This window comes from Amaranthus tricolor, chromosome 14, assembly GCF_026212465.1.
Source record: "Amaranthus tricolor cultivar Red isolate AtriRed21 chromosome 14, ASM2621246v1, whole genome shotgun sequence".
NCBI lineage: Eukaryota > Viridiplantae > Streptophyta > Magnoliopsida > Caryophyllales > Amaranthaceae > Amaranthus > Amaranthus tricolor.
The window spans coordinates 21,794,199-21,866,287 of NC_080060.1; the positions used below are offsets into that span (position 1 = coordinate 21,794,199).

Below are 72,089 nucleotides of genomic sequence, written 5' to 3' on the forward strand. Positions count from 1 at the left end.
CTATTCAAGGTTCCATAAATATAAAGTTTAAAAGCTCAAACTTTTTCTTTATGCAAACCCAAATTGATCACAGAAATTGCTTTTCTTAAATTGGGTTTTAACTTAAACTAATTTGACACAAAATTAAATTGGTTTTTTAAAAAAAGAGAAGAAAAATCCATATCTAAAGTTTTTTTGAACAAAATAAGAACATAATGTGATTGAATTTTTAATGAAAAATAATTATTAGTTTAGATGGTGTTATACTTGAGCTATTCAAAAGACTGAAAAATTCCAATGCTACAAATACATCATTAATCTTCCAAGAGTTTTCTAATTTCGTTAGACAACAGAATGTATATATAATCTATGTATGTTTTAATTATTTTTCTTAGAAAAAGCCTTTGCAGAAATAAACAAAAGAGATGAGAATGTAGGAAATAAGAATATTTCCTAAATTATTTTAAGAAACATATTATTGTGTAATTATATGTTGCCATATTAATTTTTTCATCCTTTTGTATATATTCACAGTGTAATCAGCCTTTACGAATAATACAAATTAGGGATTCAAAACCCACAAAACCCAAAATCACAGTTTCTATTTTATTATTCCGCATTATTAATCTCTTAAAAAAGACCAAATAGTATAATTTTTTTGAAAAAAAAAGTGTATGAATTATTTGAATTGCAATGAAAAAATTAATTCTACATACCTGAAAGCAGCATATAAGAGCATCAATAATGATGATCTAATTGGAGGTCATATGACTCAACTAGAGAAAAATTAATATTAATAATGACCTAATATTGGGTGGGTTGGGGAAAAGGTTGGCCAAATGGGTCATCAAGTGACTGGTTCATGTGAACGGTCACCTATTTTTTTTTTTAAAATTCGCCACGTGTCGCTTGCTGATTGGGCGAAGAAAACTGGCTGCCTGCTGCCACTTACCGCGTTGTGATTGGCTGGAAAAAAATACCTGTTTTTTGTAATTAACGACTATTTTCGTATTTAATTAATTTTTTTTAAAAAAAATAAATTATACCAACAATCATTTTTTTTCGAGATCTATAAAATGAGACCCATATTAATATTTTTGGACATAATTTTATATTTACATATTTTCTTCTTAATTTCCTACTTTTTTGTTATAAAATACCAAAATAATCATTTCAAAAATCCCAAAAAATATTATTAATGTCTACATTTATATTTATTAAAAAATAATCTTTATTTGAATTTAACGAATTTTCCTTAATTATTATTAATGTCTGCATTTATATTTATTAAAAAAATATTAGTTTTATTAAAAAGAATTTTTTTTAATTAATAAAAAAGTAGATGTATTTTAATCAAATAAAAAATTATATTAACTTTGTACATGAAAATATTATTATAAAAAAATAAAGATAAATGTTAGATAAATTAAGGGAGAGAAATTATGGTGGGGTAGAAAAAAGTAAGAAAGAGAGGATAATGATCTTTTAAAAGAGGTCATTGTTAATAAAATTAGGTTGAAAGATAAACTTTTAGAAGAGAGAAAAGTTGTAAAATTATAAGATAACCTTTTTTTGGGTCATGAGCAAGGATGCTATACTTAAGAGCCGTTGGTACTGTTAATGTGTTGATTTTATCTTATTGTTTCTATCTGCTGTCATATATATTGGTATCTGTGGGTTTACTTTCATGATGGAAAATTAATAAGTAAGCATAGATAAAGAAACTTAGTTTGTAGTATAAATGAGGAAGTAAATGAAGAAGCAAGCACTTGAAGATACACCATTGACCATACAATATACATTTGCAGCAGCTGCCACCAATTACAAACTCATACATTTTAACATAACATTGCATACCTACTAATACTATGTCTTTTAATTTGGTGTTTAGATAAGAATAACAATAAAGATACAAAACTCAAGCAACCTATAAAATAAGAATTGTACCTGTTTATCCAAAAGATTGCTATTCATTTCAATTCAATAAGGGTCTCTTGCATCCATCTACTTCGATATATTAACAACAATTTTCAACATTCTACATAAATTATTGTACCTGTTTCCAAAATCCAAAGACCAAAAATTAGCTCGACAATTAAATCAACACAGAATCACATCACAATTATTAGTCTTTCACCGTGGAAACATGTAGAGCATGTAGTTTGAAAGCTTTCACCTTGTGATGTGTATGTCGTATGTGAAGTCGTTGCTGCCTTCTGTATCACCTTGTGTTTGCAGCTCTACCTCGTCCTTTCTTTGCTGGTTTTGAAATTTCGGGCTCAAATTTTTCATCATCATCAGCATCATCTTCTGATTACCAAATAAACATCAGGCAGCTAGCTCCAAATCAAACCTTTTTGGGCATTGCTCGTGGATCAAACTTACAGTCAGTAAGTGTCACAAGTAATGACACATTCTACTAAATCAAAGTAAGTAGTTCTAATTTGCAATGTACATAGATTACAGGAACGAAACAAATCAAGAAGCTCAAAGTCTTATATTAAATTAAACAAAGAAGAAACCAAACAGTTACAACCTGTAATTATATATGTGAAGCACGATCATCATGCAAAAAATACAGGTAGCCCTTACATTCATATATTACTGAGATGATGCTAAATAAGATATCAAAATAACAATTGGTCTAAACCTATAGTCTAAACCTTGAAACATTTTCTCCTTTGTCATAACAACATACAAATAGATAATGAAAAGAATTTCAAACTAAAAATATAATCTATAGTCTAAACCTTGAAACATTTTCTCCTTTGTCATTAAACTCTACAAGAAAATCAGAGTCAGAATAAATGTATTAAACGTATTGGTTAAATAACGCTAGAAGTTTGTTTCTTGGTTGATAAACATCAATGCAGAAAATTAAAAAAAAAATACATATAAGAGTGATTCACATTTCATTCTCACAAAAATCTCATCAAAGTTAATTTTGGGAAATTAAAGAGAATAAAACAGGAAACTTTGGGCAAGGAAATGGAAATCGAAACCACAAAGCACCAAAGTGAAAATATGCAAAAGAGAAATAACGTGGTGATTTTCCTAGCTAAAAAGTCATTGCATTGGAAATTGTTCAGTTATAACAATAAACAGCCATGTGTACAACTGAAAAAATCATGTCTTTGCAATGACAAAGTGTTAAATTGTGACTCTTGAGAATGCACTTCTGAAGCTAGAGAGGTATGTTTAATTTAAATGTATTTCATTTCATGCATTATGATGTTTTTGTGTACAATAATGGACCATAATCTGCAAGCTTAAGTGAAGAAAGCCATTAATTCAATTCAATATAAAAAAAGAAACAAGCAAAAAGAAACCTGAATCCAAGATTTAATCCACGATAGAGGAGCTCATGGAGGGTGGCAAGATGGGTATTACCAAAATCTAGCTTCATAAACATGCATCAGTCACATTGATGTTATGTGAAGGTCAATTTTATATAAAACGAAGAAAAGCCTATAGCAACTCAGGTTTTAGTACATGTAACCAAGGAAATAAATAAGAAATCAATAAGCACGGTGGCAAAGTAGCTTTGATTTCAGAAATCACAAAGATTAATGACTTGCCTGTTCCATCCGATTAATAGCTTCAGGGTCTCTTGGAGGCCAGGTAAGTTCTTGATTTTCATCCATTGCATGTTTAAGAATTGATTTAAGAATTCAGTAGTAGATTCAATTTTTTCCTTCATAACAAAAACAATAAATATATACAAGATGAAGCAGGTGATACACGAAAATTTGTAGAAATTGAGAAGAAAGAGCATCACAGAGAAGATATACATTGTTTTTATGAACAAGACGGTCCACTGTGCTCATTAGTGTTGCTGCCAGTTCTTCGTAATCTTTCTGCATACATGCAAACAAGCCGAATCATTATGAATGAAAAATTAAATCCAGAATTTGCCTCTACAAAACAATAAAAGAAAGTCAATTAGAAAGAAACCATGCTTTATCATCCTCTGATTAGCAGGTCTCGGTCCTTGCAGCAAGACGAATCCAGAAACCCTCATTAAAAGCAAGAACATTTTCAACAACGAGCTGGGGTAATTGTTATATAATGAACTTGTGTCAGTTACCGAGAACCTCAAGAACAGAAACATATAAGCTTGAGTGGGATCAAGATATAATAGGGAGGAATTTAATTTGTTCTTATAAAACGCAATCTTTGGAATGATTAGTTGAATTTACATATTAAAAAGGGGTGAAAGATTATGAATAAAGTAAGAAACTACTTTTTAGTTTTCTGTGTTTTTGCTTAAATAGAAATTTGGAATATATGAGATGAATGATCCAAATCAAAAAGGAAAGAGCTAACACACAACCATCATCCACACAATTTAAATTTTGTCCAATTCTCCAAACTCATACTCAATATTTTACAATGACATAGCTAACACACAGCCATCAAATTTTCCAAACCCATACCAAATGGAAACAAATGTCATAGTATCATGACGAGCAACACTAAAATGAAAATCAAATGAAAACTAAAATGACATAGCTAACACACAACCATCAATTGTAACGCTACTAAGTAGGTCCTCTAATTTACGATATCTATTGTACTCCATATTTTTAGGTTCTTGTGCACTTATTTTGACTCATATTTAATTGCCCATAAAAAAATTACAAAAATTAGATATTAAAAAAATATTCTTGATTAAATGGGTATCTAATGAACAAGATGTAAGACGAAATTTCTTGAGGAATAGAGTGGAGGCAATAACCAAACAATGCAATGCACAACAACAGATAAGCACAAAACATGAACGAAGTTTGAGTGAAAGTTGTAAATATTCAATCAAATTCAAACTATAATCATAAATCATAAATTTTAAAATTGAAAAAAAAAACCCACAAACCTAAACTCTATAGGCAATTAGTACCAAGTATCATAATCAATACACACTGTAGATTGTCCTAAAATAAATAATAAAAATTTCATTCACTTTGAATATTGGTGTTAGAACAATTTAGAGAGATAAATTAAAGAAATAGGTACTTGTGTTTCGGACTTGAGTCATTGCAACAAAACCCAAAAACAAAAAATGGCATCTTTCAACAAAACCCAATTATAAAAAAATAACAAAATCAAATATTGGCACTTAAATTCGAGACTTAAGTTACATTTAAGTGATTTTGAGCGAATCTCCAAGTCAAACATACACAATTTTATTAGCCCACGAAATATAATTATTTATAATTGCTGAAATTAAAATATTTTAACCTAAAATCATTGAAGAGACAAGATATTCAACTCCATTAAAGAACAATTTATGAAAAAAAAAATCTATTAACACAAATTCATATAAAAGTACAAATTCAACCTCAAAATGAGTAAACAGCAACAAACCCAAGCTCAAGAGATCTATATGAAAAAAAAAATTACCATAAACATAATATTAATTCCTACCTCATAAACAAGCATTAATCAAGATTAAAATCATAAAAAAAAAAAAACAAAAATATATAAAAAGAATAACAATGAAAATGATAATCAAATACCTTATTAAAATAGCTTATAGTACTATTAAATTACGACCTTCCAATTTTTTTATTGTCTTGTTTGTGAACAATTGTGCATAGAAAAACTTTTATACAAAAATCGAAAGTTCTAAGTAAATAAGTCGGTTACAAGAACTTATATTTAAAGGGGATGAAGAAATGTTTTTCCTCTTGCCAAAAATTGGGGAAAAGAGGAGAATTGATACATGTATACCAATAAAAAAAATCAACCCAAGAAAATAAAAACAAAATCAACAATTACAGAGAAAAAAAAAGTAAAATACCATTAGTGAATAAGCACATTTCTTCTGAAATAGTTGCAGGATGCTAACTTCTTCCATTTCATGAAGCAGTCTTTCACATCAAGCCATATAAACATTTCAATTTAAAGCATATCCTTCAAGACCATATAAAATTTGCTAAATGATTAATTAATATAAATATTAGTAATATACCATTAGTGAATAAGCATATTTCTTTTGAAATAGTTGCAGGATACTAACTTCTTCCATTTGATGAACGGCTTCCGCACATCAAGCCACATAAACATTGAAATTTAAAGGATATCAATCAAGACAGAGCGATAGACCTTCGAAAATTACCATTATATCAGCAGCTTCCAGCCCAGTATCAACAAAAGCTCCCATGAAACGTTGTAAAGCTGCTTCAAACTCCTTGTTTTTAGTCACTGAGGAGCCCATACCTTAGAACCGACCTGCAAACATCATCAACATCATCATTTCAAAGAAACCTGCACACAAAAAACACCCAACAAAGACACAAAATTAGAAAAGAAATGTGAATAATTAACTTCCACTTTTGATAATTATTCACATTCCATTACTTTATAAAGATAATTGAATTCATTTCATATTTTGAACAAACTGAATACACATAAGTATTAAGTTCTAAAACATACCTCTAGTATATTGATTTCCAACCCATTCCTTTCATACTTATAAACTGTGTTAATTAAAGTTTTCATTAATCTATTTGTTCAATTTTGCATCAAAATCATCAATTAAAATCATGGTCCACACAGCACTGGAGTCTCATATCTCCAAATTCAATGCTTTCACATGTTTGCTCCAAATTTAGAAAAAATAATAAATGCATTTACAATTAAAATGGCGACCATAAAGCTGGTAATTTCAATCAAATACACAACTGACGAGTAAATAATTGACATACATAAGCATAAAACATAAAATTTCAGATGTTAAACCAAAGCATGTTAAACCAAGCCACAAACCATCCATCTAATGACTAAGTTGTATAGAGGGTTAAAACTCACGAGGTAGCAGGGGCAGCAGGTGTTGGTTCTAGTGTGGCTTGCGTCCTTAAAAGAAAAAATGGCACTCATAAGAGTAAAAGAGTGATAAAGCTTATGTAGCATAGCATCCTATCAGCTTCTGGCATTTAACAAAGATTGTTACCAAAACCTCAAAAAAAAGGCAACTACAAGAACTTACTGAGCTTGAGGTGCAGCTGCAGCAGGCACAACATGGGCAGATGTAGGAGCTGTAGCACTCTGTGGCTGAACCTATAACAACTAAGCCAGTCATTTATATCCAGTGGACCTATGAAGAACGATGATAAATGATCACAAAAGGACACAACATAAAAGCGACAAACGGGCTGCACCAAAACATCATTAGAAACGCTGAGGCACGAGGCATCTATATCTACATAAGCATATAAAAAAACAGCAGTATCGCAAAAGATTTATAAATGTTAGTCGTGAGTTATCTAAGGCGTCTCTCTCAGTCCATATATGTAAAGTCGTGATCGTTGCCACACGAACTCCAACAACCAATTACGTAGCAACCAATTGCCACAACAAAAGAGATCAAATTAAGATCAACAGTAAAACCATTACACATTGACAATGAAGCTAAAAAGAACTCAACACGAAAACAATAATAGAATATTAGACTTCAAAAAGGGTGAGATTTTGATCAATGCTTCAATATTAAAACACAGATCTTTCTTTAAGAAAGTTATATTTCGAGTAAATAATATAAAAACATTACAATGCCAACTTGGCAAACAAGAAATCAAATTCAATCAGCCCTACCTGAGTAGCAGGTGCGGCAGTGACAGAAGAAGATCCAGCTGTAGCAGGCTTCTGAAATACATCCCAAACAAATTACATAACACTATATTTTCAAAACTGCAGCTACAGAAGTTCCAATCAAGAATAAGAGAAGAGGAATGACAAACAACAGAGAGCAAAACAACAAAGCTTCATTATGGTAACAAACTTAAATTTACGTGCAAATCTGCCATAAAACGAACCTCAACAAAACCAACATGCATAATACCCCAAAAAAGGTACCAAATAATAACTTTAAAAAGACTAAAAAACATTTACATATACATTCAAACCCAAGCCCTAAAAAAAACAGATACAAGCATTCAAAAACGAAAACCCTAAATTTCAACTCAATTGAAGATCAAACAAAAATTAAAGCGAAAGTGAAACGGTAATTCATCAATAATTCATCAGCGATATAGATTACACAACAGAACGCAAAATCCAACACAACACCCAAATTCAGATCACAAACCCAACAAACAAAATGTAAAACAAACCCTAAAACCTCATCTAAAACTAAAATAAACAAAAATAAATCAACGAAAATCCCTATTTTTTCATGACAAAAACCAAATCTAAAACTAAAACCTGATCTTCATTTGAAAAGTTAATGAAAATCCCTATTTTCAATCAAAAAAATCCCTAGTTTCACGAAAAAACCAAATCTTAAACTAAAACCTTATCTTCATTTGAAATATGAATTGTTAACAATGCAATTCTTTTACCTTATCAAAACACTGTCATATAATGCCCGCTTTCTTCAAAAGATCATACGAAACCACATTTGTAACACATGGTGATGTTGCCTTCTGTTCTAGTGAACTTTCATCTAACACCTTTATGTTGTTGGTTTTCCTGGCCTGAGAAAGTGTAACGTACAGTTGCCCATGAGAAAAACATGGTTGTCGAATGTACACTCCAACTTCAAGTAGAGTTTGACCTTGTGATTTATTAATAGTCATTGCAAAGCACAACTTGATCGGAAATTGCAATCTCTAAAATTGGAATGGATAACCAGATGATTCTGAGGGCCTGAGATTAATGCGCGGCAACATCACATACTCACCCTTTGAAAATCCTGTAGAAATCTCGTATTGTATAGCGTTTGGCATGAATATTTTGCAAATAAGTCTAGTTCCATTACACAAGCCGCTTGATGGATCAAGATTGCGCAACAAAATAACTGGGCAATTCAGCTTCAAAATCAATTCATGTGGACTCATGCCTCTGGGAAAAAGTGTATTCAAAAACTCAATTAAATAAATGTTACAATGATCATCAATAACTGAATCAAAGTTTTTATAAATACAGACATCTCCAAAGAACTTATCAATAAGCTTTGAATTGATCAAATCAACATCTTCATTCCGAGGTGTCAATATAACGCGTTCAGCAAAAAATGATGGATGGATAGACTGAGTCGAAATATTGGGATATACTGCCTACAATAGATCCTCAAGGGTTGCAAGATATTCTGTACAACTCAAATCCAAGCTCTTTGGAATACTAACTAACTCAGTTTCTTGCATTTGAAGTTCACCGTTGCCCAATGCTAGCAAAAACCTAGAAAATTCTGGATCTTCTCATGCTCGCATATTTACGGTTAGTTCAAATCGGGTGAAAAGAGGCCACAAGTGTGAACTAACTAAGATGTAACCAATTATTTCTTGTCGTGATTTCTTGGGAACAATTGGAACAGTTTGACGAAAGTCACCACCAAAAACAACAACCTTACCACCAAAGGGAACATCAGGTAAACATAGATCACGTAAAAGCAAATCAAGTGACTCGATGTTCTCTCTACGAGCCATGGAAGCTTCATCCCATATGATTAGTGAAATTTCCTTAATAAGAGAAGCGACACTTGATTGCTTACCGACATTACATGTAAAGGATTGTCCACAATCAACTAGTAGTTTAAACCTAGAATGCGCAGTACGACCAGTAGGAATGTTGGAAGCTGCAATACCAGAAGTTGCTGTCGGTAACACAATTTGATTGAGCAGGCATACCTTTGCATACAGTGCACAGTATAAAAAGGTCTTGCCAATTCCCCCTAGGCCATCAATGAAAAATAGACCTGGTTTTTTCCTTTTCACATGAGAAATAATACACTTGTATGCAGTTCGTAGTTCATTGTTGAGTTGTTTCCTTGCAGCATTACATGCCTCTGGAATAGGAGCATCAAGAGCATCAATAACATCTCTTGTTCTTTGTACCAAAATATCTTCGCTTCTACAAATGTGTTGTAAACCATAATCTTTAAGACTCTTTCCCATGTTCTCCAAAAAAAGAGGCAAGTGATTGACAAGTTAGAGCTAAAATTCTGTGAGGCTAACATGGATGCTTAACTGCATAATCCTCTGATAAGTGAACATAATACCTATCCCACATTTGAGCAGGATTACTCGGTTCGAGGAAAACAAGAATTGTGGCAAACAACCTTCGTAAAGCATGAGGCAAGTGAACAATAACTGCGTCATCTAAGCATCGATCAATCCAATCATCAGGCTCAACTACACCACGTTTCAAAGCGGCTTCATGGAATGTTGAACATGTGTGGCTGTCAACTGTGAGAAGATCAACAAAAGAACATGGACCAGCTACGCGTGCTAACAACAATCTTAAAAAATAACGTTCACGTTCGGACGGTGCAAAAAATGCAAGACGACCAATTGATGTACCTCGCTTTCGTTTGTTCCAACTTTTGCTTTGTGAATGCCAAACATGATGCTCAACAAACTCTGGAAAGCAATATTTAGGTTCAAAAGGATGTGTCGCATTATAAGAAAAGAATTTTGTCAAAACAGTCTTAGCTCTACTTTGATTGTGTGCAACATGTGCAAGGCTTTCCGCAGCGTTAAAGCAAATGCTCTGTATATTAGGCAAATGAACCTGTAAAGGCATAACCGCTGGTTTCATATCGTACTGGTCAAAACCGAATATTCTCCACGCAGCTTTCGGCAGCAAAACCCATCTACCGGATTGGTATGCCTAAATCTCATCAACCAGTTGTTGCTCACTATTAGACCCAACACTAAATGAAATATTATCATGGCCTTTGTATACATATTTATACAGATATTTAACAGCCTTAATTGTTGAGCAAATTTCAACATTTATATGACAATCAAAATAAGCAAGAAGATACGAATTTATAAGGAATAACCCAACGATTGTCTAGCTCAACTTTACGAACACGGATAGTCTCACCGGTATGATGTCTTCTGTATATAGGATAACAATCATCTGCATGTGTGGTGAAAGCTGAGAACTCCTTAGGGTAGTGATGTTTGCATTGGGGCTTTCCATTTTGCATTATCATACAAGAGCATTAGGGATCCAATACTCCACATGGGCTATGCATCATATGGTGTAATACAATACGTCGTAAGTACTTATTAGAGACATATGGTATCTCAGCACTCACAAATTGATCAAATTGCACCGGGTACCTAATTTTCGAAGAAGGTTGCAAAATAATTAGAAAATGAGCATGTGAAAGACCTCACTTTTGGAATTCAACAACATGTATCATTGCAGCTGGTTCACCAAAGAGCTTTTCATCTTTAAGTTTCTTTTTCAAAACCACTAATTTAGCTCTAAATATTCGAGATACCAACTCTGGTCTATCCTGAGCAATTTCACCTTCAGCTAACTCTTGTTTGATTTCAATCCAGTTTGGATTACAAGTGATAGTAAGGAATACATCTGGTTTGCCGTATCTTTGGACAAGTGCCATAGCATTCAAATATCTCTTCTTCATATCTCTAGGCCCACCAATAAATGAAGGTGGCAGAATGATACGACGCCCAACATTTGCTGCACTACATTGACCAACATTCATTCTGTCCATAATCCCTTGAAAGAGTTCTGCTTGTAGTTGTGTTTGGTTGTTACAACAATAGTCTATTCGGGTATTCTCTATTTTCACATACATATCCACAACGAACTGCTGAAATAGCCTAGTAGTTCTAAGAAAGTAATTGTGAGGGCGAATTTGAAGCCTATAAGCATAGTATTCTCGACATGAAACCCTTTCTTCGCGTTTCTTGAAACCATCTTGCGCAACTGCACTAATAGCATTCATACATAAGCAAATATAGTATTCCTCAAAGCATACATTTCTAAAACCAATTCATTTACCTATAGCCTCATCCAAAAGCAATTTTTCCGCAGTATTAGCCAATAGTGGACTAATAGGGTTTTTACCAGTGCGCCTAGATTTTCGAACACCATTACAACATTTTTTATCCCCTGATGCCAACCAAAATCGCCTGACGGAAACAATAATGGATATTGTAAGGGATCGTAACATAACGGTGAAACTTGTTTGATTTTCCCCAAACAGCTATATATGGACTTGTTGAATCATCAGATGGAAAATCATCAATCCAAATGGCAGCAACTTCAGAAGACGAGGGAGCATTGTATACCCTTTGATCTAAACTCGAACTCTTATTCAAGAAAATCCTTATATTCTCGTCAACATCTATATCACACAAAGATCGGAAGAATTGTGCATATGGGTTACGATCCATGATTTCCATTAACAAACTAATCACATTAGGTCTAATTTCACGGAATAAGTTGGAACGAAGATCTTTCTCATATTGAGCATCGTAGAAGTATAGTTGTAAGAATTTAGGCACCTTATCATAATAAGCTATCAAATCAGGTACAAAGTGATACAACTAGCCATGAAGCTTAAAGACATAGATACCCTTGTATGTACGTGCATCAATAGACCCTCCAAGTGAACTAAATGCAAACATATTATTGTAAAGGCGAGCATACTGCCTAAAATGTATTGCAGTTTCACTCTGAGAACAAAACAAATCTATGAGTTGAGTAGGATAATCATTAGCAGCTATTATAATTTCACCTCCAGAACAACAGAAAAGCGCTGATTCGAAAGCAAACAACTTGGCACCACAAGAAGTACAACGCGTGGGGTCTTGCAGCTTAAAAGGAGTAGTTGGCATGTACATTCCTAAGAAACATGTGCAAGTTGTTTTCAAAATTTGTATATTACATCTACAACAAATTTAATATATATGTAGCGCTAGTTATAAAAGTATTTAATATACCGTGTACCACAACAAACATGTGCATAATCTAATGTAGCACTTTATGAACTGTGGATGTCTAATTTAGTCTTTAAAACAAACTGAAGCAAAAGTGTGCTTCCACAATTCGTGAATACCTCTAAATGTTTGTTTGGATATCATAGCTGCACTCATATGCAGACCTTTGATTGCCTTTTCTTCTAGAGTACATAAAAGGAACATTGTTAACAGTACTTCATAAGAGCGTACTGCATATAAGACTTTTGAAACAAACATAATCGATTAACTATACTAAAAAGTTACTAAGACCTTTGCATTGTCTTTTGCAGAAGTGGAAGTGGAAGAGGAAGACTGTGAAGACGGTGCAGGAACCAGCACAGGTTCAACAGGTCTAGTGCTAGGAGGCAACAACGCATGAGTCTGTGCAGCTTTTTCCACCGCTAATGAAGTGATGTTGCTCCCCAAAACACGCTTGCTTTTGTATTATTTCACAGACGAAGTGCGTGAGCTGCAATTATTTTGTTTTTTTTGGGGGAGGGGCATGCGTCGACTACTATATTCCCTCGTAACTGTAGGAACATTCGGTGGATCTACCATTGTTTTGGTGGTATCTCTGTATCGAGATATGACACAATTGTGAGCTATCTAATCATGCACTTGAAAAATTGAATATTTATGCATTCGAACTATTAAATCATTCGCCTATGCTATTATATCAACCATACCTTCAAACTAAGCTAAAGGTTTTTTGTCCTGTAACTAACTTTAGTTTAAGATTTAATGATAATGAATAAAATCATCTATGCAGCTTAATTACTTAACTTAGATATCGAATCATACACGTAAACACTACTACTCTTTTTTTTTAGATGCTTAAGTTAATTGACTAATTAATTTTAACAATGAATCATCACATTCAAATAAATGAATTCAAAACAATAAAATATTAAATGAAAAAAGATAGCTAAAACTGAACATAATAACAAAAATGCAGCCAATCAAGCAGCATCGAAGGGCAGCCAGTATAAGGTGACGATTGTTGCAAGGTACATTTAACGTTACAAACTACATCCATATTACGTATCAAGGTACAAAGTGCATAAATAGTAGTAATACCAAGGCATAAACTGCACATTTCAATACATTCAACCAAACCAACCAGTAGCACAACACACATTAGCAGCGCGACGATCATAGCAACGGTTATGTAATAACTATTGAATCATATACTTAAACTATTACATTAGACTAACACGTGACAAAAAGAAAGGTAAAGAATCAAATCTTTAGGAGCTACATTTAACCTTACAAAGTAAAAAAGTTGTTCATAAAAGTAGGAACCATTCTTAGATTAATAAGGAAGATCCATTACAAAAGCATGGAATTTAGCCATAAAAAAGAGGAGTACATTATATTGAATGTGAACTACTAAAATTGTTTACAAAAGATGATCACCTCCATACATTCCTTAATAACATAGGCAAACACCAAAACAGATCTAATTCATTATGTATGTTTAAACACCTCAGGTAGATCCAAAGACAGTTGCACAAATTGACCATTTTGTGGTGACGTTGCATTTCTTTGGAGGTGTAGGTAATACACTTGGAAAGAGGATGTGTGAGGTTGTTGAAGTAGGAGTGACACATTGGTCAGTTGTTTGCTCCCCTTGTTGAACCTCCCCTTCAATAAAGCTTCCTTTGTAATAAAGAGAAAGACCTAGATTTCTTCATAGTATTGTAATTCACATCTCTAACCTCAAAATGGTAGATAGGTTCTCAAAACTCAATTACCTTTTTAGCCAATGATTGTATAACAGTGTTAGCAGTGAAACAATCTTCACCTACGATCAACTCTAATTCGTTAGACTCTCGAAGACGGGGCACACCAATCCATGAAACAAACTTAGCAAAACCCAATTTTGCTCTCCATAACTTCATTAATCCTAAATGCACTACAAATCCCCTTAGCCTTCAAAAATAGTTTCACAGCGCTCTTGTTTACTTTTGCTAATGTTATCTATGATTAAGGAGAAATCTAGTACAAGAGATTGTATAACATTCTCAGCTGCTGATTCTTCAGATTCAAGCAAGGTTGGCCATATCTCACCAACTGTAAAATACCTTTTACTATTCCTCCCTGCTTAAAAGTACTATGCAAGCAACTATAGAAAATTTTCCTAAAGTACCATAAAAAGGATCCTCCATATCCAAGACTCTAACCAAATCCTTTAGAAGATGCTTGAAAGAAATTACAATCACTTTATTGTGATTATCCATAACCTGTCAGAAAAAAGAGGCGGGTACTTAAATGTCTAAGTCGTAATGACTTGATTTTCTAAGGCCATTGATTGATAACAACGAATTAAACTCATCTCAACCCCACCATATCATAGTAACAAAACTTTAAATGCGAATAATTTCTTGTACGTGATGTTTGGTAGCCACGTTAATTATGAATCCGAAGTTAATGCGACGCAACCAAATCTTCACAATAAAAAAGAACACTCTAAAAAATAATGCAATGAATCAAATGATTAAACTGATTACTCTGTTAATGCCATCAATCGAATGAGTAAAGTAAATAAGACAACACTGTAAAAAATGATGCAATGAATTTCAAGTATAAAATTCACTACGCTATTCATGAGTATTTCGAAATTAATGCCAAGAAAGTAATGTACGACTAATCGAAGCTTGGAATCACAAAAAAATAAAAAATAATGCAACCCAATCCAATGAATCAAATGATTAAACTGATTACACTGTTAATGCTACGAATCAAATGAGTAAACTAAATAAGACATATTTCAAAATTAATGCCAAGAAAGTAATGTACGACTAATCCAAGCTTACAATCAAAACAATATAATGACTAATGCAACCCAATCGAATTCCGAAATCAGAGAACAGTAGAAATTACTGTCCTAACACTTTATACTTACAATAAGAAGCAAAACAGTAAAAACGAAACCATTCAGAAAACAGTAAATTTAGTTTATCCAAACACTTTGAAATTAGAGCACACCGACAATCCAGTAAAATTAAATTGCAAACAAATAAATTAGAGCATATGAACAAACAGTTGTTGTGCATATTTCAAGCAGCATAATCAGCAAGTACAACAGATTGGATATGACAAGAAGAGTAGTACAATAGAAGAACATTAAATGGCCACAAATTAAGGAGTTGAAAGAAGGCAAGACAAGCATGGTTGATTCAGGAGAAGAAAACTCATTTGAGTAGTTGAAGATGTGATGGAATGGAGTAGGTAGCTGGAGTGTGGACTGTTGCTTTGTTGAAGAGGTATGCTTGGATTGATCTGCGGGAAAGATGGAGCAACGTGTCGAAGAGAGCAAGCGAACATCTCATTAGATCAAGTTGTGAACAGTACAATTTGTTGCTCGTTTTTTTATACTTAATAGATTAATAGATAATAGATAGATAGATTTGTTGTTACTAATCATAGGGGAAGCCGCCTTGAGAATATATTATTTAAGATCAAGATTACCAAAACGAAGTACAATAAAAGATTAAAGATCACAACCCAAACAATGAAGCATGTAAGCATTCCAATCCAACTCACAAAACTGAATGCAACTTTTACTGAACTTAAATCAACTGAACTTATGGCTACATAATTTAACATTTCATCCAAATGCAAAAGGAAGTAAACATTAGTGAACACAAGCCTATATGCAAAACAACTATGAATCAGAAATCCAAAACTAACATTTTTATTGTGACAAACCAGTAAACAATAAATTCAGAGCATCATGAAATAAAACATGATGTATGAAGTTTATCCTAACAATTTAATATTTGCGATAAAAGCTACAACATTAGAGCTGCAATCTAATCCAAACATCATAAATCCGGAGAAATTAATGTTCAAACATCCTAAATGTACACAGTAAAACTGAAACTAAATCCAGACATTATTTGCGAGCAACAAGACAGTAAAATGTAATGGCAATTGAAAGCAGTCCAAACATTCAAAATCCAGAATGAGACTAGCAGAACATAAAAAAATGTAATGGCAATTGAAATCAATCCATCATAAATGAATTACCTATCTATGCAATTCAAAGTTCTTGACCGTTGTATTCAACTTGCTTTGCAGAAGCTTTAAATGGCATGGTTGGTGAATTTTAATTTGAGAGCAGTAGAAACATTACGGCTCTGAACAGAACAATAGAACATTAAACATTAAACATTAAAATGGCAATTGAAATCGATCCAAACATGATAAATGAATTACCTATCTGCGCCATTCAAAGTTCTTGACCCTTGTCTTCAATCCAAACATTACGGCTCTGAAGAATCCAAACATTAGGGCTCTGAATTTGAATCAGAACAATAGAACATTAAACATTAAAATACAGATTTTATTGATAAACTTGTACAAATTTATCCAATTGACATTTGCAGACAAGAATTTCCGTACATTGAAGTACTAAACTAAATGTAAATCAAAACTAATAACACCCACAAACAAGCAAGCCTAATTCTATAAATCGTCATAAAATCAAAACTAAAAAAAAATATCAATGAAAACCCTGAATTTGCGTCAATTAAACAGGAATTAAGCAAAAATAGGGATCTCTAGAGAGACTATTACACCAAGAAATGTATTGAACTGAAGGCCTGCAATCAAAACAATTCAAATCATTAACCCTAGCTAATTCGTAATTCCAATTCCTTGGCAACCCTAAATCAAAATGATACTCACTTCAATTCTTTTTAATTGTTTATTCTTTTTAATTGTTTCATCTGGATTAGGCACAAATATAAAGTGGAGGGAATGTAGTGGGTATTGGGAGGCTATTAAACAGTGTAGTTTGGTAAAAAAAAAAAATAAGGGTATTTTGGTAATTACATGAATAGTATAAGGATAATTTGGTACAAAAATTATATTTTAAAATAAAAATGGAACAATTAAAGTGAACTGCCCAAATAAGAAAATGGTACAATTCTGAATTGGAGAGAGTATATGAATACGTGTTTGGTAAGAGATATTATTAAACGATGGTTGAGTCTCCGTAGGAGCTACAATTAGTGATATGAAATTTCAAATGGAGAAATGATATTTGCAATTGCAAGTGGTTAATAAGTATTTTTGGTTTTTTTGAAAAAGTGGTTAATAACTTACTACGCTATTTATTTCGTACAAGTAGTTTTTTTGTTCTGCTTAATACTATCTATAATCATTTGAGAATTAGGTCATCTTACTTGTTGTAAAAACTACTTTTTTAGGTAAGGGTTTGAGTTTGCTTTTCACCTTATTATTTTTTTTTTCAGTCGACTCTGTGATCCCAAAAAAATTAGTACAACTGCTACATAAGATATTGTTGAATAAGTTATTGACTAGACTATAAAATTTAGACAGGATAACCTTATTTCAACCTAATAAGTGTTTCTTAAATCCTTTTCTCGCTCGTGCTATGAATAATTATTTTTTTAATGTTTTTTTAAAACATTTTATGTGCAATAAAAGTATTTTTTAACAAGACTAATTTTGAATTTAGTATTAATCAAGCGGAAACCCACTTTTGTCACCACAATTAAGGGGGTTACTTAAAGATTAAACCAATAGCCGAATAAAATACTTGAACCAAAAACAAAGCAATATAACGAAAGTCTTAACTATCCAAAATAAAGGAAAATTACAACCAAATCGAACTAAGTCCAAAGTTTAAATTACTTCTTTAAAATAGTCTAAATCTAAACAACTAATCAATAGTCTCTCAAATACAATAAAGAGATCTAAACAAAAGGGAGTCATACTCCAACTCAAGTTCATCCTCCGCTCGCATATCAATTCTCCGTCGAGGTGCCATGAGGGTTCACTCTAAAAACAAAACCATTGGAAAGCATACAAGGCATAGTATCGGCAAAAAGGCTGAGTATAACACACTAGTATCCGTCAAACAAGTTGTTAAAACATTTTGGCTTGAGTAAATTCATTTTGAAAGATGTTTTTTCATTTGATAAATCATATCATCATTCAAACTTAATTCAACGGTTTCATAATAATTTCAAGTTCTCATTTTTCAGCATAGATCATAGGATCTCAATGGATCCAAATCAAACTCAAACTATAAGTTTGCATGGATACTCTATGAGTCATCCTTTGACTCGTTTGGTAGTCGGTCTACCATCCGCGACACATCTGGCAAGCGTAACACAATGGTATTGTGTATAATACACGCACAACATTGGTAAGTCGATTAATCATGCACATAACATTTGTTGTGGCATATGTACCCGCCATTTAGGCTAAAATATTTTTGTATATAATATATTTATTGGAATTCCAATAGCATTTGAAAAGTCATAAATATCAACTTTCCTATATGATAAACATATTTTATTTGCAAAATAATAAAACATACTTTATTTGCAACATAGCAAAATCAAATCATAATCTTTCCCACATGGGTAAAACATGCTTTAGCATAATCGTGTCATCATATAATCTTTGTATTATATTGGGGCATCACTAACATGTATGGAAATGTTTTTTTTTTGAAAACATAGTTAAAATTCAATATGATTTTCCAAATAAATCACTAAAACGTTTCATTTCAATCCTTCTTAAGTAAAGTATAATTTAAAAGATTTTTGAAATTCATTCAAAATAATCAGAATATAGCTCATAAGTTTATAAAATTAATATGACATAAGATTTCATAAAACAATCTTTTCTCAAATATGGGACAATTTTGTCAATAATAAAATCGATAATTGGTTTGTAAAATACATATTAATTCTCCAACAAGGCCAAAATTAATTTAGTAATTATAATAACTTATTTATTATAATAAATTTTATGTTGTCCCATCAGATTATAATTGGTTTTACTAATTCATAACTACTTTTTTTACTTTTTCCGTTAATTTAGGTATTTATTGTTAATTATATGATGTCATAAATTCATAAACTTATAAACAATAAATGTTAAACTCACTTTATACTATTTTTATTCAAATTAAACTATCGATATAACACCTTTTAATAAATAAATAATTTCTATTAATTTGATAAATTAGTATATAATTAATAATTAGTTTCATAAAATTATATCAAAGTTTTAGAAGTCATATAACATGTTTATTTGGTCATTTACATTTATAAAGTCATGTATAGTAGTTTATTATTTTGTATAGGCATTTTATCTATAAATAAAATAAAATCAGTTTAAAATTATTTTAGTCCAAATAAAATAATATAAAAATTCTATGATATTTTAGGAACTATCTTAAAAAGTATAAAATTTTAAATACCCATTAAAAATCGCCTGGAGTATTTTTAATAATTAATATTGTTATTTTACCGATAAATCGTATAAAATTTGTTTAAGTCTATATATGGTCACGAAAATGCATATAACTTTTCTAACAAGTACATACTGTTTATATAAGTGTCTCTCATTATTTTCATGTCCAAAAGACGTGATTTAGTATTTATTTTATATTTTACCGTTTTTATAGCTTATGGATTATTAATAACCGAGTGAAAATTATAAAGGTCTTTAAATGTCCATGAAATGTTCCCCAACTTTTTCCATACTTTGTTACTGTCCATATGAGTATGTGATAAAAATTTCAAGTCCATACATCCTTATTTAATAATAATTTTATATTTTACAATTTTACAATTTATCGATAAACAATCAAACGATTACTCAAAAATCATAAAAAATTCCAAATTAATTATACTCTGGACAAATATTATTAGAGAAATTTTATTCATTATTTTTGATGATCAAGAGTTTATCTTATACCATTTTTCATAATAAAAATATTTAACACCTTTAAATCCAATAAAACGTCATTTAACGAATAAATTTCTAGAAAACTATACAAGAAATTTTCTTAACATATAGCTAGTGATGGCCACCGTCTGGGTTGGGCCAGTTCCGCTTCGGTTCCATCCGGTTTCGGTTCCACCCGGTTCTGGTTCCATCTGGAACTTGATTCGAACGTTTTTGATTCAGGTTTCAATTCCAAGCGATTCCAAATGGTTCATTAGGCGGTTCCAGCGATTTCAACTCCCGGGTCGGGCGGGTTGGACCATTAGTTTCATTCTTGTTTTTCCTCTAAATATAATATATGCGGACGTACCTTTGTTGATTACTTGATTATTAGTGAAATTCATTGCTTGTCATCGTAATTAAAATATTTACTAAAAAGAAGGAAAAAAATAAATTAATAAGAAATGATAAAAATGATTAATAAAAAAAAGGGAGAAAATGGACTTGAACATAGTATCCCGAAGGAATACTAAGCTGCCTACGTATCCCGAAGGAATCAAAGACCATGTGAGGAAGAAGATTTTCCTACAAAACTATCATCCTATTATGGGATTATAATAAGTAGGACGTGTCGAGACGCTAGCACATCTAGACGTATCACGACTTGGGTTATATACACTAGAATAGTGATCATAAAGATCTGTTAAAAGCTTTTTACAATTTCCAACATAATTATGTACATCACTAGGCGGGCGATCTAATGTTTGATAGTAAAATCCAATTAATTTAGTAAGATTTTTCATCTTAAAACATGGGTCTAAAATTATCGCAATTCCATAAATATAAGGAAAATCAGTAAAATACGTCTTCCACTTCTCTATCATATATGCAAGAATCGGCTTTAAAAATTCATTAGTATCATCATGCGAATGTTTAAAAAGATGATAAAAAATGGTAATGCATTCACTTATTACTGAGTTGACGTTTGGTTCGTAAACATATGAAAAAATCTTAGTTTCGTGGTCATACACTTCTAATATTTTCTGTACGCCTATAGCTAGTTCCCATGTTTTATCACTTATATGGCTATCCGTACACTCAATATACAGTTGTGCTATAACCGGACGATAAACAATTGCCTTTTAAAATAAATCATGGGTTGAGCCACAACGTGTAGGAGTATCTAATGACCAATATACTTTTTTAGTTGATAGTGGTCACATAATTGCTTATATCTTCTCTTTACCTGTCCTAATCTAACCCACTTCACTTGTCTGTAATGGGATATCTAATAAATCACTTAGTTGTCTAATACCTGCTTGGCAAGATAAGTTCAATATGAGCACAACAACGTATGTGTAATAATCTACCACCAAGGATGAAACTAAAAGCAGGTTTGTTATACAAAAGTTCAATGCATTTAATGTTGGCGGTTGCATTATCGGTAGAACAACAAAATATCTTATCTAACAAGTTTCATTCTTTACATATCTCTATTAATCTATATTTTATGTTATCACCAGTATGTTTTTTGGGCATTAACTCAAAAGCAAATATTCTTTTTTTAATAAACCAATTATGATCTATCTAGTGTACTGTTACACACATATAAGGTTCTAAATGTGGGGAAGCAGACCAAATATCGGTTGTTGTGCTAAACGTACCATTGAAACATTTAAACATTTCTACTAATTCATAGCGCTTTGATTCATATAATTTTATTGTGCGTCGTCTAAGAGTATTCTTAGGGATCACTCTATATTGTGGTTGCAAAGTTTTTCTAGTGTAATATTCGCATGCCTTACTTTCACCATGGTTAAATGGCAACTCATCACAAATTACATATTTAGAAAATTCATCAATCATTTCATTACGATTATATTTAAAAGGCGTACCTCCGCCGGGGATCTCCATTGTCCACTGTCGGCTTCCACCCGTGGTCCCGCTGCCGCTTGCTGCATGAGTTTCTTTTGTGATTCCATGCTTCTTTGTCAAATGTTTGTTGAAAGATCCTGTACCACCACCTAACAAGTATTCACAAAGCACAATAAATGAATTTTTAATACATTGATCTTGATTTACAAAATATAAATATCATGTATAAAAACTCAAAAAGTATTTACCTCTCCTGAAATTGTATGAAACTAAGGGTTTTACCCCTTGACTTTCACAAATTTGAAAAGTGCACAAGAAAACATCCGGATAGTCGATTGGTTGTTTTGTAATATACGACCACACATGTTAAACAACTCTACCACTAAGAGGCGGCATTGCCGGAAAAGGTTGTCTTACTAGTTCATCTTCATCTAAATTTAAACATAAAAACATACTCAAATACCACAATATATAAATAAATAATAATTTAAAATTTAATCAATTTGAAGAATAAAATTATAAAACTAACCGATACTTTGGAAATTGACTCGTTTACCACGAGCTTGTTTTTGTTGTTGTTGTTGTACTTCTAGTGATCTCGTTGATGATTGTCGAGATCTAATTATCCCAATAGGAGATGTTGGTTCCTCTTTTTCTTCAATTTTTATTTCTCTTTCCACTTCTTCTGCATAATCGTGCAATTCTTGGTAGTACCCGTCTGGATAATTTGGTTCATAATTACTAATCGAAGGTGTTGTTGATACCGATGGAGTTGAAGTGACCTTTCTTTTGGAGCTAAAACTTCCCAGTGATTTTGCCACTTTAATAACTATTTTATAGGCTTTTTTCAATAATGAAGACATGATAATATTGAAATAATAATGTAAGAAAAAATAAATAAGTAATTAAAGACTAATTATGTAATTAAGAAATAATTAAAAGAATAATTATGTAATTAAGAGAATAATTGCGTAATTAAGTAATAAAGTAGAGAGAGTAAGTAGAGAGAGTAGGAGAAGAGATGAATTGTGAATGCAAATGATTGAAGTGTGGAGAATTTATAGAGAAATGCACAACGTCTAGTTAACGACTAGCTTTAACCGTTTCTAAAGAACCTCTTGGCCGAGTGAACCGCATGATTTCGGTTCCAATTCCTAGGAATCGTTGGGCCGGGTGAATCGTTCCAGTCCGAGTCTTGGTTCCGGGGCAGTTCCTTGGAACCGTTGAACCGGGTGAACCGGCCCGCGGTTCTTTGGTCCTGTTTCGGTGGTTTCTTTCCGGCTATTTCACAGTTTCGGTAGCTTTTTTTCGGCAGTTTCACGGTTCTGCGGTTCGGGCCGGTTCGGAACCTGTCGCGAACAGTTCCGGTTTCGGGATGGTTTTCAAGCGGTTCGAGACTAGTTCGGTTCCGAGTAACCCGCTCCGTAGCCATCACTACATATAGCTATTGAAAAATACTTTTAAAATGCATTTCAAATATTTTCCAAGTCCATATAAATGATGTTCATCATAATTACTTTCACAAAGTATTGTTAAACATGATTTTAAACATACAACAATTTATTAAATCAAAATGCATGATGCCCACAATAATGATACATGTAATAAATCATTTCATACTCAAAATTATCATTTTCATATCATTTTTCCAAATTAAGAACTTATCTTTGGGATATTTATTTTTAAAAACAAGTTTTATATACAAACTTTCCTAACTTGTTCTTAAATGTTTAAAAATCACCCAATGTGACATACCTCGACTCCAAGCCTATATAAATTTTTCATAAGCTCCACATAAGCTCCTAAGCAATCTTAGAAGTGGTTCCAACTTTGGGTCCTTGCCCTTCAAGTCTCAACTCCAAGTCTTCAACTAAACATATTGCATTCATCTAAAAATCAATAATAATTTCGGATCTCTAATATGCACTTAACGTTCCTTAGTTGGGGTTGTTAAACTAATATTTGTGATGATTTTAACATATTTGGAGTATACTTATTATGTTGAGCAACATACTTAGTTAAACCCCATAATTTTACTTGAATCCTTTAAATAACAGAATTTATATCTTTGTGGAAATACATTTTTTTACTTTCTATTATGGTTGATTTTTATAGATTTATAAGTGATGATTTTCTTAGTTTTGCAGAAAAAATACCCATTTTATAATGACCTTAGTTTAAAGAAAGATTTATGTAAAAAAATATTTTACATGAACAAGCTTAAATAAAAACTAATGGAATAAAGTAATGAACATAACTTATTCTATACTTGGTGAATTTTTTCAAATTTGGTATTTATGAAAAGCTCTTGAAATGAAGATCATTTTAAGGGAAGATTTGAGTTTATAATCATAAATTTTCAGAAGTTTTAGATGAGTTTTTGAAGAAGATTTGATGAGAAAAGAATGTATTTTTGCTATGAATTGTAAGATTGAACTTCTATTGTGCTTATGGATGAATTTGGGAGCAAAATAAAGAGTGAAAGAAGATTGATGAAACTGAAAATTTGGACAGCAAATAGGTCTTAATTTCTATTGTTTGCATGCTTGTCATGATGGTATTTTTGGGTTAGAACAAAAAGGGCTTTGGGTAGAGAATTTTAAGAATTGTTTTATGTAGAAACTTTCTTGGCCTAATAAGAAAGAAAAATCACGACCCCCCGGGATTTCAAAAATCTCTTACTATGTTTTAGGCAATCAATTACAATTACATAAAACAATTTGCTTCACTCGAAGCTTCTCTAACTAGGCCAACTTCTCTTTCTCTTCTCATTCTCCTTCTCTTTCTCTTTCTCCTTCTCTTTCTCACGCTTCACTTGAAGCTTTCTCTTCTCCCCTAGACTTCCCTAAGTCTAGTTACAACAAAACACTCAAAGACCTTTTTACAAGGCCATATTCTAAAAAGGATAAAAATTAAAGAGTTGCATAAGAAAAATATAATAAGTTAATTGATAATTTTTAAGAACAAAATATTTTTCTTATTTTGATCTCTCACCTATGGACACTCTTGGACAAAACCGGTTAAAGAACAAAGTCACTCCTTTTATAGAGGAACAATCGTAACAACATGAGCAAAGTAACTTCCACTATTTCCTTGATACTAAAATAAAGGAGTAGTTAATGGAATACTTGAGTAGCAAGTATAGAGCCACGGTTATTGCACACTAAATATAGAGTCATGGTTATCTCACACTAAAAATAGGTAATTAGTTATAGCTTAATTAGAGCCTATATTTAGATCCTAATTTAGTGGAGAGAAATAAGGAGACTTTTTCTCAGCACATAGAATTAGTCTATGATTATTTTTAGGCGGTTAAAAATAGTTTTGTATCAACTTATTAAATAAATTAAGCAACTAATTTAATTTCTAACCGTTACATCAGCTAAAAACAGAAAATAAACTCTTCGCAGTTTTTCAGCTGACGTCTTTCTCCAGGCTTGCGTCATGGGAACAACGTACTGTCTCCATCAACAATTTTCGTCAGATTATCAACTTTGAGAACAATAGACCTCCTGTCTACATTTGACATCCTAAGTGATTTTCTTTATCTAACTTCTTGGATATTTTGACACGTACAGCTTCCACAGACCAAGTCATAGGCTTCATCAACGATTTTTAACAAAATCGGATATTGACCTTCAAAACAATCTCTAAAACATATTTGTTTAAGTGAAGTCATCATCAAAACCTAAAATCCCAACAGTATGAAATATTTAATTTATTCTCAACATGGATAAATGAAGTTTACGAGTAAGTATTATAATTATCCCGAAATGTCATGAGTAGTTGCTCAACTTTAAGTTTTACTTCCAAAGTTTACGTTACTTTTTACGATTCATAACTACATTATGAATTGACAAGAATCTAATCATCTTAGAATTTTTTTAAAAAGGCAAAATTATAAAAAACTATCTAATCTATATCTCTTTTTTTAAAAAACTACCTTATATAAAAGTTTTTGCAAAAAACTACCTTATATAATACAAATCTTTGCAAAATACTACCTTTAACCTGATTTCGTCAGTTGACCGTTAACTTTGGGCTTTGACCGTCACGTGAGACGCACGTGACTCTTAAAATCCCTTTTTTTTTAATTTTTTTAAAATAAATAAATAAATAAATAAAATAAAATATAAAAAGTATTTTAAATAAAAATAGAGATAAAAACGCATGGTCGAACGAAAAAATTTTAAAAAAATGTGCTTCTAAAAAAACCGGGTATCCGTTCCGACCCGGTTTAAACCGGGTAGGAACCGGATCACAATTTTAGGTATCCGAAAAAGCAGGTACCCCGGATTTCCGGATCCGTGTCGACCCAGATTAAGTCACGTGACCATCACGTGACTCTTAAAATCCGGCTTTTTTTTAAAAAAAAAATTTAAAAAAAATAAAATAAAAAAATATTTTAAATAAAAATAGAGATAAAAACGCATGGTTGAATGAAAAAAAAAGAAAAAATTTTAAAAAAATTTAAAATATTTTTTAATATTTTATTTTATTTATTTATAATATTATTAAAAAAAAAAAAAAGATTTTAAGAGTCACGTGCGTCTCACGTGACGGTCAAAGCCCAAAGTTAACGGTCAACTGACGAAATCAGGTTAAAGGTAGTATTTTGCAAAGATTTGTATTATTATAAGGTAGTTTTTTGCAAAAACTTTTATATAAGGTAGTTTTTAAAAAAAAGGGGTATAGATTAGGTAGTGTTTTATAATTTTGCCTTTTTAAAAATTACTATGTCACTAAATAAAAATATTTAGATGCCAAATTCATGATTAAAATGAAATTAATTTCTTCAATTGTTTGAGTCTCCCCTTCTTATAAAAGTTTCGTTCTCGAAACTAACTAAAAGCAATAATGTATAGTTACCTCAACAAACAGATAAAGATATTTATGTAAAATATTCTCCTCCATTTCCAAAGTGGAATAATTCATGGTCTTGCCCGTTGTGCAATACCTTAACTAATGAATTGGTGTGGTTTCAGAGTTTTCCTATTTCCCAGCTAAAGATTTATAAAGGTATAAGTATTTTATTTTTTCCCTCATAATCTTAGCTCTAAACTAACAACCCTAGTTCATGCCAAAGCATGTGAGATAAAATAAGATCATATTTTCATAATTGTGATACATAGAACACATTGTGCATCCACTCTAACTATAAGGAGTTTTTTTTAAGTGCCAACTAGTAGACAACTCTTTGATTTCCTGTGAAATCTCATATGGTACAATGCAACCTTATGTTCTTGTTGTCCTAGGATTTATGTTTTCTCTTTTAGCGTTCATTATAAATTTTTGGACGTATCCTAGGCTTGATTTCATTTGGTCTTCGATGATCCTAAGTAGTTATGTGGCCTCACAATTCATTTGAGGTCTAATGGTAACTTGTCAATCCAACACAACAAAATCCTTTACTCCATCCCGTACAAAGGTTCACATGAAGCCATACTAGTCTAATTTGGTAACTGCTATTGTATAGGAGTTAAGCTAAATTTTTCTTCCCAAGAAATTGAAATTTAAGGGTACAAGCTTGTAACATGTTTTATAAAATCTAAACGCTCCTTTCAGACAGGTCATTAGTTGCTAAACAGTAGCAGGGCTATAATTAAGAGTTGTTTCAATGCACTCTGTAATTCTTTCTAGAATTGAGACACAATATCGCACCCTTATTTGAAACTATTGTCATGAATCAAGACACTCTATGATGTCTAAGGACCTCAATCACCTAGACATTGCTAATTATTTTTCCTTTTTAAGTTTCTTTAATACCTCTGATGATTTTGGTCGACTAATATTTGCATAAAAAGATTACTTATTTTTCAGCTAGGTAATCTATCTATGAAATCCATACTCATGAAACCTTATTTTACTCAAGCATTGGTAAAGGTTAATTCCCTAAGAGTACTCAAATGACAATCTTGACCTTCACGTGTTTTAGGCATTTGACTATAGAACTTTTCAACATATTCGTTATATTCATTTACCAGAACTATTATCTCAAGGGTACGTGTATCTCATCTAGACTAAGCAATCGTCACATAGATTTATAGTTTCTCCTTAGAGTTTAGCTTCTTGAGGCATGTATACACCTTACATCGAATGTGATATTCCTATCGTTTTTAGTACTATAATTTCTCAACCCTTTAATCTCTATTTTCATTCTAAACCATCCAGGACACTATTTTTTTGTTACTCTCCTCAAATATTCTTACTCAGTTTGGTCTTAAAATCAAAGTCCTTAAAGTTTTTTTTTTTTTTTTTTTTTCATAAGATTATTCTTTCTGAAAATTCAATTCAAACCTCCATATATTCTCATATCTTAATAAAATCACACTTTGTAAGTATTCTATCATTGTTTTAACAATTTACCATTTTTAACATATATTCACAACACGAGAAAATCTCCCATAACCTGTTAACTAATTTAGTTAATAAATGGCAACACCTAGATATATCTATAACTTTCTTCTCATGTAAGCATACTACAAGACTACTCTTAGTATTCTCAAAATTACCATTTGAATACATTGTAAATCCCCTAATTTCTTAGTTTTAAAAACTTTATTGTGGCAAATCAAAACTTTCAAGTTATTCGACCCTTAATTCTTAGTTACCATACACTCTTAGACTCATATTTCTCACTATCAACTATGACTTCAATAAGTATCCATCATATTTTTTACTTGACACTTTTACAATAACCATCCCAGTATTCAATTAGTATTTCTCACCTCAATTAGTCTTTTCTCACCTCATTTTTTTTAACCTACTACATATAAATATAAGTTTTTTTTTTTGTTTTTTTGTGATGAATATGTGCAATATAAGTGTTTATTTATAGAGAAAAAAACCTACCAATTTTCATATATATATATATATATATATATATATATATATATATATATATATATATATATATATATATATATATATATATATAAAAGTATTGTTTTTTAATTAATTTAAAGAATTTTGAAATAGTAAAGGAAATTTCATTGACTCACCACTTTCATGTGGTTTGAGGAAAATTTTTGCCATGACATGGTTTATTTTTATTTATTTGTTTTAGTATACAGCCAACCTTGTTTTCATTATTCGATTACAAAAACTAGCCTTGCGGGTAGTTTTCATTATCGAAATTCCGTCTGGCGCCAAGAGAGGAACGCACTTCTGATTGTCATGAGAAAACTGATCTCTGTTGCTACATGCCTGTGCTTGAGGTGCACCCATAATGGAAATAATAGCAACAAACAGCATAATGGAAATGGACAGTTTACGCGTAATTTAGAAGTCGACTAGATAAATTCCTTGAAATGTTAAAAAAAAAAAGACATTATTCAAAACACTATGTATACTCCTAATGTAAAATTCAGGTTACAGAAAAAGAATGAAAAACTATGGTGAGGTATGTGGTTCAAGATTTGCTAAAAGCCTGGTAATTTTGGCCATGGTTTCCTTAGCTGAAAGAGTATCAGGATGATTTTCACCAGAAATGGAAGTCCTAATAAAAATGGCCTTCCTAATAAGATCATCAGCAATGTCAAATTGCCCTCCTCTAACCATAAGCTTAGCCCTTGTTTCTAATACAGTGGCTCTCGCTAATGCCATTTCCTGCCACAAGGAGGGATTCAACTGCGCGTTTGTGTGAACGGGTTTCCAACAAAGGGATTTGTCAAGCCATTTATCAACGGGAGTAACAAATGCCTGATCAGCCGTCTCAAGAGCATTTGTGCACAAACGCAGGAGCTCGAGAGCAGCACTACACCGTGAAAATGTGATAAATGCCCTAATAGCAAGAGGTAAAACCACCTCTTTTACTAGGACAAGCAAGTCAGACACCTTCAATTCCACAACTATTGGGTCATTTCCAAACCCAAATATCAAAAAACATGCCCCCCATAAATGCTCAGGATGCTGAACTACAGATGCCCGACTAATAACAGCTTGGACCATTGCATGAGCCACACCAGTTACCCCTCTTCTACGGGCGTAAAGCTTGACAAGTTCGTTCAAATAAATGTATCCCTGTTTGGTGCAGCTCCTTGCAATATTGAACCTCAACAACATGGAAGCAGCTTCCGCCTCAGACCTCTTGGTGTAAGAGGTAAACCCACAAGGTAAAGAACGCAGGATTCTTTTCCATAGTCTGGTTCCTTGATGTTTTTCAGGCATTTTATAGGCAGCTGCTGCTAGCAGATATATAGGAACTGGAGCTGGTGCAAACCAGCCACTAGCCTTAACCATCCTTGTTGCCAAACTTCTGGGCCCATCTGCGTGATCAAATATTGAGAAACAAACCTCAAACAACTGCAAAAGGAAGGTGTTTTTCCTCAGTGTACAACCTTCCTTACCATTCCAGGAGAAGTCCCTCAAGGGCATCCTATTGATAGTATCCAAAAGCCTAGTGGGGTTAATAGGAAGCTCGGAGAGAATGGCTCCAACAATAGAAAGGCCCAAGGTTATCCTTCCGAGTTTCTCCTCAATGACCCGAAGAGCATCGATTTCAGGGATGGGATAGTCTGTCGTAGTTCCCTGCATCAAAGAAAGAGCCTCAACCCCAGATAAGTAGGAGAGTTTCATGGGCTCAAGATTCATCACTCGAGGAAGGCGTGTGGATATCAAGAAATGAGCTTCACCACCAAACCTAGGGAGAAGATCCATTATGAGTCGATGGTCCCACCAATCTTTTTCGCTCTCCAAATTATCAATTATTACCAAGTACGGCAAGTTCCTCATGAGTTCTCGGCGTACCCTGAACATCGCCGCCTCTTCTTGCTCTTCAAAGCTTCGTATCCTACCTTTCTCAGCACAGGTTTCAATTCCTACATCAACTTCTAAAAAAGGCCAGAGATTTAGATAGTTTTGCCTAATGTATCTACTTTCCCCTCCTAACCACAGAACCATCTTGTATCTTTGATGGTACCTGTATGCAAACTCAAGAAGAAGCTCCGTCTTGCCAATTCCAGATTCCCCTGATACAACTGCTATTCCCTTGCCATATACTATTTTAATGGAACGTTTTCTTCTTGTGTATTTTCTGCCAATTTTTGGTTTTGGTATGTAAGGAATAGCATGGTGTTGTTGAGGGAAACAGGTGCTTTGCATCTCAATCTCTTTCTCTGATTCTTTCCATATGACAGGATATTTACCTTTTCTCTTACCACCCTCTCTCTGCGTTTCCATTGAATTACTCCGGCTCCAACTAATTGTAACGTGCCTTCGCTTAGGCTTAGGCTTAGTCTTAGTCTTAATTTCAAAGTAATCTCTTTCTGAATCTCCAGTAACATCTCCAAAAAGCATAAATTCTAGCTCTGATAACTCCTTTTTCCTACCAATGAAGTTCTCATTTCGGGGTAATGGGAACTCCTCTTTTTCCACCTTATCCTTCCATCTGCTTAATCTCTCCACCACACTCCTCCTTCCTAATCTCATTGCTAGCAGTGTGACAGCCCTCAATATACATTCTCTCCAGTTCCCGTCATGTGCCTCCAATTTCCACTCATCAATGCGATAAAGGCCATAAATCGCTTCCTTCCATTCCTTCTCCAGCCCACCATATAAATTCCACAATTCGCCTCCATATTTTTCCCAAAGTTCTCCCCTTCTCTCTATTATATCCCTAACCAGGCAATCAGTTGGAGCAACATCAAAGAACACAGGAACAAGATTCTTCTTACCTGAGAAAAATCGTAACTCCTCAATAGTATAAGGGTTCTTGAATGACTTCCTTGTTATGATCACCACTCCAAAGCTGCAAACATCCATTGCTCGCTCAACAATTCTGTGCTTCCTTGAGTTCCTGCACCGAGCTCTATCACAAGCAAAGCAACTGACCCCTTGAACTTCAAGCTCAGCACGCAACCAGTTAACAAACCTCAAAAGTGGAGGTTTTCTTCCATATAAGCCTATATAAACATCACAATTTCTCATTCTGCTGGTGGACAGAGAAGACACATTTGGAGGGAATCTAATGACTTTCTTATGCCTTCCTCTAGGCCTCGAGAATTCAATCCAACGGCCATGGCTCTGGCTCTGAGTAGAGGCTGTTTCATTGGAATTGGATATTCCTGTTGAGGAAGAAACATATTCAGGTAGTTTCTTATCTAGAACATTCATGTCTGGTTCGTGGTCTGAAATTTGTTTATTGTTGGAAATATTGGCATCTTCAAGAGGTAGAACATCAGTGCGAATGGACTCGGAAAACTGAGACTTTGGTGAAGTTGGTGAAAAGAATGGCGAAGGATTTGCCGAGTAAAATACAGAAGATGCAGAGGAGAATCTGGTTGATGTAGCAGTAGCCAAGGAGCCAACATTACAGCTCTCTTCTCTGAGATCCATACCTGTTACTGTTAGCTGTTCCCCTCGTCCAGTAATTCCTTTGCCATATATCTACAACTACACCGTTTCCCTGAAAACACATCAATTTATTCTATCAATTTTGTGCATACTATAAAAACATGAAACAAGTATATTCTATCAATTTATACATACAAATGAATTAAGGCATTTGTGCATACATCAACAAAAACTAAAAAACACACACAAACGAAATAAAGCAATCGTGCAGACAACAACTAACACAAACTACAAACACAAACTTACAATCCATATTGCTTACATAAAAACTAAGTGGGGCAGCATAAACATAGTACTTCTATGTTATTGCCTACCTAATGACCCAACCGGATTAGCACCTATTGGGTATTGCCACCTTTCACTCAATTTAGCATTACTATAATCCTAATTTTCCATACCCAGGAATTCAAGTTTATATTTAGGTAGTGAATAAAATTTAATTAGGGATATCAAACAATGTGAATTAGAACAAGTAATCAATTAATCTAATTGCTCATATGAAGAAAATAGATCCAAAACTTAGTCTATAAACAAGGATTTAAATAAAAGAAGCAAGAATCAATTTAAAAAAAAAAAAAAAAAAAAAAAAACCAGATCTGGGAAGACTTACTTGGTTGAAAAGCCGAAACATGGCCTCAAAGATTTGGCATTTCGTTGCAAATTTGGAGCAAAAGAAGGAGAAAACTTGAATCACAAACAGTGCCCAAATCTCAGTTGAAGTCAACAAATGAAATTGTAATTTGTAAATTTAAAAAACAGAAGAAAAGGATGTGCTCCATTAGTTAGTGTAGAGAAAAATAGTTGTAAAGAGGAGTAATGAATGGGATCCTAAATCCCAACTCCTTTTTTAGAAATGAATCAAATGATTTAAGAAAGTTTAGAAGGTGTTTAAAAGATGGATTTGAAAGAGACCTATTCACATATGGGACTTGAAAAGGTTGATAAATTAAATATTAAAACCTTTTTTTCGTTGAAAATTTTAAAAAAATAAGATTATTTAACAACTTAATTCTAAAAATAAGCTCCGTGAAACTTATTTCCCAAAATAAGCGTCCGCACATCCAAGCCTAGCCTCGGGAAGAGTCGCTGTTAGTAACATCGAAAGTGAAAAAAAAAAATTAAAAGCCCAAAGTCGCTGTTAGTAACAGCGACTTAAAAAAAAAATTTAAAGCCCAAAGTCGCTGTTACTAACAGCGACTTAAAAAAAATTTTTTTTTTTTTAAAATTTTAATAGTACTGAACTTAAAGTGATCGTTATGTGAAAGTTGTTTCTTTCGCTTTGCTGATTGTTTGGGTGCTGCTTTTCCTTTTTTTGTTTATTTTGTTAGTTATGTGGACTCATGTCTCTTTTCTTCATTTCCCGCTATGGCGACTCATGTCTCTCCTTCCCTGCCGGCTGTATGTATACTTCAAAGCTGGATGTTGCTGCCCCTCAACAAATTTAAGTATAACCGTACCAATTAAAAAAGAATGTTATTCAAATGAGTTTGAACCTTAAAGTAAGTAATATAGTCTCACATGCTTACTAGCTATACGAACTACTTTTAAGTGATTTTTTCTAAGAACAAAGGTGGTAAGCTTGATATTAGTTGAGAGGAGGTTTGTTTGAATGGGTAATTTGTTAATTAGAACAGAGTAAGAATAGATAGAAGGTTTGTTATAAATGGGAAGATATAGGGAGATACATTTTCTGAGTTTTGAACTTTACCCAAACAATCAGCAAAGCGAAAGAAACAACTTTCACATAACGATCACTTCAAGTTCAGTACCATTTAAATAAAAAAATAAAAAATAAAATAAAAAAAAATAAAATTTTTATTTATTTATTTTTAAGTCGTTGTTAGTAACAGCGATTTTGGGCTTTTAAATTTTTTTTTAAGTCGCTGTTACTAACAGCGACTTTGGGCTTTTAATTTTTTTTTTTCACTTTCGCTGTTACTAACAGCGACTCTTCCCGAGGCTAGACTTGGATGTACGGACGCTTATTTTGGGAAATAAGTTTTCACGGAGCTTATTTTTAGAATTAAGTTGTTAAATAATCTTATTTTTTTCAAATTCTTTTTTTCGTTTGCCTTTGCGAAAATAATTCGAGGGTTTTAGTCTTTTGAACTTTAAAGGTTCGCTTCTCTCTTTCTAATATAAGTATATTACTGCATGTTAGTTAAATAATTGTAACAAACTATTAAAAGTTAGTTACAAGTTAGTTAGAAGCAAATAAGAGATGTTTGTATAAATAAATAGAGATTCGGCAATTGTAATGAATATTATGTTTTTTTTTTTCAGAATTAATACAAAACATTCTCTCTTCTCTTCTATTCTGTTTTCCTATCTCTCTCTGTCTCTTCTTCTTTCTCATCTGAACTTTGTAATTCTTGTCTTTGAAAATCAATTTGAACAATCTTATCATTTTCCCTGCACGGCTACACTCTATAGTTGTCTCTCCAGTCTCCAGTGACCAATCTCTTTCTATAATAAACAAAGAAATAAAAACCCATAAAATTCGCTCCTTTTTTACATTAAATATTAATTAATTAATCAACAAATAGAGTAATTTGTTTGTCTGCAAAAATTAAGGAAAGAAAATACGTTGACAGGACCAGACATAAATCAGGGTATGGGGCCGATCACCTATCTCACTCCATTTTTGCATTATGGTCACCTTAGTTGTTGACACTATAAGCAATGCTATATTTAACGGCAGAATAAAAGTCAAAGTTAAAAAACAAAGGTAGTTAGATAGGAAATAATGGATTTTGATCGTTGGAGAGATGGAAGAATTAGTTACAAAGTAATGAGAAACAGATAGAATATCAATTAGTTCCTTCATTTAAGAGAATAAGGGTATGTTTGGCCTAACTTTTGGAAATCAACTTTTATTTCCTAAAAGTAATTTTGTAGAAATTGTTTCTAGAAAAATACTTTTTAGAAACAGATGTGTTTGGTTTCATATTTATAAAAAGAGTTTTTGGAAAACAAAAATCATTTGTGCGTTTGGCCTTTTTTTTCCTATGTTTACTTAAAGTTAGCGTTGTTATATGATAGAAAAACATATAGCATACACGAAAAAATAGTTGACTTAAGTTATAAAGCATCGATTTTAAGAGAAACACCCAAAAACATATAGCATACACTAAAAAATAGTCACTATAATGTTAGAAAAAAAAATTCAAATGCACTAAAGTAATTGAAAATAAAAATAAATCCCAAATTTGACAATTTACTATATAGAAAAACATACTTAAATGTGTTAATATATTTAAAGATAAAACATATATGACATTTTGATGTAATTTGATCGCATAATATTCAATAAGCGTAGAATTACTTGTTGAACATTTAGTGTATATTAAATCCTAAGAATTATCACCAAGTACTACAAATGGTAGTGGGACAAAGTGTACTAAACATACAAGGTCCAAAGGGGTCAAAGGGAAGGACAAAAGAAAAATTGGAACAAAAATGTGCCTTTTCGTATTCTTTGATCAATGAGCGTTGGATTCCATTCTTATTCAACTTTGATTATGGAGTCACAAGTGTCTTAATAGTGTGAATAATGCTCATGAATACCATAGTTATAATGGTATTGATTGATGGTCATTATACTTGATCATCAATGGGTTTGAACTAGTATAAATAGGGGCTTGGGGGAGGATGTCACTTACACCAATTTTCTGAATTCTTTATCCTTTCTTTCTCTCTTACTTGTGTTCTTTGAAAAAGAGTTATAAACTTCTTGTTAGATCTTGCAAAGTTTGTAATTCATCAAACACTTTGTTGTTAAGTTTCATACCCTAAGTACTAAGGGTATGTTGTGTTGTTTGTATCTCATTGTGAATTTCCAAGTCAAAACTCAAGTACCTTTGTGGGGGAAATATCACAAAAGGAAAGTGATTACACGCCTACAACATGTATCAAGTTTCCGGATAACGGTTGTCGTTACAAAGATCATCTTCAAGTTATTTCTTAATGCTTTTGTGTAAGTTTATTTTAACCATCAACAAAGGGAAATACAAATTTCCATATTGTAATTTGCATTTGCATTATTTTTCTTAATAATCTTTTGTGATACTTTTCTTCGGGATGATGAGTATCAAAGAACTTACTTCTTATTTCACTAAGTTGGATAAGTTTGTTGGCGTTGATTTTCGATGTTGGCAAAAGAAAATGATGATCCTTTTCACTACTTTGAACGTGGCTTACGTGATAAGCACCCCCAAACCGTAGGAGGTAGAAAATGAAAACCTTGAGCAATTAAGGAAAAGAGGTAAATGGGAAAACGATGATTTCATTTGCCGGGGACACATTCTCAATAGGATGCAAGATTCGCTTTATGACATCTACCAATACCATGAGGCCGCTAAGGAATTATGGGAGACCTTGGAGAGAAAATACATGGCAGAGGATGCTTGCTTTAAGAAATTTTTTGTAAGTAATTTTAATTCTTATGAGATGGTTGAAAATCGCCCCCTAATTGATCAATTTCATGAATTACAAAGAATGCATGCTAATATGAAACTTCATAAAATTGAAATGGATGAAGTGTTTATTGTTTCAAGCATTATAGACAAGTTGTCTCATTCTTGGCTGGATGTTAGACATGCTTTAAAACATAAAAGAGAGGAGACTACATTCTCCGATCTTGGACAACATATATTTGTTGAGTCTAGTATAAGGATTCAAGATAACCGGAAGGATGAAAATCCTAATGTTGGTACCATTAACATGGTTGCAGAGGGGAAACAATCCCATTCCGGTGAGAAAAGAGAGAAAAGTGCTTCTTTCAAGGGGAAGGCCACTGGTTCTAATGCTGGTGAATAGGCATGTTGGGAATGTGGCAAGCCTGAACACCAAAGAAAAATTGCTTTGTTTTCAAGAACAAGCAAACGAAGGCAAAGGGTGGTCAAGCTTCTACAAGCAAGGACCCTTCTAATCAAGGATGATACTTTGTCTAGGTGGATCGATTCGGAGGCTTCGAGACATGCATATATATAACTCTACAAAATGGTTCAAAAACCTTACATAAGGTGGTTGATAGGGAGCATCTCTTTATGGGAAACAATGCACCTATCATGGTCCAAGGCAAAAAACAAATTGAGCTATTGTTCACTTTGGGGAATCTCTTGGTTTTAAGGGATGTTAATTATGCACCCCAAAATTAGTAGAAATCTTGTCTCGAGATCGATCTTGAATCGATTGGGCTACAAATTAGTATTTGAAGCCGATAGGTGTATTATCTCTAAGAATAACTTGTTTGTAGGACGTGTTTATTTATGTAATAGTTTGTTTAAGTTGTCTTTAAATTTGAATAAAGATGTCATTTGTAATGTTGAAACTTCACCTATGAATGAAAAGTTGATTTGCATTATTTGTGGCATGTTAGACTAGGACATGTAAAATTTGATAAACTTGCTTTTATGTCTAAACATGACTTGATTCCTATGTGCACTAAAATGTCTAAAAATTGCAAAACGTGCATGTTAAATAAGAACACAAGAACACCGTTTAAAAAAGTGTTGAACGAAAATCCAAAATTTTGGAATTAATACATAGTGATCTTTGTGACTTTCATAGTACACCATCACTGGGAAATAAGAAATATATCATAGCTTTTATTGATGTTTTTTCATGTTTTGTTATGTATATAGCATGTTTGATACCCATGGATATGGGATTATCATTTGTCTATATGTAGATGACATGCTCATCTTTGGTTTTAGTTTAGTACAAGTTCAAAAGACAAAAGATTTTTTTTTTCAAGGACCTTCAAATGAAAGATATGGGGGAGGTCGATGTGATCTTGGTATTAAGATCATGCGAGATGGTTAAATTCCATGTTATCCTACTCCAGCTTGAGTAAAAGATTTAAGGGTCAAGCAACGTTGACGGCTTGTCACATTCTTAACTGGGTTCCAACGAGAAAGAATAAGGAGAGTCCTTATGAACTTTGGTACAAAAGAAAACCAAATTTAAGTTATCTTAAAAATTTGGGTGTTTATTTATGGGGGAGGTGCCATATCATGGTCGTCTAAGAAACAAACATGTATAGTTGATTCTACTATATCAGCGGAATTCATAGCTCTTGCCTCAGCATCTAGTGAAGCGAAGTGGTTAAAGAATCTCATGTTTGAGATACCTTTGTTACCTAAGCCAATTTCACCAATGGCGATTCATACGGATTGCATGACGACTTTAGGTAGAGCTTTAGTCAAGTGTATAATGGTAAGTCTCATCATATTGTTCTTAGGCACAACCTAGTGCAAGGACTTATCACTAATAGGGTCATAACTTTTGCCTATTTGAACACTAAATTCAATGTGGCCGGTTCTTTTACGAAAGTCATGAGTAGGGATTCAATTGAACAAGCGTCAATTGCAATCGGATTATGTCAACAAACGTCATTTGGAAAAGTCATTTCACACATGAGTAACATCGTGTCTTGAATTCAATGTGGTAAAATTCCTTTTGATTTTTGCAAGCAACAAGTTCTAATGACCCATCATTGCTTTGGAACATGATGAACGGGGTAGTCGTCCATTGAAAGTTCTCAAGATCAAGAGTGGAAGAGTTCTTAGTGTTGTTTCTGTTTCACGGGGATATGTTTTATACGTAATGAGAACCTACCTATATAATTTTGAAGTGTGGCCGCTTCAAGTAGTCAAGATTGGCATACCAACTATCATAAACTTATGAATAAGATACGGACAAGGCCTTATAATGTGTCAGGTTAATGACTTTGTGTTATTGATTTTGTGTGTACTTCATCTTCGAGTTGTTGGAAGGGTCATTTGATTCAAATTCGAATGGATATCAATTCTGGCTCGATCACTTGTAAAGTGTGTTGTACTAGGCGTTAATTCAATCCGTAGGGTTTAGCGTTAATGCATGAAATGGAATTATAAAATTTGTTTTGTAATTGAGAAAGAGGTTTTAATATACTCTAAATGAGGGAGGATTGTTGAAAATTTAGTTTATATCAAATCCTAAGAATTATCACCAAGTACTACAAATAGTAGTGGGACAAAGTGTACTAAACATACAAGGTCCAAAGGGGTCAAAAGGAAGGACAAAAGACGTTGTGGAACAACAATGTGCCTTTTCGTATTCTTTGATCAATGAGCATTGGATTCTATTCTTGTTCAACTTTGATTATAGAGTTACAAGTAACTTAATAGTGTGAATGTAACACCCGATTTCCTCCCATCCTTTGCGGTTTTGGTTCTGACCCTGAATTTCCAACCCTTTAAAAGAAACCAAAATCGTAAAGGACTGAGGAAATTCGGGTGTTATAGTGAATAATGCTCATGAATACCATAGTTATAATGGTATTGATTAATGGCCATTATACTTGATCATCAATGGGTAATTAAATGTTCATGACCCTTTGGTATACTTGAACTAGTATAAATAGGGGCTTGGGGAAGGATGTCACTTACACCAATTTTCTAAATTCTTTATCCTTACTTTCTCTCTTACTTATGTTCTTTCAAAAAGAGTTATAAACTTCTTGTTAGAACTTCCAAAGTTTATAATCCATCAGACACTTTGTTGTTAAGTTTCATACCCTAAGTACTAAGGGTGTGTTGTGTTGTTTGTATCTCATTGTAAATTTCCAAGTCAAAACCCAAGTACCTTTGTGGGGGAAATCTCACAAAAGAAAAATGATTACACGCCTACAACAAATATAAAGTTTCCAGGTAACATCTGTCGTTATAAAGATCATTTTCAAGTTATTTCTTAGTGCTTTTGTGTAAGTTTATTTTAGCCATCAACAAAGGGAAATACAAATTCCCATATTGTAATTTGTATTTGATTATCATTTCTTAATATTACTTAAAATAATTGAGATGTTGGTTGAGATAACAAATGAATAATTATGCAATGATGTAGAAAATCTTGAATTTTGGAGGAAGATATGGGGAAAGAAAAAAGAAGTAATGAAAAAGATTTTCATAGTTAGTTGGAGAAAATATAGGAATTTTTTTTAACATAATATAAGAAAACTATGGAGCTCTTTGAGAAGTTTATAATCAAATAAAGTCATGTTGTGCGACAGCAAAGCAAATATCAAAAACATTAAAGAAACCATATAGAAACTCAATGCAAACAATAAGAACAACACTAAGAATTTAACATGGTTTACTATCAATATGATAGCTACATCTACCAGCACCGAGAACAAAAAATTCCACTATAAACTGCAAAGATTACACAGATGAATCAAGTTTTTCTCTTACAAAAAATGACTCAATTTTGTATACTCTCTTTAGTTTGTGGCTTGAAACCCTATCCTTAAATGAGGGGTGTTTATATATAGTAAACCCCAAAAGAAGATACTTGGGCTCCTAGGAAAAAAATAAATAACGGTCAAAATCAAAGAAAACGAACAAAAACTGCAAAACCACAAAAACTTGCAACCCGCACCAAATGTCACGAGTCGCGACCAGACTATTTTCCCAACACAAAACTTTGCGATGGTTCGTAGCTTTTCATCCATACCCAAGCGACGACATGTCGCTATACAATGGAAAATGTCAACAGATGCGAAGTCAGTCAATGCTCTTGATTCACTTCTTGAGTCATCATTTACCCCAAGACAAGACTCGATTTGCGTCACCATTTCGATCAGTGACATATGCAATGTAATCAATTTTATCAGGTCATAGTCAAAATCAGGCAGGCTCAAGTCGACTACATGCTATCATGACTCGGATCAACCTACGAGTTGAATGCAGATCGATATCAATCGATTTTGTGAGTCAATTCAATTTTTTTTACCCGCTTTTTAAATGTCGCCACCCTTTTAATTGTGTCGCCACCTTTTTTTATGAAATTATGAAAAATTCCTTTGAGTACATTTTCCTTATAATACTCACATACCACTCTATAATATTGTTATCCATGTAAAAATCAAAAAAAATTACTTTCAAAAAACTGTTGATTCAAAGCTTAGGAATAAGGAATTTGGTCCATAAACGACAAACTGAGGTACATCTATTAAAACAAATAATAAAAATAACTAATTATCAAATTACATTTTATTATGTTAAATCCATTAATAAGTATCCAAATAATATTTAATGATTATCATGCTACGCGTATTTGCTTAAATTATTTACATATTTTTTACAAATCAATCTTTAATTTAAACCTTCATAATTAAGAGTTTAAACATATTAATTTATGTTCCAATAAATGTGGGTCACACATTAATTTGTTTCCGAATTATTTTACACGGTAATTATTTGATTATAATTGAAATTTGAATTTCTATTTGAATTATTCTAATGTTAAGCTTGATATATTTTCTCCTAATTATATTCTTAGCTTTAGTATATATTATTCGTTATTATAAACTAAAATTTCAGGTTTAGGGCTTGTAACATTGAATTATAAACATTTGAATTTTAGAAATTCAAATTTCCATCTTATTTGAATATGTTGTTGGTTAATCAGTTCAAAGAAATTGACGCAACTAAACTTAGATAAATATGGTGAAGAGTTTGTGGTCTCAAACGACTATTAAGAGTCTACCAATTATATAAATGCTCCTCATCATAAGAAGAACACACCTACATCCGTCTAAAAAGCTTCAAGTCTTACAACAAACGTTTTTCTCAATAATTTGTTCTCAATTATATAGATTTTGTTATTCTATGTTTAGAGGGTTAATTTTTTACTCACTCTATTTCTTAATGAAGTTCCGATAAGGAATGTTCACGAGAATTAAGAAAAATATAATATTTTAAATAGTGGAGATGTTATTTTATTGAATAATAAATTTAATGGAGGAAAAGTGGAGACTATAAATAATAAAAAAATATCAAAAGAAAGTTAATGGAAAAAAAACCTGGGGGCCACAACTAATAAAAAAATATTCTTATAAAGTTAGTGGGAAACATGTGAGTACCATAAGGAATATAAAATTATTAAAATGAAGTTAGTAGAAGATATGCGGAGACCATAAACATTATTAAAATATTAAAATGAGATTTATTTTTGGCCTCTTGTTTGAATACTTTTTAGGGTATTTATTGTCTCTATTATGAGAATTGGGAATATTTTATAAGGGCATTGTAAATCATTCTTCATAAGTAAGAGAAGAAATAGGTGTGTGAGAAGATAGTGAGAACTTCTTAGTATCTAGGTTCCTAGATATTAAAGAGGTTGAATCCTTAGGATCGTGAGAACCCATTAGAAGAGTGCTTGATAAGAAAGAATTTTGTGTTCCTTGTGGAGATTATGATCATTTTTGGGAATTATGATCATATCCCTAAGACTGCGTCCTAGACCAGATGTGGAGATTATGATCATTTTTGGGGATGTTATTGCATTTATGGATTTTTTGTAGAGATACCTTAGTCCTTATTTATATAAGTTTGTAGTTATTATTATTATTATTATTATTATTATTATTATTATTATTATTATTATTATTATTATTCATGACGTTTTGGTATATTCGAGGAATGGGAAGAAATATGAGGAACAAGTGAGGATCATTCAAAAACTTTTGAGGAAAGAAAAATCATTTGGGAATTAGTAAGTACGAGTTTTGGCATGAAGAAATATATTTTATTTTGGGCTCATATTGTATCTAAGAATGGAATTTTTGTGGATCCAAAGATAATTAAGGCGATTACTAATTGGTTGATTCCGAGAAATGTAACTAAAGTTTGAAGCTTTTTGGGATTAGTTGGGTTCTATAGGAAATATGTTGAGAACTTCTCTAGGTTGCTCGTCCCATGTTTGAGGTGTTAGGGATTCGATTTTAGTAGAGTGAGAGGTATATGATTGCTTTTGAGGAATTAAAGAAGAGACTTACTAGCTCTTATGTTTTGATAATGTATGACAGTAGCAAACCATTTGAGGTTTATTGTGATGCTTGAATTAAAGGTTTGGGTTGTATACTTATCAAGTGAGGCAGTTGAGGCCACATAAGGTGAATTACCCTGTGCACGACATTGAACTTGTTGTAGTGATCTTTGCTCCGAAGTTGTGGAGACATTATGTGTATGGTTTACTGTGTAAGATCTACAACGATCATTGAGATATGTCTTCAACTAGAAGGAATTAAACATGCGGCAAAGGCGATGGCTTGACGTTATTAAGGATAATGCTCTAGTAATTGTGTACCACTGTAGGAAAACGAACAATGTAGTTGATGCCTTAACTAAGAGATCAAGAGTGTCTGTGAATACCATTGTATCTGTACCTTAGGAGTTTTATCGTGAAATGCAGAGTTTGAGATTAGAGATTTGTAGCCAACATGAGGTTAGACGATATTTGGGAGCAATGACCGTACAAACAAACTTTGTTTGATTATATCATTGAAGCGCAACTTGAGGATCTGGAGATTATTGAGTTGATCCATCACATGTGCTAACCCATGAACCCCTTTAGATCGATGAGTCCTTAGCCTATGACGAGCGACCTATCAGGATTTTTGATACCCAAGTCAAAGAATTGAGGAGCTCTAGGATTCCGTTGGTCAAGTTTCTGTGGTCAAACCATTGAGTTGAGGAAGCTACATGGGTGAAGGAGGCAGACATAAGAAAGCGATAGTCTAACCTATTCGGTAAGTTCTAGTTTCGGGACGAAACTATCTTAAGAGGGGAAGAGTTGTAACAGACTCAAATTTCTTGATCTTAATCTTTGAATAATTATTTCGAATTTTCAATTCAACATCCTAATCCATTGGCTATCCAATTCAAACCATCTTTAATTTCTAAACCTTTTTTTCAATTTTGTATTCTTTTATATATTAAACTTTAAAATATTATTTTTAAAATTTTTTTTATAAGCACTAAAATATTATTTTATTATTTAATTACGAATGTAAAAATTTATTATTATATTTACGGTTTTGTAAAACGTTACCTTTTAATTTTCCTTCCTTAAACTAACATTACTACTTATTATTTTAACCTTATTACTTTGATTTAATTATTGAATACCTAAAAATGAACCATATTTTATTATTAACTTTAAGTATAATTTTAAGCAAAATTTTCTAAGTAAACTATCATATTTTTAATATCGAATCTTAATCAAATTTACCCATTATTCTAAAGCATATCCACTTTTATAAAATAGAACAAAAATTTGATGAACTAAAACCCGTTTTATTTAACCCCATGATGTTCATCACTTATACAAGCTATTACCATTTTCTTACACAAGTTAACCTTCTTTTACTCTTCAATCTCTTATACATCCACTTACACACTCCAACTATTACAAGTTTACTTTCACACTCCGACTCTTAAAAGTTTACTTCCACACTCATCTTTTACACATACACTTACACAAGTTAACCTCCTTCCATACTCTTAAAACTCTACAACTTATGACTAGAAGTTGCCAAAATCCATTATAAATACCCTCTTAGCCATGAGATCACTTACACCACCACCGTCAAATCTCTTTAACATTCTTATATTTTCACTTTATTAAAATCATACTGCCTTAATAACTTTATTATTAGTTGAAGAAATTCAAGAAGATGGAACTTAGAACACTCTTTATGTAGCTAAAATTATCATCATTTTAGGGTAATTACTTTGGGTACGTAAAGAATTATTATTTTTAGAGTTGGGTACTTATTTGGGAGCTTAAAAGTACTAGCATTTGGAGATTTTAGCTTGGAGTATTTATCTTGGAGCACTCCTTGGAGGATCTTATTTTTCTTATTTTTTCTCAATTAGTACTTAGTACTAATCCTTGGTGGAAGTATGGTATAACTTCTTACCCTACTCCTTATGTGGAATTTTACTTTATATTTACTTTATAATATGCAAAGTATGAAATATGTTGAGTATGTTTAAGTAAGGAGTTAGTTTGATGAAATTATAATTAAGATTATATTAAGTATATATGTTTATGCTAAAAGTATATTTGGTATGTTAATTTAGTAATCTTTGAACAAATTTAGGAAGTTGGGTGAAAAATTATATTCTAATGATATTAAGTATAATTTATGTTATAAACTAATGCTAGTATGTTTATGAGTTATGTGTTACATTAAGAATGTTATTATATATTTTTATGTTAGATTTTTTATTAATATGTTTATGTTAGCCTTCAAACTAGTTTATAAGGTAGTAAGTTAATGTATTTTTATTAAGTATGGTTATACTAAGAATGTTGTTATTGTACTTTATTTTAATATTAAACTTTATCCTTAAAGATATAGTAAATTTCTAAGTTATTGTGTAAAGTTTCTATTTTTTTTATTGGTTATGTTAATTATTTAAATCTAGGATTTACTATAATAAATTAAATGAAATTATTTTACTTTAAGTGAAAAAGGCCCCAAAATACTCATAGGCTATTCGACCATTATCATACTAAAAAGAAAAAGAATTTGATAAACCATTTTAAATTATTACAAGCTATTTTTGTGATAATATTAATATACAATCTAAAAAGATATTTTTTGAGAAATTTATATAAGTTATTAAATATTGAAGTGGTTTTCTTGAATATATGAAATTTCATAATAAAAAGACACTTTTGTGACATTTAATTACTATTTAGTACAAAACATTTTTATTTGCTAACTATTTGACCAAAATTTATATGAAAAGATGTAAAAGTATTTTTAGTAAACCTGCCTCTTAAACTATGTGTGAAATATTGATTTTTGTGAAATTATAAGTTTTATTTGTTTTATAACTAGAGTCTTGATTTTTGCGAATCTAATAAGTTAACTTGTTTTTCTAAACTTGAAATAATTATTTTTGGTGAACTTGTTGAATTTGGAAACTTATCCTAATAATGCAGTTTTAACTTGAATTTTAATTAGAATATTTGATTTTTTTATTGTAAAGTTGGAAATGTTCATTTTGGAAACTTATTTAAAGAGAAATAGATTTTAGTAGCTACTTGTGGAAAATATCAATTTGGAGACTATTAATAGAATATTAAGTTATTAGTGTGAATTTAGTGAATTTTTAAAAATAAAGTTATAAATAAAATTTAATGTGTAAAAAATTAATATTGAATGTATAAAGACATAAAGGTTAATTTTATGTTATGTTTAAGAATTTTATTAAATAAAAGAGGTTATCACCTAAGTTGATCAAAGTCAAAGTCAAAGTCAAATTGTAGTAATAAAATTGTGATGTACTTGTGTGAATGAATATTGAATGAATGACCCTGATAGTAAGGTAATGTCGAACCATGGACCGGCATGTAAAATCCCGGTGCTCGTATTGGCCGGCATGTAAAATGCGGTGTAAGACAAGGGGTTAGTTAGGGTTTAGGACTACAATTCTCACCTAACCAGACCCTTATATATATCATGTGTCATATTGTTGTGCTTGTTGATTAGTGATAAACTTGATTAGTGTTGATGCTATGATGCATGGTACGGTTATGAGTATTAACCAAATGAACTTACTTAAGTGTTAAAATTACCGAATTGTATAAGTGGCAGTAACGTAAATTTGTCAGGATTGAGAATGGTATCTTAAATGACTTAAAAGTATGGAACTGAAAAAGAATATAGTAAATGTATATAGTGGTGTCAATTAATTATACGTTCGTACTTAAACTATTATTTTGTAAATGTAGTGTATAATTTCTGTATTTTGAGCTGGATAGGAGGTTATGCTCGGTGTTAAGCGCTGACTGATTCAACTAGCTGTCATCCGTATCATGGATGGTAGCATTTTGCAGGATTTAGTTTCAGATTCCGATCTCAACCGCACTAAAATTTATTTATGCTATCGAGGATTTAGCTGCAGTTTTTTTATTCACTTCATAGTTGATGATTTTGATGTATTTAATTTTAATTTTAATGTTTTTTGACGATTGATATGTATTTCATTTTTTTTTCAACTTTGATTTAATCAAAGTTGTTAAAATCGGGATTCTACTTAAAATCGTTCAGACCTGTAAAATTGAATCGGTAAAATCGAATCGTAGAATCGTAAGATTCTACAATAAATTTAAATTTTCTATCTAGTAATAAATATTAACCTCAAAAGTTTAAGTTTATTAATTAAAGTTTCATTCACTTTATTTTTAAAAATGAAATAGAAAACTATTTAATAATTAATTTAAATCTTTATACCAATGAAGAAATTTATTTTTTAAAAATTATAATGATGGATCGTTAAATTGTAACAAAAATAAATAAAATATGATACAGAAGAAAAAAAATTCAAAAATTAAGAGTAACTTTGTAGAATCGAATTGTTAAATCGTAGCATCGTAGAATTATGTTCTCTACAAATTTTATTTTAATTAGAATCGTAAGATTCTACTAAATTGCGATTCTACCTACGATTTGAATTGCTCGCTTATTTATGGATCGTAAATTTGTAGAATCGTTAATCAGAATCGTGATTTTAATAACCATGGATGTAATATTTATCTTTCGTCAAAAAACAATTTTTAGTTTTTTTTAAAACTTTTAGCAGATCGACATTTTGAGACTTTCGCATTATTATTGTAAACATTATCATTAATGTTAATTACATATCGAGACTACCGCTTCTTATACAAGCAACAACTTAAGGTATGTACACGTAATAACTAACCCTTATATGCAATTTGCTTTAAGACATTATTGTTTATTGCGGTAATATGCATTTTATCGAAACTATGAGGTACTAGTGAGTAAACTTTATATGAAGAGCTATTGATTATGAAATCCTTAGGCTTCTAATAGTTTAGAGCATGGGAGTGTCAATGGAAGGCGGGGAAGATCCCCTTATTTATTTATGAATTGGATTATGTCTTACTTAAAGTTTAAATAATTTTTTATGGGTGAATTTCAGATTTTGTTTGAGTTGATTGGTGGGACTTGCTATTTCATAGCCCTCATTTGTAGTATAAGGTGAGATTTATTCCCATTTGAAAAAGCATTAGATTATGCATAATTGAAGTGTCTCCACTGGATTAGTACCTTCAGTTGGTTTAGTTCTTGAGGTGAGATCCGAGAGGATCACCGTACGGGAGAAACGAGCATACTTGTGTCATTGGGTGCTGGATGGCCGATATCGCCCCTTGACCGAGGTGTTACCTTGTGGGCCTTGCAAACCCCAATATGGTGGCCTCTCCTTAGATTGGTACCCCAATAGGTCTTTTCCCGAAGGCAGGAACCGATATGATCAGCTGGAGGGGGTATGAGCTTATACTTTGCCATTGAGCGCCGGATGGACGATAACGCTTTTGGCCTAGTCACATACAATTATATGACGGGTAAATCTCATGAGATTATATTTTGCTTAAAGGGTCTCGCAAACTCCAAATATGAAGTAAAGTTAAGAACACTCTAAGGTGTTAGCCTTTTCAATAACTTAAGGGAATCTAGACTTCAAGTCCTGGTATTGGGCTTCGCTATCCCCTAGAGCATCATGAATGAGCCTGGACCTAATCCTAGACTCATTCAATTGCTCCAAAAGACGGAGTTGCTCCTCATAATAAGCGAGTCCCAAGCTGTCGATTTTCCCATATACGACCTGGGTAAAAAGAAGGAAGAAGTAAAATTAGAACAGTCTTAATGGGAAGATGAAACATAGAGCTATTAGGAAAGGGTAACAATGGATTACCTATTTAAGGCCTTATTTTATCTCCTTCACTTAGGGGCCTGAAACATTCCCTCCCTCACCAGTGGCAAATAGCTCACCAATTTATTTCTGAGAAGATCCACCACTTGCTCATCTGAGACCATTCATGAAATAGTTACAAAAACGTCTTCGTTAAAAAATTATTATTTTAATAAGTAAAATGAGTGTCATTTTAAAAGTAAAATTTTACTACGAATTTTAGACATCAGTTTTATTATTAATGGGGACAAAATAAATTATACGACGAAAAAGATGAGTGTTCATACTTTGATGAGTATGAGTAGCAAGCCACATCATTTTTTTATTATTATTATTTTTTTTAACTTGACACATACACCTACGATTTATGACTCATTATCTTATTCCATGATTCACCTAAGCTAAAGCCCCTCCCTTAAGTAATGAATCTGTATAAACTTCCAAAAGCCCATAACCATCTTCTTCTTCTTATCATCTCAAACTAAGATTCTGAAAAAGAAAAAAATTCTTATACCACTTCTAAAACGTAAAATCAGCCTAAAATCTGAAAATTTGTTAACTTTTACCTCAGAAATACATGAACACAATGAATTAAAATAGAATCTCATCATATTAGAAATCCCCAATAGCTAGGGTTTGAAGAAATTCAATCTAATCTTCTTGAATAATCTGATTTCTTGAGCAAGTGGAAGCAAATCGGATTGTTTTGGAAATTAGAGAATTCTAGGATTTAAGAAATCAAGTAGATCCTCATCTCCATCCTCTTTTAATAATAGTGAGTTCATATTCATCTTCCTCCTTTTATGTGTATGTTGATTTAAAGGTTAATAGAACCATTAATTTGACATTTATATATATAATTGTTATGTTCTTTTGTTAGAAGCTCTTTTTGGTTGAATTAGTAAAGTAAATCTTTGATTTTGGGTGGATTACAAAGTGTTGAGAAGAATTTGCTCAAAGGTAATTCACAAACTAATCTATTTAAGCATAAATTGAATATTTTTAAGTAGTTTTAAGTTCTTAAATGGTTGTTGATTCATGTTCAAAGTTGAGAGTAAAGTTCAGTTTATTTGAGCAAGTTCTGACCGAATCTGTTTGGCTGTTTTTGAGATAATTAGAGTCGTTTCCGCATTCTAATTCCTACATGAGGTTTGTAGGGCTTTAAGTTACGGTCACGTAGGCACTTGAATTGCCCCTAAATGAGTTCTTATGAGAGAGTTATGTCCAAAATACTAACAGACTGTCATGAAAATCGAGAATAAGCTTTCTATTTTACCATTTTCGGGGAAGTTTGGATTGTTTCTAGGTTTTGGTGTCTAGATATGAATTGTAGAGCTCTGAGTCACTATTGTGTAGCCACTTGAGTAGCCTCTATACGAGTTCGTATTAAGAAGTTATGACCAAAATACTAATAGGGTATCCTGATATGGTACTAATATGGAATTTATAAAGATGGATTAGAAACTATGAAATAAATTGGATGTTTAAGGTTATTTATTGGGTATTTGAGATCAATTTAGGGTTATTATTCTTCCTTTATTGATTGGTATTGTTGAGTTATGGTTCTTATTTGATTAATATGGGTGTTTTGTTCAAGTATAAATTTGGGAACATAAGAACTAATTGGGAATTGATTAGTTGATATAACTTGGATATTGGGATTTAAGATTTGTGTAAAATTAGATAAAGTCCATTAATAATAAATCAAGTTCTTACATTTAGATGGTTGAGGATGAATTGATTGGTATTTTAAGTAATGATTGTTGATTTAAAAGAAAATCAATTTAATTATTGTTTTGTTTTATCATAAAATATCCGACAATGAAAAATGTCCGTTTTTGGGAATTGGCAACAGATATTTGTATCCGGAGTATTGTGAATCCTCTAGCTTGATAATAGGTAATGGTTATTCAGATCAGTCTCGAGCTCTCGATCCCCTTTCGTCCTTGCAAGAGCCATATTTTCGGTGATGACGATCACCCGTGTTCTTAGGATTTAGATCAAGCCTACTTCCTGATGGTCCATTATATTCCCACGTTTTAAAGTATTGTTATCTTATTGTTTTAATATGAGTTCAGAAATCAGAATACGTTTGGTATATACAATTTTGTTTGTTTGGCAATGAAAACATGTCTTAATTGCCGTATTGTTTCGCTATTGACTTAAATAGTAATAGTCGTATTTTGATTTCGCTTTAACTTATAAAGTTATAGTCGCATCTTAATTCACTATGAACTAAAGATTCTTACTCGTATTTATATGTCGATACCAAACGGTCTTTTAAAAGAGTTTCGGTTTTGATAAATTAATGTTTTTATAAAGAATTACCAAATGGGCAAAGCCCTTTAATTAGAAATGTTTGTTAATGACTTGTATATAAATATAATAGTTTGTTGGAGTACTCAACAATTCAATTGTAGACAGTCTTTGAAGGGGCCTATCCCTTACGGGGGATAGATCCACCTTCAGGTTGCCAACTTTAGTGCGGATGGATGTGCTACTCCTTTATGTGTCATGTGCCACGATAGTGAGGACATCGATTTTGGAAAGTTAACTTATAATGATATTTTGACTTATCTTGTGTTGTAAAATTAAAAAAATTTATATATTTTGTAATGTATAAACTTAGCTTATAAATGATTTGTAATTGATTATATTAAAGTTATGTAAGTTTTTTTTAAATACTCTGATATTGGTTTGCTGTGGTTATCGAGCCATAGGTCGGATTCAGCCCAGACTTCTATAAGTTCTCCGTTGTGCTTTGTAAACAGTATTATTACACTGTTTACGTTTGTTTGGGCTTTTCAATTGGTATCATAGCCAAAAATTTTAAAAGAACATAAAAAGATGAATTTTGAAAACATGAGAGATCGGTAGAATCGAGTCTAAGTTAAGTTATGGGGTTATTATATGTAAATGTGCTTACCTGTTTTATGTGATAAATGAATCCCCAGAATGTCGTTTTAACGTCTAAGTCTGATGTATTCCATGTACCACCCTCTCTTTCGATTAATGTGATATAGTATGTGAAGATTGATGAAAATCTAAGAGTGATATAAGTTTGACCCAAAAGGCTAAACCATTGTTAATAAAGTGTAAAGTTTAAATGTTATGAGTAGAATTCGTAAGTTATTTCTATCTTGTTCTTTTGTGAATTGATAAACGCTATGCCTAGAGGTCGTGGTCGACAATTATCTATTGAGGTTGAAGACCATAGTATTGATTCTTAATATAGAAGGTTGGAAGCGACAAATGAAAGGTTACTTAAAATTCTTGAGGATTGAAATCGTAGGGGTGAACTGGACCAAGAGAGTGAATTGTTCAGAAGGCTTGGAGGGCATAGACCGCCATTTTACAATGGAGAATCTGACCCGGTCAAGCTAGAAAACTGGATTGATCAGATAGACAAGGTTCTAGAGGTTGTTAATTGTCTGATGGGTCTGATGGTCAAGATCACCTCATTGTATCTTAAGGACAACACAAGTTGTCATCATCATCATCCTACCCAGTGTATCCCACTCATAGAAAAACTATGGACGGGGTCTAGGGAGGGAAGGACGGAGGCAAGTCATACCCATAAAGGAGAGCGCATCCAAAGGAGTCCCTCGGCTCGAGAAAGATAAAGAGAAGTACTATACAGGAAAGATAAATTAAAAGCCTATAAATAAAATAAATAAGTAGAACCAACTAAGAAAAAAGAAAACAAAAAAAAAAACTAATAATAGAGAAACGAGAGAAGCAGGAGGACAACACAAGTATGTGGTGGAAAACCATGAAGGCTGAGGGAGACAACATTGGGATGACCTGGGAAGATTTTTTGGTAAGATTGAGGACTAGATTTTATCCTATCTCCCTTCAAAGGAGAAATGAGGGTGAATTTCTCACGCTATCGCAAGAGAAAATGTCTGTTTTGGATTACTCGGCCAAATTCATGGAATTATCTAGGTTTGCGCTCGATTTCGTTGCAAATGATTGAATGAAAGCCTCGAGTTTCTTCGAAGGGCTAAATCTGAGAGGTGCAAAGGTCTTTTCCAAGATCGATCTTAGGTCAGAGTATCATCAATTAAGAATAGCTGAGTCAAATATTCAGAAGACTGCACTTAGAACTTGGTATGGTCACTATGAGTTTGTCGTTATGCCATTTGGGTTAACAAATGCACCTGCGGCGTTTATGGACCTTATGCAGAGATGTTTAAAGGAGTTTTTCGATAAGTTTGTGTTTTTCATTATAGACGACATCCTTATCTACTCGAGAAGCAAAAAGGAGCATGAAGAGCACTTAAAGATAGTATTGAACTTGCTCAGAAGAGAGAAACTGTATGCAAAGTTCAGCAAATGTGAGTTTTGGCTTGATTAGGTCTCATTTTTGGGTCATGTGGTCTCGAAAGAAAAGATTTCTATTGACCCAGAAAAGGTGAAAGCCATCATAGAGTGGCCTACACCTAAAAATGTGCATGAAGTTCGATGTTTCATGGGTCTAGCGAGTTATTATAGAAAGTTCGAAGGAAACTTTGCAAATATAGCTCGACCAATCACACAATTGGTTTGTAAAGACAAGACATTCGAGTGGACTTCTGAATGGGAGGCGACATTCTTCGAATTGAAGAAACGGTTGACAAGCACTCTGGTGTTAGCCCTACCAGATAGCAAGAGTGATTTGAGATTTTCTGTAATGCCTCCAAGGAAGGTTTAGGGTGTGTTTTAATGCAGATGGGCAAGGTAATAGCTTATGCAAGTAGATAATTGAAGATTCATGAGAGGAATTACTTAGTTCATGATTTAGAGTTGGCTGTTGTAGTATTTTCTCTAAAACTATAGCGCCATTATGTATTTGGGACTCCTTATAAGATTTTCACAGATCATAAAAGTCTGAAATACATATTCACTCAGAAGGAACTGAAAATGAGACGAAGACGGTGGCTTGAGCTTATTAAAGATTATGAAACCGAGATCCTTTATCATCCTAGTAAAGCGAATAAAGTTGCAGATGCCTTAAGTCGAAGACCTCATATCGGACTAAATTCCATGAGAAGTTTGCCAAGAGAGTTATGGTTAGAACTTCAGAAGATGGGTATTGAATTGGTGACTTCAGAAGAAGTTCAGGGAACAATCAATGCGATATCTATGAGATCTACTTTGTTTAACAGAATTATAGAGAAACAACTAGAAGATCCATTCTTAGTAAAGTTAATATTAAGAGTCAAAGAGGGATCGACTACTGAATTTCAATATGATGAGAATCAAGGTTTGAAGTTCAAGAAAAGACTATGTGTTCTAGAGGACGCTGAATTAAGGAATGAAATACTACATGAAGCTCATGCAAGTTCTTACTTAGTCCACCCGGGCCGAGATAAGATGATGAGTGAAGTCAGAAAATGATTTTGGTGGAGAGGTTTGAAAAAAGACGTAGCTGCATTTGTGACAAAGTGTTTAGTGTGCCAGAAGGTTAAATCTGAAAGAAGAAAACGAGCTGGGTTGACTCAACCCCTAGAGGTGCCCGATTGGAAATGGGATTCCATTTCAATGGATTTCGTGGTTGATTTACCAAGGTCGAGGAGAGGTAATGACTCCATCTGGCTAATTGTTGATCGTTTGACAAAGAAGAGTCCATTTATTGCTATGAAAACAACCTGGTTAGTGAAGCAATTCGCAGAAATCTATGTAAAAGAGTTACAAGAGGCATTTGGGACGAAACTGAGTTTGAGTACTGCATTTCATCCGGCTACTAATGGCCAGACTGAAAGGACTATTCAGACACTAGAAGATTTGTTAAGATCATGTGTGCTGGAGTTCGGATCTGATTGGGAATCAAGACTAGCGTTGGTGAAATTTTCTCACAATAATAGTTTTCATTCAAGTATAAAGATGGCGCCGTATGAAGCCTTGTATGGGCGTAAGTGTTGAACTCCTTTGTGTTGGGAATATCTGGATACTAATGTTCCTACTGGGCTGGATTTGATTCAAGAAACAGTGGATCAAGTAAAAGTCATTCGGGGTTTGATGAAGAGAGCTCAAGATCGTTAGAAGAGCTATAATGATAATCGAAGGAGAAAGCTGGAATTCGAAGTCGGTCAGAAAGTTTTCTTGAAAATCTCTCTAATGAAGGGTGTAAAACGCTTTGGAGTGAAAGGGAAAACTAAGTCCAAAATTCATAGGGCCATTTGAAATCTTGGCGAAGGGTTGGTGAGGTAGCATATGAGTTAGCACTACCACCAGAGTTGGATCGAGTACATGATGTGCTCCATGTGTCTCAGCTGCGCAAGTATGTGCACGATCCATCTCACATTTTAAGCTACGAACCACTGCAAGTTGATGAGACTTTAAGTTATGAAGAGAAACCGTTAAGGGTCATTGATTATCGGGTTAAGGAGTTGAGAAAAAAGTCGATACCCTTGGTGAAAGTACTATGGACTAACCATGGGGAAGAGGAAGCGACTTAGGAAAAGGAATCTGACATAAGAAGCCGATATCCACATTTATTTTAAAGGTATGTAAATTTCGGGGACGAAATTTCTTAAATAGGAGAGAATGAAACAGTTATAAAAACGACTTCGTTAAAAAATTATTATTTTAATAAGTAAAATGAGTTTGTCATTTGAAAAGTAAAAATTTACTACGAATTTTAGATATCAGTTTTATTATTTTTGGGGACAAAATAAACTATACGAGGAAAAATATGAGTATATTATACACCTGATACTTTGATGAGTATGAGTAGGACGCTACATCATTTTTTTTATTATTTTCTTTTTAACTTGACACATACACCTACGATTTATGACTCATTATCTTATGACATGATTCACCAAAGCTAAAACCCCTCCCTTAAGTAATGAATCTGTATAAACTTCTAAAAGCCCATAACCATCTTCTTCTTATCATCTCAAACTAAGATTCTGAAAAAGAAAAAAAAAAAATTCTTATACCACTTCTAAAACGTAAAATCAGCCTAAAATTTGAAAATTTGTTTACTTTTACCTCACAAGTACATGAACATAATGAATTAAAATAGAATCTCATCATATTAGACATCCCCTATAGCTAGGGTTTGAAGAAATTCAATCTAATCTTCTTGAATAATCTGATTTCTTGAGCAAGTGGAAGCAAATTGGATTGTTTTGGAAATTAGAGAATTCTGGGATTTAAGAAATCAAGTAGATCCTCATCTCCATTCTCTTTTGATAATAGTGAGTTCATATTCATCTTCCTCCTTTTATGTGTATGTTGATTTAAAGGTTAATAGAACCATTAATTTGACATTTATATGTATAATTGTTATGTTCTTTTGGTAGAAGCTCTTTTTTGTTGAATTAGTAAAGTAAATCTTTGATTTTGGGTGGATTACAAAGTGTTGAGAAGAATTTGCTCAAAGGTAATTCACAAACTAATCTATTTAAGCATAAATTGAATGTTTTAAAGTAGTTTTAAGTTCTTAAATGGTTGTTGATTCATGTTCAAAGTTGAGAGTAAAGTTCAGTTTATTTGAGCAAGTTCTGTCTAAATCTATTTGGCTATTGGGATTTAAGATTTGTGTAAAATTAGTTAAAGTCAATTAACAATAAATCAAGTTCATACATGTAGATGGTTAAGGATGAATTGATTGGTATTTTAAGTAATGATTGCTGATTTAAAAGAAAATCAAGTTACTTATTGTTTTGTTTTATCATAAAATACTCGACATTGAAAAATGTCCGTTTTTGGGAATTGTTAACAGATATTTGTATCCTATTATTGTGAAATCCTCTAGCTTGATAATACGTAATGGTTATTCGGATCGATCTCAAGCTCCCGATCCTGTTTCGTTCTTGCAAGAGCCATATTTTTGGTAATGACGATCACTCGTGTTCTCAGGATTTAAATTAAGCCTACTTCCTGACGGTCCATTATATTCCCACATTTTAAAATATTGTTATCTTATTGTTTTAATATGAGTTTTGAATAAATACGTTTGGTATATACAGTTTTGTTTATTTGGCAATGAAAGCATGTCTCATTTGCCGTATTGTTTCGTTATTGACTTAAATAGTAGTAGCCGTACTTTGATTTCGCTATAACTTGTAAAGTTATAGTCGCATCTTAATTCACTATGAACTAAAGATTCTTACTCGTATTTATGTCTATACCAAACGGTCTTTTAAAAGAGTTTGGGTTTTGATAAATTAATGTTTTTATAAAGAATTACCAAATGGGCAAAGGAATTTAATTAGAAATGTTTGTTAATGACTTGTATATAAATATAATAGTTTGTTGGAGTACTCAACAGTTCAATTGTAGACAGTCTTTGATGGGGCCTATCCCTTACGGGAGATAGATCTACTTTCAGGCTGCCAACTTTAGTGCGGATGGATGTGCTACTTCTTTATGTGTCATGTGCCGCGATAGCGAGGACATCGTTTTTGGAAAGTTAACTTATAATGATATTTTGACAAATCATGTGTTATAAAATTAAAAGAATTTAAATATTTTGTAATGTATAAACTTAGCTAATAAATGGTTTGTAATTAATTGTATTAAAGTAATGTAAAGTTTTTTTTTTAAAATACTCTGATATTGGTTTGCTGTGGTTTTCGAGCCACAGGTCGGATTCAGCCTAGATTTCTGTAAGTTTTCCGTTGTGCTTTGTAAACAGTATTATTACACTGTTTACGTTGGTTTAGGCTGTTTCAATTCGTCTCTCGGATGAGACACCAAGCTGACGTCTAGAGTCCATGAACATCTTCTCTGAGAAGAATGAAAAGTAAAGCAAGTTAAAGAGAATGATAAAATGAAAAGAAGTCGGAGTAGCAAAGTATTGAAAGAAATCAATTGTTTACCAGGGTTAGGGGGAGCAGAAGCTGGAACAGGCTTCACTCCCTGAGCCCAAGGCAAGGTAGCAGGGTTAACATTCTTAGCCTTCTTCTTAATCGATCGCGATGACTTAGAAATTGGGCAATCCAAACCACAAGAAGATTCTTTTTATTGCTTCCTGCTCACTACTTTAATTGGCGTGACTTGGGGCTTGAGAGCAACAATTGACTCAACCCTCTTTAGGGGGGTATCATCTACAATCATTGAGATAAGCAGGATAAAAGTCTCAAAGTTAAATGTTTATTAGTGTCACCCGCACTGATAACCTCTTCTTTATTAGATAAACCACGGAACGAATCAAAGTTTTGAATTCGTTTCCTAGGAAAGAGCACTTGCCTAGATCATCTACCTCTGCAGGAGAGTCAGCCAGGGCAGCATTGATCTCCTGGGCATACTCTTCCCTATCCATCCTCTCCTAAAGAGATTCAGGCACTCAAGGAGCACCGCCCTGTCGACTACTTCTGCAACAAACAGAAGAATATTAGACACAAAACAAAAAAATATAGTGATAAAAAGAAAACGAGGTCACCCCCAATATAAGTACTTTGCACCTGCTTTAGGCCTGTCTGTTGAGAGAAGATAAGACTCCACGGCTCCACCACATGAGAGCAAGGCACTAAAAGGAGATAGGGGCAACAGAAATGGCGGGATCTCTTGGGATATCCTTATCTTTAGGAGAAGTCCAATAAAATTGGAAAAGGCTTAAGACATTTCTGCTTGATCATACGCTCCCTGATGGGTTCAGCAGCAGGAAGAGAGGCTGCCACAAAAGGATGATGAGTGTCCTTACGGTTCCTTCTATGTGCAGTGATCAACTTAAAGACCCTCGAAAGAGGCAGCACTTAGGTGAGCTAAAACCACAGGCTTGGAGTCCCTTTCGTTGACCTTCTTGGTTTGACAGAAGCGATTGGTTTCCTGGCACTGGAGGGTACCTTACCCCTAGAGGCCCGGATCCCATCCTTTTCACGTTCTGTGAAGAGCTCACTAGTCAATAAGTCACATTTGGGATGCACCCAGGCAGGCACATCATTATACTTATTCCCGAAGTGCGGGACCCTACCCACTCCAAGAATCATACGATAGTTTCCATGTTGGACCACCTTGTCAACAAAAAAGGCGTTAATTACCTCTTTACTCATCAATGGGTCCATATAATACTCAGAAGACAGACGCTGCTTAAAATCTGTTACCTTCACCTTAGCAGGCGCTTTTAAGATCTGTTCTTAAATCTAGTTATCGAAGAACATCCTCTCAAAGTTTTCGGGACATTCAGGAGCCCTAAGAGGGAAGTAACCACCTGAGGGTGTTATACCCAGTTGGTGTAATGCGCCTAGTCAAATAGCTCTACTGGAAGAAAAAACTCATGTTGGCACAAGAAGACAATATGAGGAAGATACAACATAGACATCAAATAAACTGAATTTAAGAGAAAAAAGAATACCTAAGGTGAGGAAGGTAGACATGCTTACTAAAGAAACCACATCTTCTTTGCGCAGGACTACATCATGGCATAACCATTTATAGGGATACTCTTCCTCAGTCTAGACTTCACTCTACCTATGAAAGTGGAGTAACCTCTCCAGGTGGGAGAGACAAGAAATCTCATCCATTAATAAGGATGGATGTAGTTTTAGGACATACTAGTGGACTGGTGGATTATACTTGAATGGGTGATTTTTAGTCCAAGGCACCCTCACCCACACTATCATGTCATAGTAATCCCTGAGATCAGAAAGTTAAGCGAGTACAACGCTTGCATGCTTGACAACCTGGCTGAATAGTAAGGCTTGTTGGACCCATGTTGTATCCTAAATACGGCTCTTGAACAGACTTGAGGTTGGGGGGTACCCTATGTACTCATAGTGCCAAATGAAGGAGATGACCTTCTTAATTTTCTGGGGCATCAACGGGTTAAAAGATAGATAGTAGAAGCACAAAACCTTCTACAAGAACCAATGCATAGGAAACCTAACACATAAAAATGAAATGGTATATGTTGACATGGATATATACATTGGTGGGCCAAGTCAAAGAACCGATCACATCGCAGGCTTGCATTCTAGGATCGCCTAAGCGACACCAATATCCTTGTTTCTAGAGAGACGAAACTTGTCTTTAACCACAAACTAGAGATGTCCATCCACCATTGTTTGTAATGTCTCAAAAATGAGAGACAGAGGGAGTTTTCCCCCACCCTCTTCCACTGGTAGAGAAGTATATGCTTTACCTTCTTTAGTAGTTAAATCTGAAGAAGCAGTAGGCGGGAATTCATAATCCCAAAAAACATAATCCTAATCGGCCCGCACCCATCCATAAGTTACCACCTCTGAATCGGCAACCCTGTTTGCAGAAGGAAACGGTAAATGAACAACACTATCTTTCTTGTTCAAGTGAAAGTCGCCGCTCAAGCCAACAATACAAGCAGGTTTCTTTCTACCCATGATTAAAATCTAAAGTCTAGCTAGTATCACAGTTTGAAGAAAAATTAAGCAAGACTAAAGCACATAAATGGCAAGAAAATCGCAAAAGTTCTTAAAGAGAGAGAAGAATTACTAGAATTATGAAAGTTTTCAAGTGTGAACTCCAATGGGTATTTATAGATTTCTCAATAAATGCCTCGTCTGAAGTGGGTCAGACAATGAACGGTCAAGATGAATGAAAATTTGAAATCGGTTTCATAAAAAATAGATGTTAAGGCGGGAAAATGAAAAGTAAGTTGCAAGCCGCAACCAAGTGTCAGCTGAATCTCCAAATGGCAGATACTTAAAAGGGATCCACCTTACATGTGTAATGACATATTCAACAAGTTTCGTACATACTCAAGACAAATTACGATAAAGGGCAAAAAGTGAAATTTCACATTCTTGCCAAAGTTTTTGAGTAAAAGATTTGAGAAGCGCGCCAAAAAGATTTAAGAAAACAACAGTTCAACGGTCATGCCTAATATGAAATATACTTAAAAGAGATCGCTTTACACCGTGTTAGGGTTTTATTTCAATAACTCCAAGCACACAGATGTTGTAGAACGATTACAGGTCGAATCACAAGGAGGCTATGTTTCTAGAGTAATTCAGTCAACTAATTGCTATCAAACAACTAAATATCAATGAGTTTGAACTAAACTAAGTTTACAATGATATATAAATAACTTGATTCAATAAGAAAAAGGCCTAGAGCAATGGAAATCCTCACTAACATGTATAGAATTAGACAATTAAGTTTAGTGTTGGTTATGTTATTTAGGTTTTAAGTAGAAGAGTTAATTATTCCTTTACGGAATGCTAATCGACTAATCGCGGATTGAATAACGTTATATCTAAATCTTAACTTTTGTAACTTTGAATAATTCAACCTTTAACAAGACAAATTAAAAACAAATTCTCAACTTTCGTGGTTTTAAATGGCCATAAAAAGATTTTAACTTATTTTTCTATTAAGACTAATTAATTATCTACCTTAAGTTGCATTTTTTGGAACATGAAAAGCTAAAAGACTTTAACTTAACTGGATTATAACATATTCAATCATCCCTAGATAACAAAGACCAACAAATTCCCCAAGAATCTATTCCATATGCATATTAGGGTTCATACCTAGCCCTAGAAAGAAAATTACTCACTATTTAAATACATAGAAGCAATTGAATTAAACAAAACAACAATACTCATGATAAAAGACACAATCGAAAGATTAAGAAACAATAATACCTTAAACAATGGAGTTCTAATGGAGAATGATGGAAGCAATATAATAAAAGTGTAATAGAAGGATTCTAATTGACAAAACTAGGGTTTAACAAAGAGAAATGATTGAAATTAATAATAAGAATAACAATTAATTAAAGGATTAAAGAAAGATTATGGAAGGATTAAGGAAGATGAACAAAAGCATGAACTAAATTAGGGTTCCTAATGTAAAGTCTCCCAAAAACCTCAAAGAAGAGTTATTTATATGATAGCCCAAGAGTTGAGCTGAATACGAGCGGAGAAAGGGGCCTGAAGGTAATCTCAGTCCAAGCTAAAGTAATCTCTATTGAAGTTAGTGTAATTTAGATCAATTCATAAGCTCTTCTTTGATAATGTCGCCTGCAGCTATTGTAATCTCTACCGAAGTCAAGTAATCTCAACCGAAGTTATTGTAATCTCTACGATATCAGTCACAGATCAGTCGAGAAGCTCTTCCTTGATAATCTCGCCCTAACCTGCTATTTTAGTCTCTAACAAAGTCAAGTAATTTCGGCCGACGTTAGTGCAACCTTGTAACACCATTCTAAAATACTATTTATATAAATAATTATTTAATACTCCCTCCTATTAACCACAAGTGTTCTATTTGTTTTATGTACTCTATCCAATACACTTATTCAATTTTTAATATCTCTAATTGTGCAAAATAAAAAAATTATGGAAAGCTGATATGAATCATTGTTGTATTAAGATGAATCAAACAAGAGCCCACTTGACTATATTTTAACTTATAGATTAATAATAAAATACAAATTAAGAGTAAGAGATGAATAGTGTCCAAAAAGTAAACGGGAGACTTATTGTGAATAGGAGAGAGTATATATTTAGTCGATTTAAAATATAAAAGTACGTACATTTTAATTCGTCATCGTTTAAGTTTGGTTATGAGTGTGTTTCGTCGCATAACAAGTTTATCACTTAACGATTGTTGTGTCTTATTAACAATTAATAAAATTAAAAAAATAGGAAAAATGAAGGGTTTGGCGGGTTGTAAAGGGCATGTAGAGGAGTTCACCCTTTAATCAAAATAATTAAATAAACCCACTAAGAGAGAAAAGAGAGAAAAAGAAAAAAAAAAAAAAATTCAAAGTGTGGTGTTGGGTGTTTGAGTTTCTAAGGCAAAGCCTTTGATCCTTAATTTATAAGTCTTTATGATTCATGTAGCAAAAGTTTAACATGTTAAAAGAATCATGTTCATATATTATTTAAAATAAATTTCATGAATTCATAATTTATTTAACAAATTTCAATTTGATAGGAAAATTATGTTCATACCTTTATTTGATATTATTTCCATGAATTATAATTCTTTAACAAATTTTAATTTGTTACAAGAATTATATTTATACTTTTATTTGATATAGATTTCATGAATTCATAATTCTTTAACAAAATTTCAATTTGTTAGAAGAATTATGTTCATACTTTTTTTTGGTGTAGTTTTCATGAATATATAATTCTTTAACAAAATTTCAATTTATTAGAAGAAATATATGCCTACTTTTATTTGATATAGCATTCATGATTTATAATTCTATAACAAAATTTGAATTTGGTAGAAGAATTATGTTCATATTTTTATTTGATATACATAGAAAGAAATGGATTAGTGATGTAAACATGTTATTTAAAAGTATGTTTATATTTCGGTTCATGATTGTATATGATAATGAAATTTGTATCGATATATGTATGAATATTTTGTACATATGAAATTATTTATAACTTTGGTTTATTTAATTATTTTGATTAAAGAATGATAATGTGTGTTGTTGTGTTACTGTTTTTGCATTGTGATTGAAATCCATTGAATTAAGGAATGAGATTAATGGAAACAATTAAAAATAATTAAATTTCAGACAGAAATATTTTGTCTTGAGAACCGCGCCTCAAGCCTTCATGGTTAGGGTGCGTTTCGTTTCACTTCCGATTGAATTAAAAATCCCTTAAACGTTAAAATTCATTAAAAATATTAACGGACGTTATAAATTATTAAATTTTGTACCTAAGGTAATTGATGCCTTTCAGACATAGTGGTGAAGTTGGATTTTCTGTTTGGAAATTTTAAACTGTCTAAAAATGGGCTGTAAAGTTACTGGGTGTTTTTGGAATTAAGGAGTGCATTAGATGTGTGAACACGTACTAATAAGTGATGTTTGTGTGTGTGTGTGTTTGTGTGTAGGACCTCGATTCATAAGAGGTTAAGTTATGTACGTGTATTGATTAATATTGGATTGTGATTGTGCTGTCAAGGTACACGCTTAGACCATACTTTTGTAATTGGTTTTGTAAAGTAATTTATTCATTCTATGATGTGATGTTGTATATCACTTAAGGTTTAGGCATCCCGAATAATTTACAAAGAGTTTAACTTGGAATTTGAGGATGTTTAGTAGTTATCACATTCTTGGTTTGTTATAGTGGAATTGGGTACCCATACGGGGTTGAGATTATAATTATTGTTTTCGTGCCCGTGGCAGCGTTGATCATTACGGTCACCGTGGGGGTTTGAATATCCTTTACCTTGATAATCCCGTGGAGTGTTTGGGCAACGTCTTGGTTAGATGGTTGCCTTAGGATTAGCTCTACCATGTGTATTCCACCAAACTTTGATAGCGCTCTGTCAACCCGAGTTGTAACGGGCAACGACATGAGTTAGAGATTGAAAAGTCCAATATGACATAAAAAATTATTAGAGCCTTTGAATACTAGGATGAACTCATTGCTTACACGTAACGTATAAAATGTTTTGTATGAAGTCTCTAACATGTGCTGGTTTATGTTCTTTTGAACGTGTAATGATGTTGTCATTCGACAACTAGTAAATTGATTGCAGGTGGGTTTAGAAGAGGGAAGTGGACACTAGAACCTGTAACTAAGCAATCCAATCCATTATATTTTATTATGAGTTTTATATTTTAAGGACTTTAATTTTGTATTCTTCCGTAAGTACTTTTGTATCTTAGACGTTATTGGTTTTAATAAGGTTAGAAGGTTCCTCAAGTTCTAAAACTTAAAGACTTCTGCTGATTTATTTATTATTGTTGTCATTTATATATTTCTTTGTCATTAGAACGTCGTCGGTCCTAGGATTCGGTTTGACTTAATGTTCGACATGTAACTCGAAGTTCATATTTACATGTGAATATCTAGTTCACTTAAACTTGAACTATTCCAATTGGTATCAGAGCCAACGTTTTTAAATTGATAAATAAATATATATTGACCTTAGTAGAGATATGAAGATAGATCACTAGGGATGGAATTATTCAATGTGGTCTTGTGTTGTATGCTTTATGTAGTAGGCCGATAAGGCTATTAATTGGTTAACTGTTTAATTGTTTGTTTAAAGTTTTATATGTGATTATAAGTATTGTTTAATTGTAAATCATAGAATACGGACAAAGGAAAAGCACGTGTTGAACCCCGTAACCCCATATGAGGAGAGATAGAGAGACTGAATTTTGACCCTATGCCTATTTGGAGAGAAGTTTCAAACCGAGAGCTATGGAAGATAAGGGATGACGAGAGTCTCTTTGAATTTAGGGAACAAATGAAGATGATCCAAGCTAAAGTGGATAAGTTGTGTAACGATCTAGAGTCTTACCTGAATAAGCTTAAGCGTCTTTCATCAAATAGGGCGGTGACTGTAATGTTACGAGGGGAGCCTAGTGGAGTGGACCAGTTAGAGGGAACCCTGAATTGTGAGATGCGCCCGCCCGACCAAGATATTGAGGAACCTTTGGAAGAGGAAGAACCTTTAGTACCTGAGGAGCCAAAGTTAGCTCCGAAACCATTAAAGGAGGAATTCGTACCTAAGCCCTCATTAAGTAATCCAGTTGACCTGTTGACCCAAAATCCAGATTTCCCTAATGAGGAAGAGGAGATGGAAGATGAAGAAGATCCTGTGCCCATGAATAGTAGTCCGAGAGGTGTTTGGGAATAGATGTCAGAGCCTAAAAGTGACATTGAGATGTGGGAGGCAGAGTAAGAGTCTCCTACGTCATAGAGGTTTCAAGTGAAGAAGGGGAAGTGAGAATTGGGAATTCGACCATGACATGTATGAGTACGCAAATGAATCTGGTAAGGGTTGGTCTAACGATGAGGATCCCAAAGAGGATCCTAAAGAGGACCCCAAAGAGGACCGGAGGAAGCACCACCAACCGATTAAGAGTTTGAAGATGAAAGCAGTGAGATGAGGGAAGCAACTTCAGATTCAAGCAGTGATTCGGGAGGAGATGAGGATGATGAGGATTTCCTACTATTAGATTATCAAGAGCATCTTGACACTAGAGATGCGAACCACTAGTTATTTTACTTAGTACATTTTGTTATTTTCTTTCTCTTTTGATTATGTGATAATGTAAGCTTTCAGGTAGCTAGAATAATTTAAAAAATTTCTTTTATATTTATTTTTTTATGTAAGCAAACTGTATGATAAAAACATGTGGAAATTTAATACAGAAGTGATATTTTATTGTTTTATCTCAAATGTAGTGAATCTTATACATTGAGCAAAGTTTTGTATGTTTTGAGGTTTGAGCCAATATTTTGTTTATTCCCTCTCCAGTGTTACAATGTTTAAATTATAGTAAAAAAAATGATAGCTTTATACCTCAACCTAGATCCTAAGAAGTATGCTTATAGTGCCCTTTATTATGTGAAGAACTATATATGCCTCCTATTTCAAGGAAAAGATTAGTGAGAAACGATATCCGAAGCATTATGGGAAGCTAGCACACCGCACGTTAGAACGATATCTAAGCAAGCCTCTAACATGAGTGTAAGAGGATCAGTCATAATAAGACGTCGTCGTTCGATGGTAAAGGAAAGCTGTCAGAGCTTGAAAACTTGTTGAGGAAGTTTGATAAACTCTTTCACGTAGTAGACTGTCTGAATGAGTTAAAGGTAAACCAAGCCGCGTTTTATTTGACAAGGGAGGCTGACTACTAGTGGGCGAATAGTAAGGCAGGATTGCTGGATCGATCTGAGGATATCTTTGGTTGGGATTCATTTAAAAGGGATATGTGAGAAAAGTTTTATCCATTAAATGTAAGAAAAGATAAGCCGAACGAGTTTTCTCGGTTTGAGATGGGTGGTTTTATTGTAGATGAATACTACCATAAATTCATGGAATATATCAAGTACTATTGTAATGACATGCCTTTTGAGGAAAAGAAGATGCAACATTTTGAGTTGGGATTATCTTTCGATATACAAAAGCATATCAAAAGTGATCGCTGTGAGACATTAGAGAAAATGTACAAGCGTGCGGCTCAAATAAGAAATATTATGAGGAGGGAAAAGGAGAAGAAGAAAATAATTGTTACCGAGGAAAGAAAGGAGATGGTCATTCAGAATATCAATGCAACGCAAGAAAACCATCAAACTAAGGAAGGTAATTATGATAGTAACAAACATAGGTTCCAACGCTAGTTTAACGGGGGACAAGGCCGAGTTGAAGGAAATAGGATTGATAATGCAGGAACACAGTGTGTCAGGAACCATAGAGGTGGAATGAATGTTCAATCGGTTGGTAGGAGAGTATCTGCGGTCAGCTCAAGGGAGGTTGACCAACTGGCGAATGTGATTGCAGGTTCGTTCAACATCCATGTTATATTTGTTAATGTATTGTTTGATTCAGATGCCACGTGTTCATTTCTTGCTAGAAGTGGTATGGAAGGATTGAAGGACGTTTGAAAAAGTGTCTTATATTATAGGTGTCCCATAAGGAAAATTGTATTGTTGTGATAGGTTGTATAAGGACATACTCCTGAAAATTGGAAGAATTGTTTTCTCTAGTGATCTATATGTATTAGATATGGAAGGTTTAGACGTAATTTTGGAAATGAATTGATTAGGAAGATATAAGTATTATATTGAATGTAGAGAGAAAAGGATGTTGTTGAAAGGGTCGCTCGGGGAGGACGTTAGGTATAGGAAGTATTCTAAGGGGCGTAGATCGAACCTGTGTAACCCTTAAGGTTACAAGGACTGGTAAGACAAGGACATCCCTTGTACTGATGTCACATTTGTCAGGAGGAGAAAAAGTAAACCCTAACGATATTACGGTATGCCACCTCAACAGAAGATCTATCTCACGATCGACTTGGCGCTAGGAAGGGGACCAATTTTTAAGGTCTCGTACGCATGGCTCCTAAAGGTTTATAGGAGATCGAATACTCTCTAGCGGAGGGGGTGAATAGAGAGTGTAGGCGTTTAAAATTTTTGTCTGGAAGCTTATCTCAAGAGATTGAGGAGTCTTTCAAAACTGTTTTCTGGGACAGTTTTGAGTCAATTCGTAAAACAATAACGTATGTGCGGAAAATAAACTTAAAGAATAACCCACGATATGTTAACGAGGTTCGGTTCTAAATAACCTATTCCTCTCCTATGGGTTCTCTTTCAACCCGTAGGATTTCAACGCCTTTTATTAATGACTTTAATACAAACAAGAAGATCTCACTATCTCCTCACACCACGTTCTTCCCCTTGAAGAACCGTATTACAAGTCCCTTAATAAAAGCAAATCCCAATCTCTCAATAGAGATGACAAGTCGAACACTTTGAAAACTATTCTAAGTTAGGCGTATTAAACTATGAAATGATCTAACTCTTTTTAACACTTAAGCCTATCACAAATTGTAAGAGCTAGATGAACTAAGAATTACAACTCTTTGAATACTTAGAGAATATTAGGTCTTATTACAAGAGAAAATTATTAGAAGAGGTGTATCAAATTGTATCCTTAATTCTGAAATGAAGCCTTCTATATATAGATATTACGCCTCAACATCTCCTTGTAGAGCAAGAAAACTCCGTCCGTTAATTTTGTTGATCTGGATATCCTGTGCCAATCTTCAAGACCTTGAGCTTTATTTCAAACTGACGTTGCACTGACAGCTCATCTATTTTCGTCATTGGGTGCTGTTTTTTTGTTTTTAATAACCAATGTTGTGCTGCCACGTTTGAGCTCATACAAGGTATTGAAAACTCAACAAAAACCAGATAAAATAACGTGTAGAATAATATTCAAAACTATGTCTATTTTAAGCATTAATTCAAATCGCAATTTCCTATTTTTAGAATAGATTTAAAATATCACCTAATGTATAGGAAACTATTTAATTAGCTTAACAATATATTTTAAATTCAAATCTTAACGTGTACTAATAATAATAAAATGTGTTTAGCTTGTACTATGCATAATTAATCATTTAACTATTTTAAGCACGTATTCAAATTCAAATTCAAATATTCAAACGTTAATAATAAATCGTATAATATATTCAAACTTACTTTCAATACTTTAACCTATTAAAATATTTCAAAGTTAATTTTAATGAACCTTGACCTATTGAAATATTTAAAAGTTAATTTTAATAAACCTTGACCTATTAAAATATTTCAAAGTTATAATTACGAAACTAACCTTATTATAAGCATAATCACTTTCAAAACATTGAAACTTATTTCAAGACTTATAAATTTAACCTTAAGATAAGCTTAAGTTATTTAAGCATATTCCAATAATTCGGACTTAAACATATATATCAGTTTTTAAATTTATATCCAATATGATTTTAGACTGACTTAAACAACTATATGTAATTACTTAATTTAATTGTTTAATCAATATGTGTTTTGAATTATCATCATTTAAGAGAGTTGAGTATTCAATCTCCCCCTTGATGAAAGTCAAAACCATATTTTCCTAAATCATATTACTAAGTTAACATGACTTAAAAAAAATAGATAAGAATAACAAGATATCCACAAACAGAATGTTTTCAAGACTTTGAAAATAGTTTCAAAGCAAAATAATAGTATAAAACAGAATAGTATAAACCAATAAATTTTCATTCATCTCATTATCACAAACTAAAAAGATTTCATACATGGATAATAAAATTATTAATAAGATATACTATTATCACAAGTAAACGAATAACTAATCGCAATTCATGCAAATTTAATAATCAATATTAAATTGTAACATCATATCATCATATCAATATTTTAACATCAAAAACATGATTATTAATCATCATGAACGTGAACAATAATCAGCAACTAAGAACATATCACCATGAACAATAATCAGTAATTATAATGATATAAACTACTAGATCATGAAAACAGAAAATGAAAGCAACATGTTCAGCAATAAAACATAATCAATCAAGCAATATGCAATATGCATCATGCATCAACTAGTATGAACTAATATTCAGCGTGCAAAGCAAAGATAAACATTAATTTACATGATAATTCTCCCCCTTTTTGACTTTCATCAAAAAGTAAACAAGGAGTAAAATGTTGGGATTGTTAATCAAAACAAGAAAATATTGTTTCCGAAAGTTTAAAAAAATTGTTTATCAACCAACAACAAATACAATTACTTCCTGGACCTAGTCTTTCTTTTCTTGGAAGATTTGGTTTTACCAGGGGAAGTGGTTTCTTCAACGGTTGGTCGGTTCATCTTTCTTTTTGGGGCAATGGAAATAGTTTTTGAAAGCTTGAAAAGGAAAGGTGAAAGAAATGTGTGAGAGTGTAAAAAGAAACAGAAGAGGTGAGGGAACAAAGAATGCGTTTCACTCACTAGAAAAGGAGTATAGAACAATGCATTTGTACTTCATTAATAATGATTTGACACAAAGGGAAAATGCATAATGAGTGTAGCTTGACCGGTTAGTGAAATGACATGAAGGGGTGTGTGATTTGGGAGTGTAATCATGAATTCAATTAAAGACTAACTTGATTAGAACCAAACTCATGAACAAGGATTTTATTGCATGGTTAACGTTCAAAATGTGTACCAAACAAACAATTTTGTTTCAAAATAATTAAATATCCTTTATTGATTAAAGGTAATTAATTATAAATCCCATTTTGTATATTTATGTAAAACAAAAAATTTTTAAGAAATTGAAATTAAATTTTTAATTCTCAAACACATGCATAAACACACATATATAATCACAATCAAAATATGTAAATAATATGTATTGCTCCCCCTTAATACATACTTGGTATTAAGTAATAATTAACGTTTACTATTAAACTATTATACTTTTATGTCATTACTCCCCCTTAATTCATGCAACATCATTTAGCATGCCAAGTTCCATACGTATATAAGCAAACCTATCATGAATTAAAGGATTTGTAAATATGTCCCCTAACTGATTTTCTGTAGATATAAACGATAGAGAGATATGACCTTTTTCATCGTGATCTCTTATAAAATGGTGACGAACCTCAGTGTGTTTTGTACGTTAGTGTTGTACTGGATTCTTAGTAATACAATTTGCACTAGCTAGTATTATCACACTTTATTGGAATACCTTTGAGATCAATTCCAAGATCTCAAAGTTGTTGTGTAATCCACAAGATTTGAGAACAGCACGCATCTGCAGCTATGTATTCAGCTTCAGCTGTGGATAAAGCAACTGAGTTTTGCTTTTTAGAATACCATGAGATTAATGAATTTCCCAAGAATTGACATGATCCTGAAGTGCTTTTTCTATCAACCTTATAGCATGTATAATCCGCATCTGAAAAACCAATCAAATTAAAATTTCCACAACTAGGGTATCATAGACTGAAGTCTTTAGTCCCATGCAAATATCTAAAGATTCTCTTAACTGCGGTTAAGTGAGATTCTTTTGGGTTAGCTTGAAAATGAGCGCATAAGAAAACACTAAACATAATATCAGGACGACTAGCAGTTAAATACAATAAAGAACCAATCATACCTCTATAAGTCTTTTGATCAACACTCTTACCATTTATATCTTGGTCTAGACTTAGTGTTGCACTCATTGGTGTATTAGCAACTTTGCATTGATCCATATTGTACTTCTTTAGCAAATCTCTAACATATTTACTTTAACAAATAAATATGCCATCTTTCTTTTGCTTTATTTGTAGTCTAAGAAAAAATGTTAAGTCTCCCATCATGCTCATTTTGAATTCCTTGCACATAATCTCAGAAAATTCCTTGCACAAAGAATCATTAGTAGCTTGATAGAGCTTTGATTTTATATTATTTTATTATCTTTTATTTCCTTTTTATAAGTTTTATTAGTTAAATATTTTCAACTTCCACTTTTATTATCATTAATATTATTATTAGTATAATTAATTATTATTTTTATTATTTAAATATTATTAGTATTATCTTTATTATTATTATTATTATTATTATTATTATTATTATTATTATTATTATTATTATTATTATTATTATTATTATTATTATTATTATTATTATTGTTATTAGTATTATTATT

At 32.6% G+C, this 72,089-nt stretch overlaps 4 protein-coding genes and 2 long non-coding RNA genes across 7 annotated transcripts; all 6 read right to left on the reverse strand.

Annotated features, from left to right (window-relative positions):
- Positions 1 to 1,392: 1,392 nt before the first annotated feature.
- LOC130799156 (uncharacterized) lies at positions 1,393 to 6,408 on the reverse strand. Of its 2 annotated transcripts, XM_057662250.1 has the most exons (5): positions 3,934 to 5,771; positions 3,771 to 3,836; positions 3,558 to 3,673; positions 2,156 to 2,289; positions 1,393 to 2,035 (listed from the first exon to the last, which is right to left on the reverse strand). In XM_057662250.1, the coding sequence occupies exons 3-5, from the start codon at positions 3,621 to 3,623 to the stop codon at positions 1,984 to 1,986; spliced, it is 252 nt and encodes an 83-aa protein (XP_057518233.1). In that variant the 5' UTR covers positions 3,624 to 3,673; positions 3,771 to 3,836; positions 3,934 to 5,771; the 3' UTR covers positions 1,393 to 1,983. The 2 variants fall into 2 exon arrangements, with proteins under 2 accessions (XP_057518233.1, XP_057518232.1); XM_057662249.1 differs by lacking the exons at positions 1,393 to 2,035; positions 2,156 to 2,289; positions 3,934 to 5,771 and adding an exon at positions 6,098 to 6,408 and having other exon boundaries at positions 2,339 to 3,673.
- Positions 6,409 to 8,588: 2,180 nt separating this feature from the next.
- LOC130799428 (uncharacterized) lies at positions 8,589 to 9,872 on the reverse strand. Its single transcript, XM_057662519.1, has 2 exons — positions 9,195 to 9,872; positions 8,589 to 9,035 (listed from the first exon to the last, which is right to left on the reverse strand). The coding sequence occupies exons 1-2, from the start codon at positions 9,870 to 9,872 to the stop codon at positions 8,589 to 8,591; spliced, it is 1,125 nt and encodes a 374-aa protein (XP_057518502.1).
- Positions 9,873 to 11,101: 1,229 nt separating this feature from the next.
- LOC130799429 (uncharacterized) lies at positions 11,102 to 12,938 on the reverse strand. The gene is made up of 5 exons (XM_057662520.1): positions 12,800 to 12,938; positions 12,317 to 12,586; positions 11,923 to 12,259; positions 11,740 to 11,870; positions 11,102 to 11,664 (listed from the first exon to the last, which is right to left on the reverse strand). Exons 1-5 carry the CDS (start codon positions 12,936 to 12,938, stop codon positions 11,102 to 11,104), a joined length of 1,440 nt encoding a protein of 479 aa, XP_057518503.1.
- A 343-nt stretch (positions 12,939 to 13,281) lies between these two features.
- On the reverse strand, positions 13,282 to 17,481 carry LOC130799157 (uncharacterized). Its single transcript, XR_009039250.1, has 3 exons — positions 16,923 to 17,481; positions 16,734 to 16,843; positions 13,282 to 14,944 (listed from the first exon to the last, which is right to left on the reverse strand). It is a non-coding gene; the product is annotated as an uncharacterized LOC130799157 (long non-coding RNA).
- An 11,974-nt stretch (positions 17,482 to 29,455) lies between these two features.
- LOC130799158 (uncharacterized) lies at positions 29,456 to 33,524 on the reverse strand. Its single transcript, XM_057662251.1, has 2 exons — positions 33,256 to 33,524; positions 29,456 to 32,697 (listed from the first exon to the last, which is right to left on the reverse strand). Exon 2 carries the CDS (start codon positions 32,625 to 32,627, stop codon positions 29,685 to 29,687), a length of 2,943 nt encoding a protein of 980 aa, XP_057518234.1. The 5' UTR covers positions 32,628 to 32,697; positions 33,256 to 33,524; the 3' UTR covers positions 29,456 to 29,684.
- Positions 33,525 to 57,686: 24,162 nt separating this feature from the next.
- On the reverse strand, positions 57,687 to 62,272 carry LOC130799160 (uncharacterized). Its single transcript, XR_009039251.1, has 5 exons — positions 61,756 to 62,272; positions 59,490 to 60,388; positions 58,600 to 59,395; positions 58,015 to 58,509; positions 57,687 to 57,922 (listed from the first exon to the last, which is right to left on the reverse strand). It is a non-coding gene; the product is annotated as an uncharacterized LOC130799160 (long non-coding RNA).
- Between the last annotated feature and the right edge of the window lie 9,817 nt (positions 62,273 to 72,089).

What these genes read in the sequence shown, in the direction of transcription:
- LOC130799156 (XM_057662249.1), bottom strand. Translation starts at nt 6,196, where the DNA reads ATGGGCTCCTCAGTGACTAAAAACAAGGAGTTTGAAGCAGCTTTACAA. An exon ending in TGGAAGCTGCTGATATAATG is followed by an intron (nt 3,837 to 6,097) that starts GTAATTTTCGAA and finishes GCATGTATGCAG; the next exon opens with AAAGATTACGAAGAACTGGC. An exon ending in GTCTTGTTCATAAAAACAAT is followed by an intron (nt 3,674 to 3,770) that starts GTATATCTTCTC and finishes TTTGTTATGAAG; the next exon opens with GAAAAAATTGAATCTACTAC.
- LOC130799428 (XM_057662519.1), bottom strand. Translation starts at nt 9,872, where the DNA reads ATGGGAAAGAGTCTTAAAGATTATGGTTTACAACACATTTGTAGAAGC. An exon ending in TCACCCGATTTGAACTAACC is followed by an intron (nt 9,036 to 9,194) that starts GTAAATATGCGA and finishes GATCTATTGTAG; the next exon opens with GCAGTATATCCCAATATTTC.
- LOC130799429 (XM_057662520.1), bottom strand. Translation starts at nt 12,938, where the DNA reads ATGTTTGTTTCAAAAGTCTTATATGCAGTACGCTCTTATGAAGTACTG. An exon ending in TGATGCACGTACATACAAGG is followed by an intron (nt 12,260 to 12,316) that starts GTATCTATGTCT and finishes CTGATTTGATAG; the next exon opens with CTTATTATGATAAGGTGCCT. An exon ending in GCTTTTGGATGAGGCTATAG is followed by an intron (nt 11,665 to 11,739) that starts GTAAATGAATTG and finishes CTATTAGTGCAG; the next exon opens with TTGCGCAAGATGGTTTCAAG.
- LOC130799158 (XM_057662251.1), bottom strand. Translation starts at nt 32,627, where the DNA reads ATGGATCTCAGAGAAGAGAGCTGTAATGTTGGCTCCTTGGCTACTGCT.